Source organism: Castor canadensis, chromosome 7 (assembly GCF_047511655.1).
Source record: "Castor canadensis chromosome 7, mCasCan1.hap1v2, whole genome shotgun sequence".
Taxonomy (NCBI): Eukaryota; Metazoa; Chordata; class Mammalia; order Rodentia; family Castoridae; genus Castor; species Castor canadensis.
In genome coordinates this window covers 12,868,374-12,940,462 of record NC_133392.1, presented here as the reverse complement: position 1 = coordinate 12,940,462, position 72,089 = coordinate 12,868,374, and the positions used below count along the sequence as shown (strand labels likewise).

The 72,089-nt window shown below is 43.1% G+C and overlaps 1 protein-coding gene across 1 annotated transcript; it reads right to left on the bottom strand.

The window, feature by feature from the left end:
* Positions 1 to 48,357: 48,357 nt before the first annotated feature.
* Prlhr (prolactin releasing hormone receptor) lies at positions 48,358 to 50,291 on the bottom strand. The gene is made up of 2 exons (XM_020183365.2): positions 50,164 to 50,291; positions 48,358 to 49,877 (listed from the first exon to the last, which is right to left on the bottom strand). Exon 2 carries the CDS (start codon positions 49,869 to 49,871, stop codon positions 48,759 to 48,761), a length of 1,113 nt encoding a protein of 370 aa, XP_020038954.1. The 5' UTR covers positions 49,872 to 49,877; positions 50,164 to 50,291; the 3' UTR covers positions 48,358 to 48,758.
* Between the last annotated feature and the right edge of the window lie 21,798 nt (positions 50,292 to 72,089).

The following is a 72,089-nucleotide window of genomic DNA, read 5'->3' as shown; positions in this document are numbered from 1 at the left end:
TTTAAAACAAGATCATACTCTATTTGAGATCTTTTTTCTAACAGCAGGCCTTGTTCATGTCAAAAATAAAAGACACCCACTTGCCTCAATCAAAGATTTGTGCAGCATTTTACTATAGGCACCATACCTTATTTAGCCAATCCTCCCTCAGTTAACATCTTTTTTACCCAACTTTAGTAGTGAGAAATTTGAATCCCAGATTGGTTAACTGGCTTATGGCAGGCAGTGGAGATAATTACCACCCTCAGACTCAAACCTCCTTATGCCCAGCCAGTCCTTCTCCTACTCTGTGTGTCCCTTGAATTTCAAGGTCTTATTCCAGTTCTGTGGGCAGGGCTGGGTGCACACTGGGAAAAAAGCTTTTGTCTTAGGGATTCTAGAAAGGGAACGAGCATGGCCAGCAACCCCAGCTAACAGAATGACAGCTATGTCCTTCCACTAAAGAATGAGTTAGACACGTGCCATCCCACTGAATTAGTAAGAACTCGGAGACAAGGAACATGAAAGAATAGAGCGGGGAGAAACCTGGTGCCTGGTCCTTAAATCAATTTCTGATAATGAGTGTCATATATTTAAGCGTTCACACATAATCATCACGTTAGCATTAACTATACCATCAAAGACAATCTGATTGCATAATATGCTTCTTCATGTGCCCCCACCAAGAACTTGTTAACACATGTAATTATAAATGGAGAAGTAGAAGGGGGTAGATGCGGTAGAAGCCTCTGGAAGGCTCAGTCTGTTTTCCTGCTGTTTCCCATCCATTTGAAACAGAGCTGAATGATGGTCTGGACACCATGAGAAGGCCCAGGAAGGCCCAGCTTGGCCGCTCCTCCTCCCCCCGCTGCTCTGTGGCTCTCCAGGGTGTTCGTGGTTCTGTGCATCACTCAGGGTCCTTGGGCTGCCTCACTGCTGCTGGCTTCAGCAGAATAAGAGTGAGAAAAGGTATCAGAAAGCCCCCGGGTGACCCCCAGAGTCTAAGGGGGACCACATAAGCCAGTGTTCAATGAGAGGCAAGAAGCCAGTGTTGGGGCTATTTTATAGTCATGAGGATGCAGTGGGGTGGAGCTAGGGAAACAGATCATTCTGCTCAGTTGAACTTTGATTTGTATCTGAAAAAAGGATAATATTATATTTAAATGAACTCCCTTTGTCTTCAAAATTCTGTGTTTTACTACAGAATGTATGGCACCCTTCTTATGCTGAAATGACAGGGGCACAATCACTGGTCACTTTACAGCTGGGCATCCAAACCCCTCCCCACCAGTGTCCCACGGATCTTTCTGTGAGTCTCTAAGGGAGGCCTCACTGTCAGCTAGCACGGTCACCATGTAGCATTCGTCCTCCTGTCACAGCTTCATTGCTCACATCTGTGTTCTTACAGCTCCATGGAGAAACACTCTGTAGCCACCCATCATCCAAACCCCAGCACTGTCTGAATGGCCTGACGCTCTCCAAGTCTTCTGTCTGAAGGTGGCAGTACTTCTAGATACTATTGTTACCTTCCTTTGTCACCTGACCCCCCCACCCCAGATTTTATAAACCCAGATTAGCCCAGATTCTAATAAGACCTCTTAAACAATAGCTCTGTTCCAACTCTCATCCCTCCAACCATGGTAGCTTGGTGCCAGTCAAGGGACCAGCTGAGTAGCAAAATCTTACCAGTTGCTCTTGCTCCTCTGCTTATCCCATGGTCCTCTCCTCCTTCCAGAAGTCCCTTCTTACCAGTAACAAAACAGGTATCCCTGAGGTGTTTCAATAGATAGAACCAAGAGTGGAGGGAAGATGTAACCCTTATTAGAAGTGTTTGAAGTCCTGCCCAAAAAATCCTGTGTCGTGCATTTTTGTAGGGACAAGATAGTTCTTTGGATAGGAGAAACACTGAGAGCAATAAAAATGTAAAGAGAAGTAGGCAGAGTTTCCAAATTTCAAAGAATCTCTTGCAGCCTCTGTGTCCTAAGATCAGACTCAGAGATGGGCAGAACACATCACTGCACCCAGCTGCTTCCCTCTGCCTCTGCTCCTCTTAGGGGGGATAAAGGAAAAAGTCCCTCACTCTAATCTATTCCCATAGGACCTACCAGTTCTATGGACATGTGCCCAGAACAACCCCACTGTGGCCAAATGACCTCCAAGGTGACCCTGAGGCTGTGCGATGCAGGGTTGACTTTGATATTTTTCTTGGCATCTCAAATCCTGCTCCTTAATTTATGAACAAGTGTAATCCACTCCACAAAGCCTTGTCCACTGTTCTCTTTGTATTTCTTCCTCTTTTTCTTCCCTCATCTTTTCTTTACATTGTGTTTTAAGTTGAGGAGGGAGAGCAGCATGGTCAGGATTGGATGTTGCCGACAGCTTTGTGATCTCAATAATTTCAGATATGTCCTGTGTGTTTACCGGCTCACTTTGGTCCACCCTCACATAGCATTCATCCAGGACAATGTGCCTTGCATGGATTGCTGTGACGTTTCTAGGTGGAATAATTTTATAAGATAAAAATACATGGAATTATATGCCTAAATCTTAAATGTGTAGCATAATGGATTTTTATTTTTGTATATACATGAGTGGCCACCACCCAAATTAAGATATGGAACATTTTCAGCCTCCACAGGTAACCAGTACTCTAATTTCTAGCTACAATACATTTTGCCTGTTCTCAAGATTCACATGTGGAATATGTACTCTGGTATGTCAGCTTCTTTCACTCAACATTGTATCTGTAAGATTTGGCCATGTTTTTGGACATTACAGTTGTCCTTTTTTTGTGGCTATATAATATTGCACTATATAAATATGCCACATTTTACCCATTCTACTACGGATGGCTATTTGTGTTGATGCCATTGTTTTTTGCTATTATAGGCAAAGTTTCTATGACTATTCTTGGACATGGCTTTTGGGAGACATATGGAACTGGTGTGTGTGTGTGTGTGTGTGTGTGTGATCACTGGATCACAGGGTAGGCACAAGCATAGCTTTGGTAGATACTGTTCAAGTAACTTCTCTAAGTATTTGCACCCAATTAGACTTCCACCCACAGTGACTGAGAGTTCCGTTACTCCATGCCTTTGGCAACCCCTGGTAATGTCCATCACTCCAATGGCTGTGCTGTAACACCCTTATAATTTTCATTGGCTATCTTTGGTAGTGATGTTAAATATCTTATCATATACGAATTGGCCATTTAGATATTATCTTTTGTCAAATGCCTGTTCCCATTTTTTGCTCATTTTTAAAAATTTTGAATGTCTAGTTTTTTTCTTATTGATTTGCAAGAATTCTTTATATTCTCTAGATACAGTTCTTTGTCAGACACAGGTATGGCAAGTATGTGATTTGCTTCTTCACTCTCTTAATGATGTATTTTTGTGAACAGAAAATTTGTAATTTTATCTACTTTTTTACCTCCCAGTAATGTTTTTTATATTGTGCTTAAGAAATCATTGCTTACAAAATCAGGCACAGGGCTTTGTTTTTTTTTTTTTTTTTCATTTTTCTTTTATTATTCATATGTGCATACAAGGCTTGGTTCATTTCTCCCCCCTGCCCCCACCCCCTCCCTTACCACCCACTCCGCCCCCTCCCTCTCCCCCCCCCAATACCCAGCAGAAACTATTTTGCCCTTATTTCTAATTTTGTGGTAGAGAGAGTATAAGCAATAATAGGAAGGAACAAGGGTTTTTGCTGGTTGAGATAAGGATAGCTATACAGGGCATTGACTCACATTGATTTCCTGTGCATGGGTGTTACCTTCTAGGTTAATTCTTTTTGATCTAACCTTTTCTCTAGTACCTGTTCCCCTTTCCCTATTGGCCTCAGGTGGTTTAAGGTATCTGCTTTAGTTTCTCTGCGTTAAGGGAAACAAATGCTAGCTAGTTTTTTAGGTGTCTTACCTATCCTCACCCCTCCCTTGTGTGCTCTCGCTTTTATCATGTGCTCATCGTCCAATCCCCTTGTTGTGTTTGCCCTTGATCTAATGTCCACATATGAGGGAGAACATACGATTTTTGGTTTTTTGAGCCAGGCTAACCTCACTCAGAATGATGTTCTCCAATTCCATCCATTTACCAGCGAATGATAACATTTCATTCTTCTTCATGGCTGCATAAAATTCCATTGTGTATAGATACCACATTTTCTTAATCCATTCGTCAGTGCTGGGGCATCTTGGCTGTTTCCATAACTTGGCTATTGTGAATAGTGCTGCAATAAACATAGATGTGCAGGTGCCTCTGGAGTAACAGTCTTTTGGGTATATCCCCAAGAGTGGTATTGCTGGATCAAATGGTAGATCGATGTCCAGCTTTTTAAGTAGCCTCCAAATTTTTTTCCAGAGTGGTTGTACTAGTCTACATTCCCACCAACAGTGTAAGAGGGTTCCTTTTTCCCCACATCCTCGCCAACACCTGTTGTTGGTGGTGTTGCTAATGATGGCTATTCTAACAGGGGTGAGGTGGAATCTTAGCGTGGTTTTAATTTGCATTTCCTTTATTGCTAGAGATGGTGAACATTTTTTCATGTGTTTTCTGGCCATTTGAATTTCTTCTTTTGAGAAAGTTCTGTTTAGTTCACGTGCCCATTTCTTTATTGGTTCATTAGTTTTGGGAGAATTTAGTTTTTTAAGTTCCCTGTATATTCTGGTTATCAGTCCTTTGTCTGATGTATAGTTGGCAAATATTTTCTCCCACTCTGTGGGTGTTCTCTTCAGTTTACAGACCATTTCTTTTGATGAACAGAAGCTTTTTAGTTTTATGAGGTCCCATTTATCTATGCTATCTCTTAGTTGCTGTGCTGCTGGGGTTTCATTGAGAAAGTTCTTACCTACACCTACTAACTCCAGAGTATTTCCTACTCTTTCTTGTATCAACTTAAGAGTTTGGGGTCTGATATTAAGATCCTTGATCCATTTTGAGTTAATCTTGGTATAGGGTGATATCCATGGATCTAGTTTCAGTTTTCTGCAGACTGCTAACCAGTTTTCCCAGCAGTTTTTGTTGAAGAGGCTGCTATTTCTCCATCGTATATTTTTAGCGCCTTTGTCAAAGATAAGTTGCTTATAGTTGTGTGGCTTCATATCTGGGTCCTCTATTCTGTTCCACTGGTCTTCACGTCTGTTTTTGTGGCAGTACCATGCTGTTTTTATTGTTATTGCTTTGTAATATAGTTTGAAGTCAGGTATTGTGATACCTCCAGCATTGTACTTTTGACTGAGTATTGCCTTGGCTATTCGTGGCCTCTTGTGTTTCCATATAAATTTAACAGTAGATTTTTCAATCTCTTTAATGAATGTCATTGGAATTTTGATGGGAATTGCATTAAACATGTAGATTACTTTGGGGAGTATCGACATTTTTACTATGTTGATTCTACCAATCCATGAGCATGGGAGATCTCTCCACTTTCTATAGTCTTCCTCAATCTCTTTCTTCAGAAGTTTATAGTTTTCCTTGTAGAGGTCTTTCACATCTTTTGTTAGGTTTACACCTAGGTATTTGATTGTTTTTGAGGCTATTGTAAATGGAATTGTTTTCATACATTCTTTTTCAGTTTGCTCATTGTTAGTGTATAGAAATGCTAATGATTTTTCTATGTTGATTTTATATCCTGCTACCTTGCTATAGCTATTGATGATGTCTAGAAGCTTCTGAGTAGAGTTTTTTGGGTCTTTAAGGTATAGGATCATGTCGTCTGCAAATAGGGATATTTTGACAGTTTCTTTACCTATTTGTATTCCTTTTATTCCTTCTTCTTGCCTAATTGCTCTGGCTAGGAATTCCAGTACTATGTTGAATAGGAGTGGAGATAGTGGGCATCCTTGTCTGGTTCCTGATTTTAGAGGGAATGGTTTCAGTTTTTCTCCGTTAAGTATAATGCTGGCTGTAGGTTTGTCATATATAGCTTTTATAATGTTGAGGAACTTTCCTTCTATTCCTTGTTTTCTTAGAGCTTTTATCATGAAATGGTGTTGGATCTTATCAAAAGCTTTTTCTGCATCTGTTGAGATGATCAAGTGGTTTTTGTCTTTGCTTCTGTTAATGTGGTTTATTACGTTTATTGATTTTCGTATGTTGAACCACCCCTGCATCCCTGGGATGAAGCCTACTTGGTCGTGGTGAATAATCTTTTTGATGTGTTGCTAAATTCGGTTTGCCATTATTTTGCTGAGGATTTTTGCATCAATGTTCATTAAGGAGATTGGCCTATAGTTCTCCTTTTTGGAGGTGTCTTTGCCTGGTTTGGGGATAAGTGTAATACTGGCTTCATAACATGTGTTTGGCAGTTTTCCTTCCCTTTCTATTTCATGGAACAGTTTAAGGAGGGTTGGTATCAGTTCTTCTTTAAAGGTCTGATAGAATTCAGCAGAGAATCCATCAGGTCCTGGACTTTTCTTTTTGGGGAGACTCTTGATTGCTGCTTCAATTTCATTTTGTGTTATAGGTCTATTCAGGTGATTAATTTCCTCTTGGTTCAGTTTTGGATGATCATATGTACCTAGAAATCTGTCCATTTCTTTAAGATTTTCAAATTTATTTGAATATAGGTTCTCAAAGTAGTCTCTGATGATTTCCTGGACTTCCATGGTGTTTGTTGTTATCTCCCCTTTTGCATTCCTAATTCTACTAATTTGGGTTTTTTCTCTCCTCATTTTAGTCAGGTTTGCCAGGGGTCTATCGATCTTGTTTATTTTTTCAAAGAACCAACTTTTTGTTTCATTAATTCTTTGTATGGTTTTTTTGGTTTCTATTTCGTTGATTTCAGCTCTTATTTTTATTATTTCTCTCCTTCTATTTGTTTTGGGATTTGCTTGTTCTTGTTTTTCTAGGAGTTTGAGATGTATCATTAGGTCATTGATTTGGGATCTTTCAATCTTTTTAATATATGCACTCATGGCTATAAACTTTCCTCTCAAGACTGCCTTAGCTGTGTCCCATAGGTTCCAGTAGGTTGTGTTTTCATTTTCATTGACTTCCAGGAACTTTTTAATTTCCTCTTTTATTGCATCGATGATACATTCTTCATTAAGTAATGAGTTATTTATTTTCCAGCTGTTTGCGTGTTTTTTGTCTTTACTTTTGTTGTTGAGTTCTACTTTTACTGCATTGTGGTCAGATAGTATGCACGGTATTATTTCTATTTTCTTATATTTGCTGAGGCTTGCTTTGTGCCCTAGGATATGATCTATTTTGGAGAAGGTTCCATGGGCTGCTGAGAAGAATGTATATTGTGTAGAGGTTGGATGAAATGTTCTGTAGACGTCTACTAGGTCCACTTGATCTATTGCATATTTTAGATCTTGGATTTCTTTATTGAGTTTTTGTTTGGATGACCTATCTATTGATGATAATGGGGTGTTAACGTCTCCCACAACCACTGTGTTGGCATTTATATATGCTTTTAGGTCTTTCAGGGTATGTTTGATGAAATTGGGTGCGTTGACATTGGGTGCGTACAGATTGATGATTATTATTTCCTTTTGGTCTATTTCCCCTTTTATTAGTATGGAATGTCCTTCTTTATCTCATTTGATCAATGTAGGTTTGAAGTCTACTTTGTCAGAGATAAGTATTGCTACTCCTGCTTGTTTTCGGGGGCCATTGGCTTGGTAAATCTTCTTCCAGCCTTTCATCCTAAGCATATGCTTATTTTGTCGGTGAGATGAGTCTCCTGTAAGCAACAAATTGTTGGATCTTCTTTTTTAATCCATTTTGTCAAACGGTGTCTTTTGATGGGTGAATTAAGTCCATTAACATTAAGCATTAGTACTGATAGGTATGTGGTGATTCCTGCCATTTAGATGTCTTAGTTGTTTGAAGGTTTGATTGTGTGTACCTAACTTGATGTTACTCTCTACTGTCTTGCTTTTTCTTGTCCTGTGGTTTGGTGCTGCCTGCCTTTTCATGGTTAAGTTGGGTGTCACTTTCTGTGTGCAGGATCCCTTGCAGAATCTTTTGTAATGGTGGCTTTGTGGTCACATATTGTTTTAGTTTCTGCTTATCATGGAAGACTTTTATTGCTCCATCTATTTTGATTGATAGCTTTGCTGGGTAGAGTATCCTGGGGTTGAAGTTATTTTCATTCAGTGCCCGGAAGATCTCACCCCAAGCTCTTCTTGCTTTTAATGTTTCTGTTGAGAAGTCTGCTGTGATTTTGATGGGTTTACCTTTGTATGTTACTTGTTTTTTCTCTCTTACAGCCTTCAATATTCTTTCCTTAGTTTCTGAACTTGTTGTTTTAATGATGATATGTCATGGAGTAGTTCTATTTTGATCTGGTCTGTTTGGTGTCCTGGAGGCCTCTTGCATTTGTATGGGAATATCTTTCTCTAGATTTGGGAAATTTTCCGTTATTATTTTGTTGAACATATTACGCATTCCCTTCGCTTGCACCTCTTCTCCTTCTTTGATGCCCATGATTCTCAAGTTTGGTCTTTTGATGGAGTCAGTGAGTTCTTGCATTTTCTTTTCACAGGTCTTGAGTTGTTTAATTAATAGTTCTTCAGTTTTTCCTTTAATTACCATTTCATCTTCAAGTTCTGAGATTCTGTCTTCTGTTTGTTCTATTCTGCTGGATTGGCCTTCCATTTTGTTTTGCAGTTCTGTTTCATTCTTTTTTCTGAGGTTTTTCCATATCCTGGCAGTTTTCTTCTTTAATGTTGTCTATTTTTGTCCTGAGTTCATTTATCCATTTATTCATTGTGTTCTCTCTTTCACTTTGGTGTTTATACAGTGCTTCTATGGTTTCCTTTATTTCTTCTTTTGCTTTTTCAAATTCTCTATTTTTATTGTCTTGGAATTTCTTGAGTGTCTCCTGTACATTTTGGTTGACCCTATCCAGTATCATCTCTATAAAATTTTCATTGAGTACTTGTAGTATGTCTTCTTTTAAATTATTCTTGTGGGCTTCATTGGGTCCTTTGGCATAGTTTATCTTCATTTTGTTGGAGTCTGGATCTGAGTTTCTGTTCTCTTCATTCCCCTCTGGTTCCTGTACTAATTTTTTGCTGTGGGGAAACTGGTTTCCCTGTTTTTTCTGTCTTCCCGTCATTGTCCTTGGTGTTGTTTTTGTCCCTGTACTGTGTGTAATTAAGTATTTTCTAGCTTGTAATAATAACAATGGTAATATTTAGAATGGAAGAGTGAGCTGAGATGGAGAGCAAGAAGTTAAAGAAAAGGGGAAAACAAATATACAGACAAGAGGGAGAAAGCAGAACAAGGTATCAGACGAGAGAGTTTCAAAGGTATAAACAGGGAGTGTTAGTGTACTAATCGACAGTAAGCTGAACAGACATTAGAGAGACAGAGAGAGGATTGAAAATCAAAGATAAAAAAATAAAAAATAAGTAAATGAAAGTAATATCTCTATATAAAAATGAATTAAAATAAAATGGAAAATAGAAAATTAAAAAAAAAAAACCAAAAAACTTCCAAGTTTATATGCAATGTAGTTTCAGTCTTAATAATTTGGGTGTCCATCTCAATCTCTAGTCCTGGAGTTGGTGCCTCAGATGTTGTTCTGTAGTTGTCTCATCAAAGGGGATGCATAAAGTAGAACAAAACTACACACTCACACACACACACACACACACACACACACACACAAAAGCCCCACCAAGAGTCCCCAGTTCAAATGCAATACAGTTTCAGTAAGTTTTTTGGCTTGCAGGTGTAATTCGGTTGTTCTCTCATCAAAGGTAGGGAGAAAAAGAAAAAAAAGCATCTGGAGACAGTTCTGAGAGTGGTATCTGCAACTGTGGCTTGCCTGCCTGCTGCTCTCAGCCTGTAGCTGGCGGCGTTATTTATGCAGATCTCTGGGGTGAGCTAGCACTCACCTGGTCCCACAGGCTTTGTTTGCTCAGAGTTCTCCTGTGCGGGAGCCTCTGCTACAGGCTTTCCCCTTTCCAAGCACTGGGAAAGGTGACACTGCCCCCGCGTTGTCAGGCCTGCGTGTTTATTTACAGTTCATGTGGGAGGTGGGTCTTCCCCCCTCTCCTGTGCAGTTTTCCTCCCACTGCCACTTTCACAAGCTTTCCTGCTCCTGCTTACTGGGCGGTGCTGCTGCTCCTGCCGGCCGCCATGTTTGTTTACAGTTCACGAGGGAAGTGGGTCTCCCCTCCTCTCCTGTGGAGTTTTCCTCCCTCCTCCACTCTCACAAGCGTCCCCGCTCCTGGTTGCTGGGCATGCGCCCCGCTCCCGCCAGAGCCTCTCCTGCCCTCCCGGCTTGTTTATTTACAGTCCCGGGAAGGATTCCCTTCCCCCAATCTTCAGCGCTCAGGGCGCCCCACCCTCTTTCCAGCGTGTCTTAACTGTTCTTATTGCTTATTACTCAGTTTCTCTTTTTTTTTCCCGGGTGGAGGTCGGTCTGTCCAGGGGGCTATGCTGCTCTGGCCCAGGCTTGTCTGTGGGAGAAGCACGGTACCAGGAAGCTCACCTGGTCCGCGTCTTCCCAAGCCGTATGGGCGCCGGCCACTGGCGGCCCCGGGGGCCCTCCTCATTTCTCCGTTTAACATGAAGTGGAGATTCTCTGCACCAGCTGGAGATGTGGAAGGGTTAAAGTTATGACTTTTCTCAGTGATTATGCCTGCAAAGTGTGTCTCCAGCGTCTCTCCAAGTTTTCACTATAGGAGGGTCGCTTTCTGCTTCCTACCTCTAGCTGCCATCTTGGAATTCTCTACTTTGTCATTTTCTAAAACCTAAAATTTTGATTGTATTTGTACATTATTTGGGGGTTCCAACGTAATAGTTTTTTATTCCCAGTTTTTATATCTTTTAATTATTTTCCTTGCCTTATTGCAGTGGCTAAATCCTCAAATGCTGTGTTAAATAAATACAGTGATGGTGAATATTCATAAAATTCCACAATAATGCATTCAGTATTTCTCTATTAAATATAATATTAACTATAGTTTTTCTAAGCTAAACTATATGAAATTGCCATTTTATAAGTCAAACAGTGATCACATAAGCATAAATTTCACAAGGTTCATGTAAAATAAAAATTTTTTTAGTCAATAAGAGGTGGTTGTGAAACATTGGGGTAGTATCGTATATCCTGTATTTCATCATATGTAGTTATGACTTAATATTGTCTTTTTACATTTGTTTACATTTTGCTCAATTGCAAATGATGCCATATATGGTTTGTGTTTGTATGCATAAGTTTTAACTTTTACAATAGATCCATGTGTAATAAAATAGATTATTATCTACAGATATTTTATACATTAATGACACTTCTAATTTTTCCTAATTTCTTCAATATTTCCAGACTATGCAGTTTATTTACAAGTTTTTTCCAAAGTGTCACAAATCTCAAAAACCTATATAAAAATGGACCTGTGAAGTCCAAACCCACATTGTTCAAGGGTCAGCTATATTTATGATATATTTACCTGTATCCTTAGTCTATACACATTTCCCTTATTCATAGCAAATAGTAGGGTTGTTGTTTTAGTCTGGTTTGATAACTTTTGATTTTAACTAGAGTTTTCATTCCAACATTGTCCAGTAGAATTTTCTATGATGATTTATCTATGTTGTATAATTCAGTAATCACAAGACACGTGACTTTTGGACACTCGAAATGTGGCTACTACAATTAAGGAATTAAATTTTTATTAACTTAATATTACCTTATTTAAATTTAATTGGTCACCTTTGCCAGATGGCTGCCATGTTGGATAGTTTAGTCTAATTTACCCCACTTATATTTAACACGATCAATTATAGTGTTGGTCTTAAGTTTATTACATTGCTGTTTATCCTTTGTGCTCCTTTTGTTCTTTCTTCCTTCATACCCTTTTTTGGATTCATTGAGTATTTTATATTTTTCTCTAGCTAAACATTCAAATAAACATACACATCTTCAACTTATTAGAATATACCTTAACTTAGTACACTTGCCACCTCAAAAAGATGCAAGAATATGACAACATGCTGTCAGTGTTACACGTTTTACTTTTCCACATATGCTAAATTGTGCCCATACCATTTTTATTGTTTTAAACAACTAATATTCAATTACTCTTGCCCTCCTGCACACTAGGTTCATTGCTCTGTAGAGCTTCCTTTAATCTTACCTGTAGTGCAACCCACTAGCTGCATAATTCTCTCCGCTTCTTTTTGTCTAAAAATATCTTTGTCTCCATTTTTGCTCAGAAATTTAGCCTCCCAACTGCTGCTTTCTGCTGGGCTCCTCAGCCTCTCACTCCATGAGTGGGACTCTCTGATGGCAGCCAGTGTCTTTGGCAAGAATTTTAGAGATCCCCTCATTGTGGCCAACTCTTTTCCAAAATTTTCTCCTTCAATTCTAGGCTGCTCTGGCAGATTCAGACTCCATGTACTGGCTCATTGGCCCAGCAAGACAACAGCTTCCTGGTTGCCTGATGCTGAGGGCTCCCTTAAACAGGAAAGTGATCTTGGAGCAAAATCTGGGCTAAGTATGACAGGATGGGACTCACCTCACTGCCCATGCTTCTGCTGCTTCAGCTGCTCTCCAGTGTCTTCAAACACTATCCTTATCTCCACATTTATGTGTATGGTTTCACCTCTAGCTTTTATAATTACTATTGGTCGAAAAGCTAACCCAGTACAAGCCACTTTGACTGGAACTGGATTAGAACCATTTTTTGTAGGGGAAGATGAGACATCCACAGACTTTGTCTCCAAATAAAAGCCATGTGAATGCCTAGTATATAAACTAGGTGGAGAGTAAGTATTGGCCAGGTCAGTGGAAAGTCCCCAGCTCAATGCAAATGGGATATAAATCTCACCATAGTCTTTAAAATGAGAGAAAATCACCAAGGACAAGAAGGAGTGTAGGTTTTGGATCCAAAGAGAACTCAATTAAATACCAAACCTACTATTTACTAGGTCATGTCCATGGGCAGTGATTGAACTCCAGCAAGGATCCTCATCTACAAATGGAGACAGCCACAACAGCTATGCTTTTCGTGAGAAGTTGGAAAGATGCTCACAAGGTGCAAACACAGGCTGCACGTCACCTCCCGCATGGAGAACACAGTCAGGTGCTTCTTGGGTCCAGGGATGTTTTCTCCACTTCTTTAACTCACGTAACTCTTATCCCAGGGTTGAACACTTGGTGACTGAATAAATACTTGTTTTAATCTCTTCCACTAAAAAATATTTTCATGCAAAACTAGGGCTCTGCCACCCTAAATCCTGAGCTGTCATTATTCTGAAATAGCAACGTGGGAGGTATTAGTCTAAATGGAGCTTTTAATTGCAAATGGAAGATAAATGGAGTTGGCTTCTGTGTGTGTGTGCATATGAAAACTGGCAGTTCAGCCAGTGATATGAAATTGAAACTGCTACCTGCGATGCTGGATAGGAATTATGAACTGATCTTCTGTAATAGCCCAAATATCTCTAAAGATGGCTAATGTAGCCATTCAGCAGCACACTCTTTTTAAAAATAAATTTGCTCTGCTGAATGTGAACATGGATTAATTGATAGAGGATCATGGAAGCCTTTGCCACTCTGTGTTGATAATCTTGTTAATAAAACATCATGAAATTTTTCTAGGGGAAAAAAAAAAAGACGGGTTTTCTGATTTCAATCTCAACAGAAGGTGAAAACTATTCTTTGTAACACAGCAGACCTAAGAAAAGCAAAAGAATAGCATTGATAATATAAAGAGACATTGATTAGTCAGAAAACAAGAAAGAAGAGATGAAACCAAAAAATAATCAAACCTCTGATACTGTAGTTAAGAAAAAAGAAAAAACAGATACTTGAGAATGAAGAATCAGTAAAGGGATATAAATAAAAATATATGGAAGATATTTTAAGTCACAGGAAAATAATGTGATAATTCTGTGGCAATAAATTTGGAACCTGATAAAATGGATAGTATTCCAAAAGAATTTTATATATTGTTAAAATCATCAAGAAAAAAATGGGAAATCTGAGCAGACCAGTAATCATGCAGGATAGTCAAAGAATAGGCTAAGAATTAGAGCTGAGTGTGGTGACTCCCACCTGTAATCCCAGGTGTTTGAGTACATCAAGGTTAGAAGACAACCCAGGCAAAAATTTAGCTAGACGTTATCTCAGTAAATAAGCCAAGTGTGGCTGTATACATCTGTAATCCCAGCTACACAGGAGACATAGGTAGGAGGATCTTGGTCTAAGGATGGACCCAGGCAAAAAACAGGAGACCCTCTCTAAAAAATAAAGCAAAAGGGGTCAGGGACTTTAGTGGAAGAGTGCCTGCTTAGCAAGCATGAGGCCTTGAGTTCAAATCCCAGTACCACCCTAAAAAGAAAAGAAGAAAACTAGACTAAGAATTGATAAAGTAGTTTAGAAGTATAGAACCCTGGACCCAAATACTATTTTTTTTCTTTGAACCTGCAAGAAATTATCATTTCCATTTTATGTAAGTAGTTCTATAAGTCTGTAAAAGATGGTAAGTTTCCCAGTTGGATTCATCACACTTATTGTAACTTTGATTTGACACCATGGATAGAAAACTATATGAACAGAAATGCAAATTGAAGCTGCAAATCAAGTCAAGTAATATATTCAAGTAATTACAGCATCAAAATCAATTGTGACTTGAAATCTAAGAATGTTTCAATCTGAGGAAAGCTATTAACATAATTTATCACATCAATAGACCAAAGAGACACAACACAGGAGGGAGAGAATGGCTTGAGGTCACAGTCAGATTCTGAAGCCAAAGCACCTTGCCTACATACACAGGAAGCTCAGATTTGATTTGGACAAGCATTCTGACCTGCTTAAACTAGTGGGTGAAGGTTTTATTTTTAAACATGAATATTTACATAGTCACAAGCTATCTCTCCATAAGATACTTCTTCATATAAGTGGCAAATGAATAACTTTGCAAGCACCACCTTAACCAAGTGATCAAGGTTAACATCACCAGTGCCTGGGCAGGTCAAGAGCCTCTGACACTCACACCAAGGAGGACATCATTCTGAGGGCATCCTGCCAAACCTGCATAATCCAGCCTGACCGTAAGAAAACATCAGACAAACCCAAAGAAGTTCATTCTAAAAGTGGACTGTTCCAAAGTCTTCAAAAATATAAATTCATGAACTGCAAAGCAGGTCTCAGAAACTGTTCAGTTTAAAGGAAATTAAAGGCTTTTGACAACCAAATACAAGATGCAATCCTGGGTTTTCTTTTGCTATAAGAACACTCATAGGGGCTGGCAGAGTGGCTCAAATGGTAGAGTGCCTGCCTAGAAAGCATGAGGCCCTGAGTTAAGACCTGGTACTGTGGAAGGAAGGAAGGAAGGAAGGAAGGGACATATATAAGGAGTTATGGTTGACATTTAAAGATAATTAGATCTGAATATAATCTGGTATTAGAATTAGTCACATTTCTAACTTTCTAATTCAGGATATTGTACTATGACTCTGCATGAGACAATGTCCAAGTTTTTAGAAATACACGTAGGAGTGTATGGGGAAAAGGGGATATTATAATTGTGACTTATTCTCAACAATTCAGCAAAAATAAATAATGTGGAATCAGAGAGAGGAATAAAGCAAATGTGAGCTTGGTGAAGGATATACAGTCATTCTTTGAACTCTTCTTGCAGCTTTTCTGGAAGTCTGAAATTGTGACAAGTTTTTTCAAAAAATAGCTGGGCGTGGTGGTTCATGCCTACAATTCCAGCACTCAGGAGGCTGAGGCAGGAAGACCACGTTAGAGACCAGTCTGGGCTATAAAGTGAGACCCTATCTCAAAGAAATTAAAATTCAAAGAATACCACCTTTTTAAAGCATGGCAATGAATACCATAGAGCTTTTCTCATTGACAGTAGGTCTGTGCCCACTCCTTGAATGTGAGCTGGCACATTCTTCCAACCCATGTGACTTCAGGGTCAAATTTTCAAAAACCATGAGTCTCCCTCATTCCCTGCAAAGCTTGCTCTGGGAGCCTTGAGCCACCCTAAGTCACCATGCTGGAGACACCACATGGAGGATTCCAGCAGTCAACAGAGGCAGAGCCAACTGAGCTAGCACCAGCTCCAGAGAGTACAGTGAAGAAGATAACATAGAAGTGGGCCTCATGGAGGATCCATGATGGTGACTAGGGCACAGAAGCAGACAGAGTGAGCTCTGTAAATCAAAAATATTGCTGAGACACTGGAGCCACACTTGGTGGAAATAAAGCACCAAGAAGAATCAAAAGTTCGACATCCTGAACCCCTAACCTGTGGAAAGCTTCTCCACACCACGTTACACTGAGAAAACAGGAGGGCTCCCACACTGCCAGACACCGCTCCAAAACTGCTTGGGAGACATTTGGCAGACCAACAGGTGAGCACCAAGAGTCACGCGGTATTGCCACAGTCACCCCTGGAATAAACAGCATAGCCCCCTGGACAGACTGACCCCCCCACCCTGAAAAAAAAAAACACTGAACAATAAACAAGGAACTGAAAACAAACATGCAGCAGAGGAGGCAGGAGGCTGTACACCAGAGAAGAGGGAAGAGCAAGGAGCTGATCTCCACGTGAACTTTCAGTAAACAAATGGCTGGAAAGGCAGAAAGGCTGACACCGGACCAGTGATAAGCCACTGCCTGAAATAGGGCAGAAATTGGTTCACAAATCTCATCTCCTGAGCCAGTGAGCAACATCCAAAGTCAAACAACACTGTAAAATTGAAAAACAAACAGTGAATCATCACAATACACTGACAGCAGGGGGCCGGCTGATGGATCACTGATCTTGCCCCCAAGAAAGGGGGCAAGGCAAAGAAACAAGCCCCTAGGAAACCAACACAGTGAAAACCCAACTCCAAATCAGGATGGCTCGTGGGCTACAGAGCTGATCTCCAGAACCTGAGGACAACATACAATCTTAAACTGCACACCTCACTGAAGGAGAACCTGACTAAGCAGCTGCCACTGAAAGACAGAAGAAAAACTGGCAAGACTCCTCAACCACTTGGTGAGACTAAGACATAACCTCAGCTTAAATACCAACACCAGGGCTGGATGCTGAAGGAATAACAACAGAACTACTAAGACTAAAATTCTGTTGTTCCTGAAACTAAAGTTCTTTTTATGTGTTTGTTTGTTTTGTTTCTTGTTTTTGTTTGTGTTTGTTTGTTCATCTCTCCCTGCTCATTTCTTTGGGTTTTGTTGTTGTCATTGTTGTTTTGTTTTGTTTTGTTAGTTTTACTATTGTGAGTTAGTCAATACTAAATCACACCCAGACCAGGGACAGAAATAGCACACATACACTAAGCTAAAAATCCAATATACCCACAAAATAAAATTAAACAAAGGGAAAAAGAACAGGTGACTGAAACCACCAATAGCCTATCAAGAACATAGTTACACAGTAGCAAGTGGAGTGATGGGAAGACAAAAAAGGGATGGAAACCATTCTCTTCCCCAAAATAAGTTAATACAGGATTCAAAGGGAAATGAAGAAAATGGACTCCAACAAAACAAAAATAAATGACGCTAAGGACCCCAATGATGTCCACAAGAACACTCTGAAAAAAGAAATCCTGCAAATAATCACTGAAAATTTCAGTGATTTGGTTAACTAGACATGGTCAACCAAAACATACAAGAGGCACGCAAGAAATTCCAAGACACCAAAAATAAAGAATATGAGAACACACAGAAACAAATACATGAACTCATAGGAGCACTAAATAAATACCAAAGTAAAACAGAGAACATCATAAGTAGAGAGATAAATGAATTAAAGACGAAAATTGACAATATGAAAGAAGAAATGACCCATGATATGGAAAACCTCAAAAACAAGAATGAAACAGAAATACAAAACACAATGGAATGCCACTCCAGCAGACTAGAACAATCAGAAGACAGAATCTCAGAACTTAAAGATAAAATGGAAATTAAAGGAAAAACTGAAGAGCTATTAGTCAAATAACTCAGGACCTATGAAAGGAATATGCAAGAACTCACTGACTCCATCAAAAGAGCAAACCTGAGAATCATGGGCATTGAAGAAGGAGAAGAGGTGCAAGCAAAAGGGATTCATAATATATTCAACAAAATAATAACAGAAAATTTACCAAATCTAGAGAAAGCTATGCCCATTCAGGTAAAGGAAGCCTCCAGGACACCAAACAGACTTGACCAAAATAGAACTACTCCAGGACATATTATCATTAAAACAAGCACAGAGAATAGAGAAAGAATATTGAAGGCTATAAGAGGAAAAAAAAACAAATAACATACAAAGGTAAATGCATCAAAATCACAACAGATTTCTCAATGCAAACCTTAAAAGCAAGAAGGACATGGAGTGAGGTATTCTGGGCACTGAATGAAATAACTTCAACCCTAGGATACTCTACACAGCAAAACTATCATTCAAACTAGATGGAGCAATGAAAGTCTTCCATGATAAGCAGAAACTAAAACAATATGTGATCACAAAGCCACCACTACAAAAGATTCTTCAAGGAATTCTGCACACAGAAGATGAAAGCAAATAAAACCGTGAGAGGACAGGCAGTACCAAACCACAGGAGAAGAAAAGACAAGGAATCAGAGAGTAACATTGATTCAGCTGCACACAATCAAACCCTTAAACAACAAAAACAACTAAATGACAGAAATCACCACATACCTATCAATACTAACACTAAATGTTAACAGACTTAACTCCCCCATCAAAAGACATCGTTTGGCAAACTAGATTAAAAACGAAGATCCAACAATCTGTTGCTAACAGGAGACCCATCTCACTGACAGAAACAAGCACTGGCTTAGGGTGAAAGGCTGGAAGAAGATTTACCAAGCCAATGGCCCCCTAAAACAGGCAGGAGTAGCAATACTTATCTTGGACAAAGTAGACTTCAAACTCACATTGATCAAATGAGATAAAGAAGGACACTCCATCCATGTATATCACCCTATACCAAGATTAACTCAAAATGGATCAAGGATCTTAATATCAGACCCCAAACTCTTAAGTTGATACAAGAAAGAATAGGAAATACTCTGGAGTTAGTAGGTATAGGTAAGAACTTTCTCAATGAAACCCCAGCAGCACAGCAACTAAGAGATAGCATAGATAAATGGGACCTCATAAAACTAAAAAGCTTCTGTTCATCAAAAGAAATGGTCTCTAAACTGAAGAGAACACCCACAGAGTGGGAGAAAATATTTGCCAACTATACATCAGACAAAGGACTGATAACCAGAATATACAGGGAACTTAAAAAACTAAATTCTCCCAAAACTAATGAACCAATAAAGAAATGGGCACGTGAACTAAACAGAACTTTCTCAAAAGAAGAAATGCAAATGGCCAGAAAACACATGAAAAAATGTTCACCATCTCTAGCAATAAAGGAAATGCAAATTAAAACCACGCTAAGATTCCACCTCACCCCTGTTAGAATAGCCATCATCAGCAACATCACCAACAACAGGTGTTGGCGAGGATGCGGGGAAAAAGGAACCCTCTTACACTGTTGGTGGGAATGTAGACTAGTACAACCACTCTGGAAAAAAATTTGGAGGCTACTTAAAAAGCTGGACATCGATCTACCATTTGATCCAGCAATACCACTCTTGGGGATATACCCAAAAGACTGTTACTCCAGAGGCACCTGCACATCCATGTTTATTGCAGCACTATTCACAATAGCCAAGTTATGGAAACAGCCAAGATGTCCCACCACTGATGAATGGATTAAGAAAATGTGGTATCTATACACAATGGAATTTTATGCAGCCATGAAGAAGAACGAAATGTTATCATTCGCTGGTAAATGGATGGAATTGGAGAACATCATTCTGAGTGAGGTTAGCCTGGCTCAAAAAACCAAAAATCATATGTTCTCCCTCATATGTGGACATTAGATCAAGGGCAAACACAACAATGGGATTAGACTATGAGCACATGATAAAAGTGAGAGCACACAAGGAAGGGGTGAGGATAGGTAAGACACCTAAAAAACTAGCTAGCATTTGTTTCCCTTAACGCAGAGAAACTAAAGCAGATACCTCAAAGCAACTGAGGCCAATAGGAAAAGGAGACCAGGAACTAGAGAAAAGGTTAGATCAAAAAGAATTAACCTAGAAGGTAACACCCACGCACAGGAAATCAATGTGAGTCAATGCCCTGTATAGCTATCCTTATCTCAACCAGCAAAAACTCTTGTTCCTTCCTATTATTGCTTATACTCTCTCTACAACAAGATTAGAAATAAGGGCAAAATAATTTCTGCTGGGTATTGGAGGGGGGGAGAGGGAGGGGGCGGAGTGGGTGGTAAGGGAGGGGGTGGGGGCAGTGGGGAGAAATGAACCAAGCCTTGTATGCACATATGAATAATAAAAGAAAAATGAAAAAAAAAAAAAGGACACTCCATACTAATAAAAGGTGAAATACACCAAAAGGAAATAACAATTATCAACTTATATGCACCCAATGTCAGTGCACCCAATTTCATCAAACATACTCTGAAGTACCTAAAAGCATATATAGACTCCAACACAGTGGTAGTGGGAGACTTTAATACCCCCCTATCACCAATAGATAGGTCATCCAAACAAAAAATTGATAAAGAAATTCTAGAACTAAATCACACTATAGATCAAATGAATCTGAAGAGACCACCCATAGAGTGGGAGAAAATATTTGCCAGCTATACATCAGACAAAGGACTGATAACCAGAATGTACAGGGAACTCAAAAAACTAAACTCTCCCAAAATCAATGAACCAATAAAGAAATGGGCAACTTAACTAAACAGAACTTTCTCAAAAGAAGAAATGCAAATGGCCAAAAACAACGGAAAAATGCTCACCATCTCTAGTCATAAAGGAAATGGAAATCAAAACTATACCAAGATTCTACCTTATCCCTGTCAGAATAGCTATCATCAAAAACACCACCAACAACAGGTGTTGGCAAGGATGTTGGGAACAAAGAACCCTCATACACTGCTGGTGGGAATGCAAGCTAGTGCAACCACTCTGGAAAACAATATGGAGGCTTCTTAAAAATCTAAACATAGATCCAGCAATCCCACTCCTGGGGATATACCCAAAGGAACGCGACCCAGGTTACTCCAGAGGCACCTGCACACCCATGTTTATTGCAGCACTATTCACAAGAGCCAAGTTATGGAAACAGCCAAGATGCCCCACTACTGACAAATGGATTAAGAAAATGTGGTATTTATACACAATGGAGTTTTACTCAGCCATGAAAAAGAATGAAATCTTATCATTCTCAAGTAAATGGATGGAACTGGAGAACATCATCCTGAGTGAGGTTAGCCAGGTTCAGAAGACCAAAATTCATATGTTCTCCCTCATATGTGGACTTTAGATCTAGGGCAAATACAGCAATGTTGTTGGACTTGGGCCACACGCTAAGGGGAAAGCACATATGGGAAGAATGGGGATAGGTAGGAAACCCAAAACTTCAAAGTGTTTGATGTCCCCACTGCAAAGGAGCTAATACCTTGAAATGACAGAGGTCAATATGGAAAGGTGACGGGGAAGTAGTGAAGAGGTCTGGTAGAGATGAATCAATTCAGGTTGTAATACACTTGTGCATGGAAGCAATGCTAGGAATCTCTCTGTATAGCTAGCTTTATCTCAACTAGCAAGAACGCTTTGTCTTTCTTATTATTGCTTATGTCTACTCTTCAACAAAATTGGAGAAAAGGGCAGAACAGGTTCTGCCTGAAAGCAAGGGGGTTGTGGGGGAGAGGGAGGAGGTAGGGGCAGGGGGGAGAAATAGCCCAAACAATGTATGCATATATGAATCAATGAATAAAAAAAAAGTGGGCCTCAGCTGGGCTCTGATGGCTCATGCCTGTAATCCTAGCTACTCAGTAGGCAGAGATCAGGAGGATCAAGGTTTGAAGCCAGCCAGCAAATAGTTCACAATATCCTGTCTTGAAAACACACATCACAAAAAAAGGCTGGCAGAATGGCTCAAGTGGTAGAGTGCCTACCCAGCAAGCAGTGAGGCCCTGATTTCAAACCTCAGTACTGTACTGCCTCTACCTAGTCACATCACCACGCCATCCCAATCATGCCCATGGAGGTCCCTGCTGACACACAGAAAAGAGTGACCACCTGTCCCCTTCTAAATTTCTGATCCACAAAATCTATAAGTATAATAAAATTGTTGTGGTCACTTGATTTGGAGGAGCTCAGCATTCCAGGCTGGGGGTGCTGCCACTCGGCAGAGCCCAGGACTCACTTCCATTGCACAGCCTCAACCTGACATCTGGTGGAGGAACGTGTAAGTGCTGCATTGAGCGCAATGACTAAGGAGGTTCTGCGGGAGCCCTGTGCAGGAAGAGTCTTCCTTGGGTGGAAGGTTCAAGAGTCTGCCTGGAAGCTTCTGCAAAGCAGGGGCTATCCCTGGGACCAGTGAGAACCCGTGCATCTCTGCCAGGTAATTCACCTTCGTTACCCCACTGAAGCCTTATAATGTGACCCGGAAGTAGACCGGACCTTCTTCATTGGGGAAAGAAACCCTGTAAGGCCCCATCGGTGCTCTTGGACCACAACCATAAAATGCAACCCAGGGTCATCCGACTTCCATACTGTGTTCTTAATGACTTTACCATCTTGTCTTAGTGAGAGTTGCCTGAGTGTGGAGGGGATCACCCTTCATAGAGCCCTCAAGGTCTAGTAGTTCAATCCACTCTGTCAACAGACAGTATTGTGTGAGACCTTCTTACTGAGGTGCAGATGAAGCACCCAATGCTCATGAGTTCTCCCTAGCCTACCCAAGAACACACATGAAGGGCCCCAGTCAGACATCTGCATCTTGGGCCCAATCTCTGGCACCTCCATTCCCCTCAGAGGCCCTAGTACTCTGTATTTTAGCCAGCACCCAGGGGACTGCTCCCTTAGGGTTAATGTGGGAAATTGTGACTCTGTTTGTTTGTTCCTCATTAACAGGTATTTACAATAACCACTGGCCAGCAGAAACTGCTAGAGCAAGGTCTAAGTAGCCTTATGTACTCCAGAGCCTCAGGCCTGGCAGGTTGGAGGCTACTTCTAATCCTGGTCATTCTCTAGATGCCACCCTTGGAATCTGGATTGGGTGGTTTCTCCAAACTGACAGGCCAAATGGAAACTCTGTACTTTCACACTTGGGCCTGACATTCTCCCAACTTTCCCATCGCAGCCAATGACAGCAGCATCCACCAGCTGCTAAACTAAACACCTAGGCATCATCCTTGAATCCTTTCTTTCCTCTACAGCCCCACATCCCATCCATCCACAGGTCCTGGCAGCTCTCACAGAACACACCCCAAATTTGCCCCCTCCACCATCTATTCCCACTGCAGTCTCAGCCTTCACCACCACCCACTGGATGGGCCAGGAGCTTCCAAACTCTTTCCTGTTCCCCACTTTCTGTCTTGTCCCTCAGGTCAATGGCCCACACAATCCTTCTTAAAAGGATATCAATCAGTCCCTGCATAAAACATTCCTTGCTGGAATGTTCTGTCCGTTGGAGGGTGGGGAAGGGAATCTTTTCATCCAGTTCACTGCTCTACCTCCAGGATCTGGACCAGCATCTGACACGGGCTTACATCATTGATTACATAAATAATTATCTCTTTATGGTGCCCCACACTGTTCCCTGTTGCATTTCATACAAATGAAACAGCCTCAAAGTGTGACACTAAGAGACTGTAGCATCCCAAGATGAAGTGGCCCAAAGCAAATGGGGATGAGAACAGACATATTTCCACCCAAGCCAAGGAAAAGGCTAGGGCCCAGGAGCCCTTAATTTGATCACATTTCTACCAGCTGAGGGAGAACCTGGCAGAGCTTATTACTGACGAGCTTGGGCCTGAAGAGAGCCCCGAGTCCTGCCACTATGGTGGAATGGGAAGTCTTCTTAGACGCAAAGTCCCCTGCAGTACTTTGGGTGTTGTGGCCCTTCTAGAGCTCCAGGGAACCTGTCTCTGCTCAACCAATTTGCTCTTCCACATTGTGAGTACAGAAAAGCACAGATTCGGGGTAAAGGGTCCCTCCTATACCTGTGTGTCTTCAGATTCCATGCTCTGCAGAGTTGTGGGTATGCAATGAGCCTTCACTAATGGGCTCATAGATAGTGTCAAAGAAAAAACAGAACTGGACACCAATGTGGTAAAAACATATTTTACTCATGACTATTGTAATTGAGGGAAAGAGGCCTCGGTATAGAATTAGGCTCAGTTCCAAGTGCAGTCTGGGCAAGTGGAGACTGATGGCCAAGGAGCAGGGTGGATGGAAAATTAGTAAGGAAACCTCAGGGCTAGGGGATTCTGGCTAAGCTAACCTAACAGGATTCTGACTGAAGATGGGCCAAGGCCATCACCTGGGGGTGGGGGAAGAAGAACTCAATCACCTATGGAGGAGACCAGATACAGCAAGAGAGTTCCAGCTAAACTGAGTCATCAGAGTTCTTGCTTAAACTGGATTTTACAAGGAAGTGCACAGATGGGCCTTGGAGAAGGTTTAGGAGCCTGACTGATGCTTGGCCAAAAAAGGCTCTTTGTCATTGGCAAGAAGAAGTATTGATCCTAAAATCCTAGATAGCAGTGAGAGAAGAAATGTCTATATTGAGAAAATGCGGAACATGCCAGAGACTAATTTTAGCACTTGGAACAAGTTCATAGAAAGAAATAGAACAGACAACAGTAACTCTGGAAGGAGCCATTACCCGTTCATTCCTCAAGCGTATATATAGTGCCTGCCCTGGGCTGACATTTGGGAGTCAGAAGGGAACACATGTGTCCCTCTCAGAACCCCACAGGACACTTCTCATAGCCTAAGATTTCACCTGGTCACATTGTGCTACCTGGGCCAGGGGATTTTCTTGGTCAGGACTGTTATTTGGATCCCAGAACTGCTAGTGATATCTGTTATCTAACGTTGTTGCAATGTTTCCACCCAAGTTGAGGGGAATGAGTCATGCCTTTTAGGGCCTTTCCTGTACCCTTTTCCCTGGGGAAAAGTTCATCCTAGGAAAATACCACCCTTTATCACAAGGTGGCGATCAAGGCTCACAGAGTTTGGACACAGCTTTTGGAAGCCAAAGGTGTTCTTGAGCATCCAAGTCCCAGGAGGGTTTGGGTTTTGTTTTAATATCTGGATCAGAAACAGCTCCTCCCACCATCTCAATCCAGTTTTTCTCCAAAACACACTCGTCTGAGTGAACAAGCAATGAGACAGATTCTGAGAGGCATCGGGTACTCAACTGGGTTAACTTTTAGACCATCTGTGGCTGGTGGGGTTGAGTTGGTCTGGCAATTCCCAGATGCATGCTCCCCTGTTCTGAGCCAGCCCATACTACAGGCTACATACTTTGCTGGCCTTGGCCATATAGGTCTGATCTGAGCCCATTACACAACTTCTTTGGAATTATGGAGGTCAAGAAATTCCTTTACAGCAAGACTTGCTATTACAAATCTGCAAACCTAGGCTGCAGAGAGCAGCCTGTGCATGAAGATGGTGCAGGGCAAAGGAGAGCAAGAGCTGAAGAGAGAGGGAGCTTGAGGCCGTTGTTTGAGTCTCTGGATCCAGCCAACATCAGCCAATAAACTCCCTCTCCATTCAAAGCCAGTTTAAGTTGGCTTTCTCTCTCTTGACACTAAAACAGCTCCTACTAATACACGTGGAGAAAGGTCCTTACTTGCCTGGTGTGGTTTTACAAACCAAAGCCAGAGGTAAATATCTGGACTCTGATCCAACTGATTGCACTTTCTGGAAGTCCACAGACAGCCTCAGTCTAGCATCTAGAATCCAGACATTGTGCCAGGCACCAGACATCTCTGGGTCGTAAGAGACTTGGGCAGTAAGGCAGTCTCCATATTCTAGCCCTGTGGCGATAATGATGGTGATAATAGTTAACCTTTCGTGAGACTATGTACAGGCACTATTCTAAATGCTTTATGTGCATTATTTTATTTAATTCAACAGCAACTTTATGCAGCAGGTGCATTGGTCATCCCAATCAACTGAGGAAACTGAGATTTTTTTTCTGTGTGTGTGGGACTGGGTTTGAACTCAGGGCTTCATGCTTGCAAAGCAGGCACTCTACCACTTGAGCCACACCTCCAGTGAGGAAAGTGTTTGAAAAAGCTAAGGCACTTGGCCAGGGTGAGTCTGAGGTATGAAGGAGACTGGATTTGTATCCAGAAGGTTGAAGTGAGGAGCCCACATGAAGCTCTGTGGATAAGGGACCCAGCTCCATGCTGAAGTAATATGACTGACCTGCTGCTGTCTCAGACTCTCTCAACCTCCAGCCAAGACTACAGCTGGTCCAAAGGATAATGGCAGCTGAGTTGCATCTGTGCACAGCAGCTACATCAGAAGCCATGGTATGAGGAGTTGAACTTCAAAGTTAGACCCAAGTCCAAGTCCTGATATGTCACTTGCCAGCTGGGCACTTCACCTAAGCATTAATTCCCTTGTCTGTAAAATTCAGATAACAGAAATGCCCATTTCACAAGACGTCTAAGGATTCCAAGACACAGGACACTTTCTAGGTCCCAAGAAGTTCTCATTAAAAAGCTCAGTATCATGGTTGTCATTTGCTATGAGATAGGAAAAAAGTGATAGACTATAAGAAATTTCTAAAAGGCTTTGGGTCTTTGAGAATGGGACACAGTCATGGAAAGAGAAAGAGTCTACAAATCAGTGGTGTTCAGCCTGGGAAGTCCATTAGAACCGCTTAGAAGAGCTTTCTTTAAAAAAAAAAAATCATGCCTGGACTCCATCTCCAGACCAATTAAAGCAGAATCCTTGAGGGTGGGGCCCAGACATTGGTCTCTCTTAAAAGGGCCCCAGGTGACTAATGTTCAGCCAGAATACAGAAACACTCCTGGGCACGAGTTTGGTCTGGCAGACACTGATGGTGGGCTCCTCGCCAGCTTTCTTTTCAAAATAGGAGCGAATGACTCTCCAACAGTAAATTCGAAGCTCAGAGCCTCACTCTGACAGTTGAAATTTACACAAGGTTTGGACAGATCTGTTCTCAACCTTAGGTTGTAATTAGCAGCTCCTCCTGGCTTCAGTGGTGTGGTGACAGATGGATGAAATGAATACACCATGAGATTAAATAGCAAGATGTTATGCCAACAAAATTAACTTGTCCAGCCCCAATCCTTAGCAACTGCACTATTATTTCAGGTTCTCTTCAAAAGCCTCTGGTCATTCACACCACTCCCTTTCATTAAAAATGTGAGGCAGTTATTTATAACTTTAATGAAAAGGAGAGAAAACAAGGAATGAAGCAAATGAAACTTCTAACCATTGTTCAAATTGCACCAGGGCCGCCCCAGACAAACAGGATCAAATTGGCAACTTGTAAATCAGGGAGCTGATTTCATTTTCCTACACATGGAGCTTCTTGGGCCCTCCCAGGGCTCCACATTGCAGTCCTGCCATTGATGAAAATGCAGTGACTTTGCCAATTCAATCTGGGGCTGCCCAGGGCAAGCCATTGTGCAAGAATCAGACCTGAACCCCAGAGTTCAGAACACAGTGTTCTCAGAGCAACCACTTTTATGCAGCAGGCACAGGCACAGGCACAGAGCGGATAGTTGGCTGCTTACTGGAAGGGGTGGGGCACCTTGTTTCTAAACTCTGTCCAGGTGAATTGCCAAAGATCTATCTTCTCAGATGGAGTTGCTCCAGGTGACCAGCAGAAGCTGGGGCATCCTTGAGCCTTCCCACTTGGTGTTCATGGTCCTAGGTAGCAGGAGTCCCTGACACCCATTGTCTGGAGCAGAGTCTTGACTTCCTGTCATCCCCTAATCAGTACAGCTCTGCTCTTAACCTTGTCTGGTCATCTTATGATTGCTGTGGGCTTTTGGTTTCAAATACATATACATATATATTTTTTTCTTAGTCTCTGCAAGAAATAAGATTTGCTACTGATTCCTTGGGCCTGAGATTAAGAGTAACCTTTCCTTAAAAGCAAAGGTTCTTAACTAGGATTAAAGATTCAGTGGTCTGTGAACTAGGGTCAGAAAATACTTGACCTTTATTTTTGACTCACCTCTAATGATAAATTGATACTTCCTTCAATTATGAATGTGGAGGAAAATGCAGGCTCATTAGAGAAACCAGTGGTTCTGTCAGTGGTAATTTAAAAAAAATCACAGATCATTTGATAGAGCCCTGTAACTGCAGCAGACCCTCAAAATGTCACGTATGCAAACCGTCAATTCATTTTGTAGTGCAGTAGACATGCCACTAGGTATTGTATTTAATATATTGATGAAGGAACATATGAACATATCCCAGAGGGAGGTTTTTAAATATTGTAATAACTGGCTTCCTTTGTAGAACTGTGTGTTTTATTTTATGCACTTAAAAATATGATCTTGCCAGGTGAGGTAGCACACACCATAATCACAGCACTCAAGAGGCTGAAGCAGTAGAATTGCAAGTTCAATGTCAGCCTGGGTTACATATCAACTTCCAAGCCAGCTTGGACTATATATAGTGAGACCCTGTCTCAAAATAACAACAAAAACGTTATTTTGGAACTCCAGCTTCCAGGAACATAGAATAATGTACTTTTCCCTATTCCTCCTGCTAAGTACAACTAATACTGGATATCATACATATTGAAAACTCCAGAAAGTAGAAAGAAGGAAGACCAGATAGGTTTTGATGATGGTAAATCATCAGGTTTTCTTTTTGTCCCATATATCTTGACTTGGAGCTGAAAGCCTGGCAATATGAAAACATAATTAGGCAAAGTTAGGAAAGCCTGTTCTCTCCAAAAGATCATAGAAAAGATGCTTAGCAAGACAGATAACACATAATAACTGCTCTACTCCAACCAAAGATCACAGGAGATCTGTGGCCACACCCACAGTAGCCAAAGCCAATGGAGAGCCTTGGTTTCCACCCTCAAGAGGCTCCCAACACAGGGGTGGTATTAGAGAAAGCCAAGCAGGGAGCCAGGACTTTTCTTCTAGCCAGACCTTACATAGCACTCATTACATTAAATGTGAATGATCTAATATAAAAATAAGACAGATCTTGGCAAAGTAGATTAAAATCCATGGTGTACTGTCTTAGCTCATGCTGTTAAAACAAAATACCACAGAGTGGCTTGAACAGCAGAAATTTCGTTCTCACTGTTCTGCAGGCTGGAAGTTCAAGACCAGGGTACCAGCACAGTCACATTCTGGTTTCAGAGGCAACCTTCTCATTGTGTCCTTATACTATAGAAAGAGAAAGCTCTGAAGTCTCTCCCTTTTCTTAGGGCATTAACCCCATCACAGGGCTCCACCCTCATGACCGCATCTAAACCCAATTACCTCCCAAAGGCCTCACCTAAATTCCATCACATTGAAAGTTAAGGTTTTCACATTTGAGTTTGGGAAGGGACACAAACATTCTGTTCATAGCACCCAACTATGTGTTGCCTACACAAAACTCACTTCAAACTCTAACAATATAGTCAAGTTGAAAGTGAAAGATAGAAAGACACATTGTATAAACATTAATGAAAGGAGAGTAGGATCAGCTATATTAATATCAGATAAAGTGGATTTCAGGATGGAGAAAATTACAGGAGGCAGATGGGTATTACAGATTGATAAAAGTGCTCTGACCAACACTAAATGGGTATTCACCAAACAACAGAACTGCAAAATATGTAGAAGTAATGGACACCTCCACAGGTATAGCAGTAGACTTCATAACTGAGAGAACAGCTAGACAGAAGATCAGCACAGACATAGAACTCAACAATACCCTCAACCAACAGATGAAGTTGATCTTTACAAAACACTCCACCCAATGGCAGAATACATATTCATTTCAAGTGCTAACAGGCCATACACAAAGATAGGCTGCACATAAACAAACCATCAAATTTAAAGGGATAAATGTTCTCTGACAACAATCAAGCTACAATAAATACTAAAAGACAACAGAAAAATCTCTAACTTGGAAGTTAAACCACACACTTCTAAATAATGCATGGATCAAAGAGCTAGTCTCAAAAAATTTTTTAATGAAACATGTAAAAATTTGTGGGACACAGCTAAACAATGCTAGAGGAAAATTCATAACATAAAATACAAACATTAGCAAAGAGAAAATGTCTCAAATTAATAATTTAAGTTCACACTTTGAGGATCAGAAAAAAGGAGAACAAAATAATCTGACACAAGTAGAATAAAAATAATAAAGATAAGAACATAAATCAATTAACATGAAAACAGAAAAATAAGAAATCAATAAAACATAGATCTAGGTTGTTTGAAGAGATTAACATTAGCAAAACTGACAAAGAGAAAGTCAGAAAATATAAATGATAATATCAGGAATCAAGGCAAGTACATCACTACAGACCCTACAGACATCAAAAGAATAGTAAAGTAACATTAGGGAAACTGTACATACATAAATTTGACAAGTTGGGTGAAATGGACCACTTCTGAAAAAAACTACCACACTCACCTATTATAATTTGGATATCTCTATAACTATTAAGGAAATTGAATTTACAGTTGATTAAAATTCTCCTCCAAAATCTCTTTGCCCAAATAGTTTTACTGGAGAATTCTACCAAAAACTTAAAGAAAAATTCACACCAATTCTACACAATTCCTTCCAGAAGACACCTGGGGAATAATGCTTTCCAATTAATTTTATGAGGCTAGTATTACTCTGATACCAAAAAATATATATATATCAGTACAAATTTTTTAAGTACAGATCAGTATCCCTCATGATTATAGATGATAAAATTTGACCAAAGTAGAGAGTGAGGGAGGTTCAATATTTGATAATCAATCAATGCATTCCACCATGGTCAGAGAAGAAAAATCTCATGATATTATCACTTGATGCTTAAAAAGCAGTAGGTAAAATTTAACAGCCATTTATGATGCTAACTCACAAAAATAAGAGGAAGTTTCTCCACTTGATAAATAACATCCACAGAAAAACTACAGCTAACATTGGGGAGCAAGACAAGGATGCCCACTCTTAGCACTCTTATTCAACATCAGGGTAGAAGTTCTAGCAGAGGCAAAAGGAAGTAAGATGTAATAGTGGGTACATAGATAACAAAGAAAGGAAGAATTAAAACTGTCCACATTTGCAGATGACATGGTTATCTATGTAGAATATTTCAGGAAGATACCTACAAAAGACTCCTAAAACTATTAAGTGGGTTTGGTAACAGATAAAAGATAAGCAAAAGTCAACTGTACTTCTAGATACAAGCAATGAAAACATGGACATAGAAATTAAAATTAAATAATATTTATACTTGTAAAAAATGAAATATTGAGGCATAAATCTGGCAACACATTTATAGGATGTGTATGTTGAAAGCCAATGAAAGAAATCAAAAAGATCTAAATAAGTAAATATACCATATTTATGGTTCAAAAGGCTCAGTATTTTAAAGATGAAAATCTTCTGCTTTCTTTCATGCATATTGAATGTGTAGAAGGATGAAAAATATATATTTAGAACAAATTTGAATAATTTGATTTTGTCTTTGAGGAAGGTAAGGAGATAGAGGTAAGAAATAACACCTCCATTCTGCTTGGCCCCTTCACTTACAATGAAATGAGGAAGGTAGGGGTGGCAGGAAAACTTGAAATTTTAATACTTTTCCTGGTTTTCCTGTGACAATCAAAGAGGAACCTGAAGGCAACAAACAAGTTTATCCCTGTGATATGTCACCCAGATCTGCCTTCAGGGAGAAAGGGTGATTTCCCCAGCTTCTGGGAGTACTGCCAGAAGACACCTGTCAGCTGTCAAGGGTTGCTACAGCTGGAAAGATTGACTCCCTCAAGGTCCTGTCCCTTCTAGAAACAACCTGCCTCCAATAACTAATTGGTGGCAGTATAAAGCTCTACCCCTTGCTCTAGCTCAGCCAAATCTGAAGGGTTGTCTCAAGCTTCAGCTGGAGCCTTGATTGACCCTGATAGCAAATACCCTCCCCACTGTGCTCATTCCTGCTCCCTTCCTTCACCTCCATAGTGATAGATCCCAAGAGCACTTTCTGTTAAACATCCTGTAGGCTAATCTTCATTCTGCTTCCTAGGTAACTCAACATGTAACCACTGATGCCAAGAATAGTCCAAGAAAGCAGACACTAGCACAGAATCACTTAACTGGCATGAGGACCCCATTCACTAACAGTAGGTGATGCTCAGATAGCTTCTGGCACAGGCAGCAGTGCAACTCTTAATATTTTTCCTGGTGATAGTGGAATGGTAAACTGATGGATGAGCATGCACTGGATGGCACAATGTATATGGTGCTCAAGGAATATTGCAGAAACAGTAACTAAGAAGACACTGGAAGACTGTCAGCTGCTGCTAAACTTGTCACTTTCAAAAATACCAAAAGTCTGAGAATGATCAATTAGCAACATAAAACCATATGTAAAAGCCATAAGGTCTTCCTGGGAGCATGTAAGTCTCTGCTTCCAAAGAGCAGAGAAAGCTAATCCCAGGATTTAGTTGCAAAAGTAACCAAGCTCTTAACCTAAACGTGTTCATCATGCTTCGGTATAATAGTTGGGGATGCTTGGGAGCTAAACAATCAATGAAATCTTGGCCAGATTTGACCCACAATACATGGACTCACCTAAAGTTTCTTTTTTGTGGTCTCCAAATAATTAAATTCATTTGATAGTATGAACTCTATACTGGTTTGATGACCTGGAATAAGAGCTAGCAGAATGGAGGAAGGCCATTTGGAAAACTTTAAAACAGCCCAGTTAAAATAGCAAATCAGACACAATATTTTATCCTAGGGGTAACAACACAAAATAGTGCCACCTTTAAAGACCTAGAAAAGACAAGTATTGTGATTTTTCATTGTTTCCATTTTATTCTCCAGTCTGGGCCCTATAAAAATGAAATGGATGCTGGGAGATGGTGTTGGAATACTGCAAACAGCCAAGCAGGTGGAAGGCTTCAATTGCAGATGATGGACAGGATGGGACATCTTTGTTATAAAGTATAACGAACATTAGTGCATGGTGTACAGTCTTTGACCAGGCAAATGTATTCTTTTCCATCCCTATCTGAATGAAAGAATCAGAAGCATTCAATATACATTGGTAGCCTTATCCAGGACTATGCAAATTCTCCTGCTCCCTGGCATGACACAGTCCAGAGACCCACCTGGTTTTATTCCCTTAGGCACAGAAGGCCAGGAACCTGACTGTGGTCCAATGAGTCTGGAACGGTGGAGAAAGAGCAAATGCCTCCAAAGAAAGTAGGAGTGCCATCAGAAAGGAAGAACAGGATTTGGGCCCCAGAATCACCTCCTCACAACAGGGAAAGGGTACCTCTCCAATTCCAGATGCTCCCTCCATTACCCATCCATATCTTCTCACTTAGATACTCACTAGATTCTTAGTCTTAAATACTAACTAGATTCTACTGATGGTACCAGAGATGGAACATGGTCTCTTTCCCTTGGAACCTACAATTGTCCTGGGATCAGAGGACAGGCAAGGATGGATCACAGGTTCGAAGACTGGAATATCTGACATCCCAGTCCCAAGAGAAGTCAACATCTTTTGAGATTCAAATAAGAATGGCCAAGAGAACAAAACCAGGTCCTCCATCAATCCCCTCCCTGTCAATGCAAACCTGATCTGAGGAACACAGAAAGCTGAAGAAGGTGGCATCTGTTTCTCTCACAATGCCCCAACCAAACCAATCCTGCTTCAAGCTCATTGCTGGAATTCTTGGGAGAGTTAAACCCACCTCTTAATATGTATTTCTTCATTATTGAACAGGATCACTACCACCCATCTCTTAAAGGTTACTGAAAAGAAGAGAAGAAATGATAGTGAACCCTGGACAGCAACTCTTGCATAGAGGGAGCTCAACATATGTGAATATCCCCATCCCTCTTCTTTCTTCCAGAATACCACAGACTACAGGTTGTGAGTCAACACCTTTGCCTTAAATAACTTCACCTGGAACAGAATGCTCTGATCTGCTGACACTGTAAAAGCTCTGTGTGTGTGTGTGTGTGTTCAATACTGTCTTGAAAAAAAATCCAACAAACAGTCCATATTTGCTATTGAGTTTTCTGTCAGTTGCCCCATTCTCATTGACTACTGTATTCTTAGAGGGGTCTTAACTTAGCCTGTTCCAACATTCCATAAAGCTGGAGAAATCGATTGCATTTTTGCTTATCTTTATACTTTTATGTACTTTTTTAACATAAGATTAGTGATTTATAAAATCAGAGAAATAATGAAACTAAGAATTGAAACGCGAGTTGTGTATTCTGAAGTAAGCCCTGCACCTCTCTGGGCCTTACTTGCCTCATCTGTTACATGAGAGAGTGGACCAGATGCTTTCTTGGGGTCCTTCTGAGGATCTTGGGTTCAGCATGTGTTTGAGGACCTTTCACTTGTGGAGTAGCATGTTTTATTTTGCAGCTGGACCGGCTAGTGGGAATCTCTCATCTTCTCTGAGCCCCAGTTGGCTCAGCTGCAGCCAGAATGTGGGCAGTACCTGGCCTGGCCCAAAGTGACAGGCTGCAGTCTGATCCCAAGTCAGCTTCATTACTGTGCAGCGTGGGGCTGTGTCTGCCCCCTAAGGCAAGCATGGTTTGCAGCTGATCAAAAACAGAACAAGCCACTGTTCCTGGGTCCCTGAAAAGAGTAATGAGCACTCTCCGTGGAGTGCTAAATGAACTTAAAACCAAATCGCCCCTACCAAATGACACACATCCTAACCACCTTGACAATGGGCATGAAAAATGACATGTAAATACAGTCCTACCCCATCTTTCTTTTCTCAGTCCAAATAGCCTGATTTCCATTCAAGCTTCAGCTGCAGCCTCAGAGTATCATTACCTACTGATTATCATAATGAGCACCTGAGTAGTAATGGCCTGATAAATGGCTCCTGCACTTGTATGTTTCCTAGAACATTCATTCAAGAGCTTAGTATCCTCTCTTCCTCCACCCAAGTGGAAAATAACCAGGAGCAAAGGCAGGAAGATATGGGTAATAAATGTTTGCAGGAAGGAAGGGAGGGATGGAGGAGAAGGGAGAGAAGGGAGGGGAAGGGAGAAGGGGAGAGGGAAGGGAGGGGAGGGAGGGGAAGGAAAGGAAGGGGAAGGAGCTAAGGTGGAAGGGGAAGGAGCTAAGGTGGAAGGGGGGAAGGGAAGGGAAGAGGGAAACAGGAAGAGGTAATGGAAGGGGGAAAGGGCTAAGGGGGGAAGGGAAGGAGAAGAGGATAGAGGGGGAAGGGGGTAGAGGGGGAAGGGGCTAAGGGGGAAGGGAAGGGGAAAGGAGGAAGGGAAGGGAGAGAAAAGGAGAGAATGATAGAGGAGGGAGGGAGGAAGGGAGGCACTTCATCTAGTGACAGACTTTCAGACCTTGCTTGGGCAGCATCTAAAGAGGGCATGAGTTTGCTTGGGAGACCCACTGTGGGCTTGGTTCTGTCTCAAAGCCACCCTGATGCAATATGTGCAGTCCAGCTGTCTAGGCATCAGAGGACACTGGCAAACATAAACCTACAGAGATGGAGAGACCACTCTCAGGTCTGGACAACCATGACCATGATAGGGAACCACTTACTCCTTGAGAGGTAGGCTCAGTGCAGTCAGTGGGGAAGGTAAAGGGACTGTGGAGAAGCTGACTTGAGCTCAGTTCCCAACTTTGCCCCTGACTTGCAAGCTGTGTGGTCTTGGGCAAGCTACCTAATTGCTCTATGACACTGGCTCTCCTGCAAAATGCTGTGTAGGTAGATTGCAAATGGCATAAGTATTTTACAGCTCTTCCATTAAGAGGTAGAGGCTGTCCCCTCCCTCTGCGCATGCACACATACACTCACACTCTCAATCCCTTGAATGTGGGCTGCCTTATGGCTGACGTCCACCAGTAGAAAAGAGCTGGAATGGCATTGTTTAAGCCTGACAATGAAAGATTCAGTAGCTTCCGTCCCTTTTGGCATGCTGCTGCCAACACAGCAAGCCCTGTTTGCTTCTCACGAGAGACTTCACGAGAGGAACTAAATGATTCTAGTGGAGGATCCCCTGCGCAGCAGCCTGCCAGTCACCACATTTGTGAGGAGGTCACCCTAGCCATCCAGCCCCAGCCAGTCCACCAGCAGATAGAACTCAGCCAGGACCAGAAGGATTTCCTGGCTGACCTACAGGAATGTGAGAAGTGCTATTTGTGTTGCCTGAACCCCTGTGTTTTGGGAGTTTTTATCTGCCCACTTATCCATCTATCTACTGCCTGGCATCCAGTTAACTGTCAATAAAAGTAGCAACAGTTATAATCATTACCTCTTGACATTACTGCCATGTCTAGTGTGGTCAGGACAATGTGACAGGAAGGTTCTGGGACCAGAAAGATCTGGATTTGAAGCCAGTGCTACTCTCCAGATTGGGGAAATGACTTCTCTGAGCTTTGGTTTCTTCACCTGTGAAAATGGGATGCGCACAGTGACTCTGCAGAGCAAGAGTCTTGAGAAAGAACACTATACTATTGCCATCCTCATGCTGCCACTGCATACCAAGGGCAGGGGACCCTGTGTGCTCCACCCAGGCCCGCAAGGCTGCTCCAGGGGACCCAGAGAAAACACGGAGCCTGAGGCTTCTGCAGGGCTCGCTCTGCCCTGGGGGCACGCTCCGTTCTTGCCAGAGTTGGATGAGAAAATTATCCAGAGAAGCCTGGGCCTTACATACCCAGGCACCTCAGAGCTCCCCCCACCCACACCACCCCCACCCCCGGTTTAGACCAACTCACCACCAGTCCAACAATGTAGGTATATAGCCCCTAGTCAGATGGCATGTCCAATGTGTCCATTATACATTAACACACTTTTTAAATTGATTCCTGAGGTTTTTTTGTTGGTTTTTTTTTTTTCAGACAAGGGATTGAACACAGAGCCTCATGCATGCCAGGTAAGCACTCTACGTCTTGAGCCATGCCCCCTAGTCCTTTCATTTGTATTTTGTTTCTGAGCTAGCATCTCATTAACTTTCTCCAGGCTGGCTTAGAATTTTTAATCCTTCTGACTCTACCTCACCAGTAGTTGGGATTACAGGTGTGCACCACCACATCCAGCTCACCATATATATATAAATCCACACCAAGAGATCCTTACCTAGTAGGTCTCAGATGGGGTTGGAAACCTGTATTCTCTCAAAGCTGGCCAAGAGCTGTTGATGCTCAGTCAAGTTCGGAGCCTTGAATGCATCATCCTTGGTTACTGGCACCTGCCCTTTGAAGCAAGTGACTGAATTCCCTGGCCTTTGCTATTTAAAGAGGGGAGTAATCCCCAGCCCCATCTGTATGACAAAGGGAGGTCCTATTACAAAAATGAGAGAGGAAATTCAGACAGTACTGTGAGGACACTGAAAATGTGATGGACGTTCCCCTCGCAAAATCACAGACCAGGACAAGGAGGCACTAGGCTGGAACGCCACCACTCTCTTGGTCTAGCTTGGCTCGTTGCAGGAAGGCTATGGCTGCTAGCAGTGGAGGAGAAGGGCAGGGCAGGTCCCTCTCAGGTCTTCCAAATGTGAGGGAAGCCCAGTGCAGTGAATGGGGCCTGATCACCTGGATGGAAACCCTGTCCCCCCAACTGTCAGTGCTGCAACTGGACCAAGTCACTTTCCTTGCCCTGTCTACCTCTCAAGATGGAGATAATGCCTGCCTGAATTGTCCCTGACCCCATGGGGAGGCTCAGACACATTCACTCGTTTGCACAGTTTCAAGTCCCACACTGGGCTTGAGGAGTAAAGCAGAGGTGGCTCCCACCCCCACACAGATCACATCATGTAGAGGACAACCACAGGTGTAATGACATGGTGTAATGAATGCTAGGAAATGAGCAAATAGGACTGGCCTAGGGAAAAAGAAGCCAGGCCACTTTAAATGGAACAATCAGAGGGAGCTTCTCTGAGGAGGAGACATTTAGGGAGAGTGGTCCCAGCTGTTGGGCACAGGGTGTTATTTTAAAGAGCATCCCAGAGTAGCCAGGCCAAATTTAGGATGGACTGAGCTTCCCCCAGTCCCTCAGAGCCAGTGAGCCATGAATCCCTAAGGGTTATGTCTTAGGAATCAGCGTGGCCTCCTCCTGTGGCCTGTTCCTCTAGGGGACCTGACCACAGGGCCTGATTCCATTTAACTGTGCCTCCCAAGAGCTGGAGGCTGGCTTGGGGGGCTTTCCCCTCAGAAAGCTACAGGTTTGACCCATTGAGAAACAAAGCATCTGTCCTGGACCCAAGGAAGGCTGACCAGTGTGTAGTGGCAAATGCCAGCAGCTACACAGAGATCCAAGCCATGGGGCATAGTGGGGGAAACCCACACCTGCAAAACTGCCTTCAAACAACCAGGGTGGGGGGCTGGAGGCATGGCCCAGTGATAGAGCACTTGCTTAACAAGCATGAAGCCTTGAGTTCAAACCTCAGTACTGCCAAACACAAAAAAAAAAAAAAAAAGAAAGAAAGAAAAGAAAAAAGAAAAACATCAGGGTTCTACATTTGGGAGTTTGGGGACAGAGCACCATAATTTTGACTCACCCTATTGTCATTATCTGAAAGAAAGAATTAACATGACAAAAAAAGAAAAAGAGGAACTGAAAATGATTAGGACAGTTATACTTTAACATGGAGTATCTGTCTGTTATTTTTCATCCATATTCATGGCCCTCTATCTCCAGGTTTTATGAATCTTATCACATTTTCACTTTCTGGCAGCAGTCTGCTGGGATACAGCTGATGACTCACAAAAAGTGAGTCACGACAGCAGCAGGCATGGCACACCACTCAGTAGTGAGCAGTAGTTACTCAGACCAAGTTCCCCAAGCTGCAATTTGCCTCCCTCCAGAAGAAACCAATGCAAGGGCATGTCTCATTTCAATTCTTGTCTGAATGTGGAGTGAGTTCTGAAGAAGATATTGCCCCTGGACTTGGGGCAGTCACCAAGGGCTGGATAACCCAATAGCCATTATGAGCCTTCCATTTTAGAGATGTAAAAGGGTTTCTTTCCCAGCCTCCTTTGCAGCTAGAGTCAGAAAAGGCATCTGACATGGCCTCTGCTTTCCAGAGCTGAGGAAGAGCTGATGGTGCTTCCCTTCCCCACTTCTTGCCTTGATGTGGATGAGTACCTGGAGTCTCAGAAGCCATTTCGATGACGTGAGGCAGCAACATAAGGATAAAGGTAAACCAGTTCAAGATGGAGGCAAAAGACAAAATAATCCTGAATCCCCAGTCACATCATTGAGCTACTAAATCAACCTCTTTTTAAATCAGATAATAATAGTTCTTAGGCTTTTGGCCTTGTGGTTAGTTGGGGAAGCTGCTGCTTCCTAGAGAAAACATTCTTGATTGGTGCATAGGTGCCATTCGTTACCTTTTCTGCCTAATGTAAATAGGAAAAGTCTAACCAGACAAAACACCCAGATATCTGATGCTAATTTCTCTTGAGGGCTCTTTCCCACCTGCCTCTCTACTCTCATTTCAGCTACCCCAGTTCTCATCCTGAGTCTCCCTCTTCCAGACCATGGCAATGGTTTGTTCCCTAACTCATCTCCCTGTTCCCTGTCTCCTCATCCCACTCTTTAGTCCTTGAGTCCATGTCTGAACAGGTCATTCCTTTAACTGCCTCTCATCCTAAACCTTCAATGGCTCCTTACTGCCTCCCAGTTTCCTTAGGCTAAAGTTCAAGTTGAAGATTCAGTGGTTCAGAATGCAGGTTTGGAAGGTTAAATCCCAGTTCTACCACTTTCCAGTGGGAATACCTTGGCAAATGTCTTCACGAAATGTCTGCTTTCCTCTCTGTAAAATGAGAATAACAAGTATGCCTTCTCTTAATGTGATGGGAAATAAATGGCATCGGTGTTTGTGTGCCCAGCACACAGTAAGACTCCAATAAATGTAATGGGCATTTTTAATCTTCCTCAGCCAAGCTCTCTCAGGACTCCCACGGCACAGCCTATACTCCTCGGTGAGCCTCACAATTCCCTGAATTGGCTGCGTCCTCACCTTGCCTGCAACACGATCTCCGGCCAGCATCTCTCTTCATTACTTAATGTCCAGGCATTCTTTAAAGTGTGGCTCAAATGCCACCTCATCCATGAAGGATCTTTGGTCACCAAGGCCATGCATGAATGGCCCCTTCACTGAATTCACATGGTACTTATATGTCATTTTTCTGGAACTTATACCTGTTTGGGAATATACCAGCTTCTTATGAACTTACTTTTTCTACTGGATCCCTCTGCAGAGGGACACCTGAGGCTGGCTCAATGCCTCCACCAAGGCCACTGCTCCCTTTGATTCTACCCTTTAGAGTGTCAGCAAGCTCTCTCTGCCCTCCAATCCCCAGACTGAGGGGAAGGGTATCAGCACCTCCATTCCTATGGCTATGGCTTGCTTCACCATCTTTGTATGTCTGCACACTTCACACTCACCTTTAGTAAAGTCCTTTCGTTAGTGAACTCTGCTCAACTCTGTTAGGACAATGTATGAAACTAACCTGTGGTCAGTGAAGTACTTTACTCGCCATGATCCTGTGACTTTGTGGATTTATGATTAGGAAAGAGACCCCCCCATACACCTCCCACCTCTGAGAAAACCCTTGTCCCCGGTTGGCAGTGTCTCAACACACACACTAGCCGATGTTTGCTGGCAACAGCTGGGGTGGCTGCACCAGCCAGAATCAGCGTGTGGGACCTGGAAACAGGCAAGGAGATGGAGTCCCAGCCCACACTGTCCAGACTGTACTGGGCTCTGAGGGCTCCACAAAGGACCTCATCTTCTCTGCAGACAAAAGAACAGCTTTCTGGCCTCTATGATTGCAATAGATTCAAACTGCCCTGCATTCCTGCTGGGCTCTGGGAGATCTTGTAAGCCTAGGGTTTCTCTCTTCCAGCTGGCACCACTCACAGGCTGAAAAAATCATAAAACAGTGGTACACCCAGGCTGTGGACTGCTCTTCAGCCACAGTGACTAAAACCCAGCATGGAAAGCTGGCCTTGATGTAATTTTTAGGGGAGGAAGGTAGAAATAAGTCCCAGAACACTAATGTACATTACTGTTAGTCCCACTTTGGCAAACTACAAACGATGTGTGTGAGTGTATGTGTGATCCTAGGAGTGGCTGGAGAGGAAAAGTACAGACTGTTAGTTAACTCCCCTGTGGGGAGTTACTACTTTTTTGTTGTTGCTGTTGTTGCGGTACTGGGATTTGAACTCTGGGCCTACACCTTGATCCACTCTACCAGCCCTTTTTTTTTTTTTTTTGTGGTGTGTTTTTTTCGAGATCGGATGTCACAAACTATTTGCCTAGGCTGGCTTCGAACTGCGATCCTCCTGATCTCTACCTCCTGAGTAGCTAGAATTACAGGCATGAGCCACCAGTGCCCAGCTACTTTTTGTTTTTTGAGACAGGTTCTCACTTTGTAACCCAGGCTGGCCTTGAACTCAAGATCCTCCTGCCTCTGCCTTCTGAGTGCTGAGATTATAGGTGTGCAGCACTGCACTTGGATCCTCGCTTAGTACTTTTTCAAGAGAAGTCTAAATCTTGGTGGTCACCTTTGCTCTTCAGCAGGAGGCTGAGCTGTAGATTATCATTTGCCTGGGGCAATGATGGCAGGCGGGTTTTGTTTTTTCCTCTGGGCTGCTGTTGCTCTTGCTGCACCTCATCCACAGACTCACAAAGTGTGGGTTCACCAGATGGCAGGAGCCTGGGTCCAGGGACATACAAGCCTAACCCAGCACTGATAATTTGCACACCCTGGAAGAGTCAAGAAAATTGGCTGCTCCAGGTGCCCCCCTGGAAGACCTTGTGCACAGGGCCATTCACTCCTCCTGACCTGCAGATCAGTGTTCTTCCCTCTTTGCCTTCAGTCCTAGACTTCTGATGTCCCTACTGCATAAACAAAATAAGTGGGTTCCTGTAGGTTCCTGCCTGGAGATGATACAGGAGAAACAGGTGCAATGACTGAGGGTGGGAGGCCTACAGCAGGGCAGGGAGCCTAGCCCTCCCCAGGCAGCCCCCAGGGCCTCCTATCAACCCTGGAGGCTGCTGGGCTCACTGGCTCACAGCATTGGCAAGGGCTCTACCATCCTGGAGCTCCGGATTTCTCCTTGGAAGCTGTTTCCACAGTGATCAAGGGATCCCTGAAGAAACTAAGTGTGGATCACCTAGAAGGCGACTGGATCTGTGGTGGAGAAGAGCCCCAGAGGCAATCCCTGGAGTCTGTGCTCCTGGAGGAGCCCTCTGCGCCCTTCCTACGGCCCGAGTCCACCCTCCTCCGACTACTAACTCCACCACCCCAGAAAATGCCAAGACGGCGAGCACGCGTCACCCAGCCAGGGGGACCAGCTGCACAGCAGCGCCCGCCCGGGGCGCACAGACCCGCACCCCCCCCCCCCAGCACTCTGGCGCCCCTCTCCACCCATAGTTCCCTCTCCTCCACTCCTGGCAAAGTGCTCCATGGTGCCAGGGGCTGGAGCTGGGGAAGGAACAAGGAGGTGGGGGAGATACCACACACGCACTTTGGAGAGTAAAGGAGGGCCACAAGCCGAAATTGGAGACCCAGGCAAGAACAGGGAATGTCCTGGGTGGGGCTGGCCACCGCTCCAGGGACAGAGCAGTTGTAGGAGCTGAGAAAGCGTTAGGAATGAGGTCCACGTTCAGCCCCGGGAGCAAGTAAAAGACAGGCACCGGGTGGAAGAAGATGGCACGGCGACCCACGCGGCCGCACTCCGCTGGGGGGGGAAGGGGGTCATGGAGAGCCGTGGCTGGGCTGGGCACGCTCAGAGAGGGACAGAGACTCCACTAAGGACTTCAGGGAGGCGACCACTGTACCTTTGCCATAGGTCTGGCTCGTCGGTCCACAAGGAGGTCAGCAACAGAGGTGTGTGGTGCAGGGGGAGCCACCAGACAAGAACTCATAAGCATAAACAGCTAGGACACCGGAGCTACACGAGGTCCACACGGTAGCAGTGGAGGGCGCCATGCACCCAGCTCAAGGACCTGAGAGCAAAGACAGAGGCACGCATGTGGCATTGGATCACATCAGAAAACACAGCCAGCTGTGATGAACCGCGCTCAGCAGCGGTAGCAAGCTGCACACAAGCTGCACGATGACTCCAGGTCCCTGGGTAGCATTCCTCTAAGCCTGTGATCCTCCTTAGCTCAAAATCAGGACACCTCCTTTGCAACCAGGCCCGGCCACCCCCTTGGAGACCAGACCCTGGCAGCTAAGTCAGGTACAAGTGCACAGTGCTCTGACCAGGTCATGCTGCATTGGCTCAGTGTCACTCAGCTTTTAGAAGATATCCCCGCTCTCCAGAAAATAATGATGTATAAATGCCCCAAGCTTTGTAGGTATACTGTAGAGAAAGAAAAGAAGGGCTTGCTGGAAGAGTGTGGGTGGGAAGGAGGTGGGATGAATGGAGAAACCTGTCTGCAAGAAGCATTTGTGGCCGTCAAAGGTCCTGACAAGTGCTCCAGTCTTCCATCTGCCCATAATCTTGGGTCTTCTTTCTGAAAGGTCAGGGTGCCCTTATATTTACCCTGCAAAGGGCAGTGACTGCAGAAGGATGATCTTGTTGGAGCATGCTTGTAAGCACACGGGCCATGCCAGGCCACTGTATCTGGGCCATCCTCCCAGGGCAAAGCCACAAGAGTGACTGGGATAGTCTAGGTTATGGAGAAAAGCCCAGTGCCCGACTTGTAACTCAGAGATCACATCTGACATCTTTATTTAGTTTTTACAGCTCAAAAGGACTTTTTCTTTGCCTGGAAATAACTGAAGGACAGGGGCAATGGTGGCAGCATAGCTTTGCACTCATCACTGGATGTCATTGCAGAAGGAGAAGATGCATTCTAGGACCCAGGGACTTAGCCATCCACCAGTCAAGAGGGGATTTTGTGAGAGCTCAGAGGGAGGGAGGCAGGCAATGCTTAAAAGCAGAAACTGTTTGTCCTTTGCTTTTTCTGGCTCCAGTTTCTTTACTCCAGCACCAAACATCGAAATAAAACACATTTGACCTTTTATTCTCAGTTCTGTTTTGAGAGCCCTCAGTGAGATTTGTCAAGTTAAAGGTCCTGTGGAAATTCTGGGCAAACTTCTGTTATCCACCTTGATCTGGAGTTTGGCTGGGAAATGACTAATTGTGTGAGTTTCTTGTCCCCACAGTGGGAAAGAAATACAGGAGCTGCAGCCCTCAGCACACCTGGTCCAGCCAGCAATGGCTGCACTAGCTAGGGCTTTTTTCCATCATTCACCTTCTAAGTCCAAACTCACTGTCACTGGGACAGAAGGGACTCCAGAGAGGAGATATTGTATAGATAATATAGAAAGGTAGTAGAAAAAGACAAAATAGACCTTTTATTCCAAAAGGTGAGAAATGAGAGGAATTGGGTTGAAAAGCAGACATGAGCAATTCAAAAACCCATTGGAAGTTCACATTTAGTTGTCCTAATAAGACTTGCTCCTTCCAAAGACTAATTGGGAATAGCCAGTCTTTTAATAAATCAAGATTGTAACTCCCACCCAGTCTGAACATTTACCTTTCTAATATCTGTGTGCTACTTTATCTCACTTTGTAGGATAAATGAATCCTGTGAAAAAGTGTCCATAAATCCATTTTTTGTTTTGTCATACTGGGGTTTGAACTCAGGGCCTCACACCTGCTAGGCAGGCACTCTATCACTTCAGGCACTCCACCAGCCCTTTTTTGTATTGGGTATTTCTGAAATAGGATCTCATGAACTATTTTCCCAGGCTGGCTTCAAACCAAGATCTCCTGATCTCTGCTAAGATTACAGGCATGAGCCACAGGTACCAAGCTCACAAATTACTTTTTAAATTGTATTGTATATGTTTCTTATTGTAAATAAGAAATCTTATTTATGACTATCATTAATGTTTCAGAATGTTCTAGGGTTAATTTATAGACCCACATGTTGGATGTTTTTGGCATTTCCCATACTATATCTAGGAAATGGTTGACAAAATGTTAACCTTTAAACAGTTGTCAAGATTCTTGATGATATAGAAATTAAACATGAAATTCTGCACTTTCACTTTGAGGGATCTGTAGATGTATCTTGAGATCTTGGGAGAGTAAAGAGCTTAGTACTACATAATGAAATGCTGATGTTACTCAGATTGGGGACAGAGAGTGACAGAAGCCCCACAATGAATGGTTCATCTCTGGCATTGGTTGGGATTGACAGGTCTAGAATAAGTAGAATGTTTTCTTTGGTGTGGTTTATCATTGCTTTAACCATCATGGTCCTGAGGTTGCATAGTTACTCCATGGGTGTAACCAGCTTGGGTTATTAATCCCACGGCTAGAGACTGTGCAACATTCACTGTGTATTGAGTGCCCACAATTGTCAAACACATGGCAAGCCCCCACCTGAGAAGCTTCCCACAGTGACCAAGCAGCACAGCATCTCACACACATAGCAAATACATCAACACATGGCGATAAACCCATCAAGGACCTGCCTTGGGGGATCACAGGTGCTCCAGACCTCTCCTCCATGAGGGATTGGCCCCGTGTTCACTCCTGATCAAGGCACATGCTTGACCCTGGAGCTCAGTTCCTTACCTTGCAAACCATAGGACAGATGTGGTTGACTAGCCTACCTGCAAAAAATAAACCTTAGCTTCCCCGGATAAAAGAGCAGCCCAAAAATCCACAAGAACAAAACATCAGACAGGTTATGTCAACTGGAATATGATTTCCTTTGCAGCTCTCACAGTTGCTATTTCCAGGTAAACTTGCCAACATAGTTTGAAACACTCCTCTGCAGATTTAGTGAGATAAATCTATTGATTGGCTGCCAAAAATGAGACCTGGGGACAATGCTTGCAAAGAGGATTACAGAACCTCCTGTCAGCCTTGGGAAGCTGGTGCCAAGTCTGGGCTGGCTTCTTTCCCAGCTTTGCTCCTGTCTGACTCCCTGCAGGAGCAGGCCTGCATACATGTCTTGATATTAACCAGAATAAATTATAAAGTACAATTTTCTACCTACAAGCCTGTGTGGATTTCTCTGGAACTCATCTCTGAGAGATTTTTTTTTTAACAAGTCAGTTTGTTTGACAAACTTGTCCCAACTAGATGTCACATGGGGTAACAATTAACCAGTTGCTGTTCAGTTGCCAATTTTCATAACCTGTAAAGATGTTTAGAAGCCCAACATAATTCACCCACCTCTTTAGGCTGTCCATAAAGTCTATGCAAATGTTTAAAATCTTAACGTAAGTTGTAGGCGTGACAGAAACCAGTGGTAGCTGTTCTAGTAATTAATAGGGATGCTGTCTTCTCACAACTGATATCGATGTAAATCAAGCTAATTAGGAAACATTTTTATTTTTTTAACACCACAGTGAGGACTTGGAATAATTCATGGTGCATAACTTTATAATTCAATTAATCTAAAGTGAAATGATATTTCTTCTGACCTGACTGGACTCACACAAAAAGTAATTGAGAAAACTGTTGGATGAACACCCCTGTGTATTTTGATCACAGGGATTTCTTTCTATATGATAAACCAGCTATTATCTGAAAACTAAAAGGATATTCTCCAAGTATGGCATGCAACTCATTGTCAAATTCAACTCCAAATTTTTACAACTTTGGCAGATACAACTGAAATTTCATTCTAATATTTCAGAGATTCATTAGACAAGAAGATAATTCTTAAGGTGACTTATTTGGATGTGCATTAAAAATCACCTGAGGTGCTTTGAAAAATGATGATGTCCAGGTCCCATTTTTTTAAAGCTCTCCAGGTGATTTGAGGAGCAGCCAGGGCTGAGAATCAGTGATTTAAACATTCCAACAAAGAGATCATAATAAATCAGATTTCTCCCTAATTAACTCTACTCCTTCCCCATATCCCTGTCCTCTCCATATGTACCCTTGTGTTCTGGTATTGAGCCTTCCCAAGTACTCAGACCTGCTGGAAATACAGGAGCCAGACCCTGGGACACCTGGGAGATAAGCTCGTTTGGGGCAAGGGACAGAAGGCTGCGACATTATGCTGTGGGTGTGGGCTGCATTATTTAAACACGATTTCTTTGTTTTCCAACCCAAGGATGAAGTGCAAAGTCGGTTTAGTGCCATTGCCAAAGGTAATTTCCATCTTCTATCTCCATCTGCCTTGTTCTTTCTCCCAAGCTAGCCCCTTCCTTCCTTTCCCCACATTGCAAAAATTCTAGCCATGTAACTACTAGACTCCTAGGGCATGAAAATGCACTCTCCCCCAGTACAGCAATAATATAATAAAAATAAGCTACAAAAAAGAAAAAAGAAAGAAAATGTACTCTCTCAACATGGTTTATATGGGTCTATTAAAATTTAATCCCTATCATCCCAGCACTGTCCTCTCTTTCCTTGCCCTGTATGAATGAATGAGCTCCCCTCTGAGAGTAAGAGAAGCAAAAGGCAGGGGTGGGGGGGGTGGGGGGGGCATTGATTCTTCTGAGCTGGGGCAGTACTGGAACCTTACAGATGGTGACCAAATTGCTGCAGGCACTAGTTCATGCCACACATACCAGAGGGGCTGATCTGATAGCTGGATACTGTGTCTCATTTCTCAAGGTTCCTGCCCTTCTGCCCCAGTCCTTGTTCCAACATTCATCTTAAAGAGCCTTGTCCCAGGGCACTTGTCCTCATTAGCAGAGCTCTCGAGAGGCTAACGGGATGATTATCAACCTGGTGTCCTGCCCAACAGTCCTTACCTGTTCCTTACCCCTGACCGTAATTAGTGCTTGATCTCCACATCTTGTGGGTGGCAGTTTATTCTTCTGTGCTGTCCTTAAGTAAACTTCTCCCCGCCCTTATATTCTGGGCTGATATGTTCCAAGTGTCCCCGAGGAGCAGATGCTGAGCAGTCAGATGGCAGCTATTGCAACCGAGCAATTAGAGGATGTAAGAGAATTCTGGTGCACACGGTTGACACGGAGCGGTCAGAAAATCGAATATTTGAGTGCCTGACCTGTGGCAAACACTGCGTACACGCCTGCGCGCGCGCGCACGCACACACACGCACACGCGTTGTCTGTCTTTATGTACAGTTATTGATTCCCTTAAGTAAACTGGACATTTTTCTCTTCAGCTATCCCTTATTAACCAATTCATCTCATCATTTTAATATAGTAATTGGGGAGTTAGAAGGGAAAACAAAAATCAAGACCTTTTACAAGGTGGGTTGTAAGTGGTTCTGTGCTATAAATTCAAGTCGGTTTTAAAACTGAAATATTTATAGTGCATGAAAGTCTTATTCAGAAAATCCTAGATGTGAGTTTGTAATGCATATTTACCTAAAATCCTAGACACTCCAGGACTCAAATTGACAAAACAGTATCAGGTATTATATCTCAGCTGTGTCCTTTTAAAAAGACTTACTGAAAAATTTTTTAAACTCCCATCATCTTAAATCCCACCCACAGCATTCCTTCAACACTACTGAGCAGAAGAGAAAGCAAGGAACAAAGAGTGGTTCTGAATTATTTTTCTGAACTAGGAGAAAGCTTTGTTTGGCTTTTAGGGCCATAAGAAAGAAATAATGCTCTTCCCTCTCTCTGGTCTCCATACCAAAGTTCACTTAACAATTGACAAAAACACAAAAACAAGACAGGCAGCTGGACAAGAGGGCTAGCTATGCTAGCTTAGTCCTGGTGCCGGGAATTAAGGTCTCCAGTGTGACCTCGGGTAGTGACCTCAGAGGCCAAGGGACGTGGAGCTCCCCAGCCCAAGCCTCGCACAGGGACATCAGATGACCACGCTAACTGTCACGCTCTGGCGGTGGGGCACGATCTTGCGGGGCCAGGCGAGCAACAGCTTGCGCAGCTCCTCGCGGAAGCTGTCATGCAGCCAGGCGTAGATGAAGGGATTGTAGCAGGCGGAGCTCATGGCCAGCCAGTGGCAGAGGAGCTGCACCAGGCCAAAGGCATAGGGGTCGATGGCGTGCGGGTCGAGGTCCCGCAGCAGGTTGAAGACGTGCAGTGGCAGCCAGCAGACGGCGAACACCACCACGACCACCACCAGCAAGCAGAAGGTGCGGCGGCGGCGTGCGCGGTCCCAGTCAGCCTGGCTCTGGGTCACGCAGCCTGGCACCACGCGGTTCCGGAGCTTCACCGACACCCGGACATAGGACAGGAGGATGACCAGCAGGGGGAGCAGGTAGGTGCCAAGCAGCAGCCCCCAGGCGTAGAGCTGGCGCTGGCGCTCCTGGGAGCCCCAGAACTCCTCGCAGAGGCGCACGTCGTGCGGCTTCAGCTCGACGTGGTAGGTGTGCACGGCGGCGGGCAGCGCCAGCACCGCGGACAGCGCCCAGATGGCCAGCACGGCGTAGGCGCTCAGGCGCAGCGAGATGCGCCGGCGCAGCGGGTGCACCAGCACGACGTAGCGGTCCACGGCGATCGTGGTGAGCGTGAACACCGACACATACACGGTGACCGGCTGCAGGAAGAAGACCAGGTGGCACAAGCCGCCACCGAACACCCAACCGCGTGGCTCGAAGGCATAGGCCAGCGTGAGCGGCACGCAGGCGGCGCACATGAGCACGTCGGACAAGGCCAGGTTGCCGATGAGGAAGTTGGTCACGTTGTGCAGCCGGCGCACCCGCGCGATCACCAGCACCAGTAGGCAGTTGCCCACCAGCCCCACGACCACCACGACGCTGTAGAGCAGCACGATCAGCCCCTTCAGCTGGTGCACCAGCTGCAGGCTCTGGAACGGCGTGACGGCCTGAGCACCGGGACCTGCCACAGACCCATTGCCCACCGAGGCCTCCGCACTCTGGTTGGTCGGAGTTGAGGCCACTGGAGGCAACCCAGAAAACAAGTCAGGTACCCTGGAGTTTCGCGTGGGCAGTGAGGTCATGGCCACCTGTCCAAAAATAATCAAAGTCTGTCATTTTCCGTTCTCCATCAGCCTCTCTTACACCAACCACCCCCCACCCCCCACCCCACCCCACCCCCACCCCACCCCCCACCATTCCCTTTGGAATGACTAGCCACGGAACAACAACAAAAGCAATAAAAAGGTGCTGTGCGTCCACCTCTGTAAAATAAACCTAAGCACGGTTAGACAGGCACAGGTAACCTAAACACCTCCTCTTCAATGCATAGCCCTCTCGATCCACGCAGCCCAGACCCGGGAACGAGTTTCCTACCTGTGAATGGGGTTTGACCGCGGGAAAGCGCTCCCGGGAGGGCAGGGCAGAATTTCTGCTGTCCCCAAGCGGTCCTCCTCCCACGACGGCGACCCAGGCTTCTCTCTTACCTGCGGTTGCTGCACGGATCCAGGGGTTCCCAGTGGGCTAGCAGCTTTTGAGGGGACTGGGAGCGCCTCCCCTCCTGCCCGCCCCCCCCACTCCGCGCTTCTTTGTATGGAAAATGGGGGCGGAGCGCAAGCTGCCCAGCTCGGTGCTTAGGAAACTAGTGAGGAAGGCAGGGTGGGGAGGATGGAGCCAGAAAGGGGGAGGGGCCGGCAAAGCCAGGTCAGAGAAGCGAGGGTGGTCTCCACTACCGGAGCTTGCAGCGCCGCTGCAGAATCCCGGTCCCAGCAGAAGAGAAGCATGAAGCGCCCAGCTGTCGGGACCCCCTGGTGTGGTCTCAAGGGGGAGGGGCAGGAGGGGAGATGAGGGTAAGGGAGCTGTTAAGATGCACCAGGGGGTGTGAGGGAGACGGGACAGACTGGTCCTTCAGCTCGGATCCTACATAGAGTTCCAGCTGCGGTTGATGGAGTCGCTGGGCTCTGTCTGACCGGGCTTTGCCATGTAGAGCCCGGAGCTGGCCGCGGACCCACTGAGCCTTTTGCCTGAGCTGCGGGCACCCGGTCCCGCCAAGCCGAAGGAAGGATTCCGCACCGCGGACAGTCCTGCGGCACCTGCTGCACCTGCCGCGCTGTGCGTGCCACGCGCAACAATTAGCAAATTCCTTCCCCTCTGTGGGTCCCAGATGTTGGCAGAAAAAAACCCAGCCTGGTTCAAAGAGATGCCTCTTCTCTTTGCTTCCTGGGTTGTGGCTGCTGACTCAGAGAAGAGGGTGAATAGAGGTGTATGAGCCGGGTCTCCTAGGTCCAGGGGTTGGTGACTTTTGCTCCTGTGCGGATCACCACACAGGGTCAACCCCATTGTTTACCCCCCAGGTCAGAATATGCAGCCCTCGTGCCAGTTACCCAACAAAAACACACCTCAATGCCTTGCCCCACTGCTCCCTTCTCTAGCTCTTTCTCTCTCAGTTACACCCACACCCTATCACCCAGCTCTCCCAGTACCAAACGTTGACTTTCTAAACTGGTACTCTCTCTTCTTCCTTGAATGATGCCCTCAGGCCACCTCATCTCAGTTTTTAGGATTTTTTTTTAAATGCCAGTAATTACAGGATTTAGCTGGATAGATAGCAAAAGTAATAAACATTTGAAAAGTTTAAACGTTTCATGAAAATTTTAGTAGTATTAAGTCGTCATTGAAATGCAAATTAGCCTGAACCATGAAGATGGGTGTGAGGAAAAGGGGGCTTTGCAATCTCCCCTTCAGATGCCGTCTCATCTCCTGGGCCTCTTCTTTCCTTTTACCAGAGGATAAAGAAGCTCTTCGTGGTCCCCTCTCTGGTAAGCCCTTGTGTTTTATCCTAACTGTGGCTGCAGTTAGACTGGAAAGAAGTAGCAAATTATTCCACCCTCCAAAGTCAAGTGAGTCACTCATTCAGGAAGAAAAGTCAACATTGGTACAAAAGCTATCAATTGTATGCAGCTGTATCCACCCCAAACCTACAATCCCTGAGTTACAATCAATTTATCTAAAACCATTATGAATTTTTTTTAACCCAGAAAACTACAAAGCTTCAGTTGTGTTGCCTGATCCCTTAACTGGTAGTTTCTCCATCATGCTGACCAGCAGGGCTGTTAAACACCTGAAGCATAGGAAATTGTTGTAAAGCAGGTGGAAAAGGATTTGGGATGTTGTTAGGCCTTCTAAGTGGAGCCAGAACTCAGGTCAACATCATTTGATATATCACAGTAAAAGCAGTAAGAAACCAACCTTGTCAGCAATCAAAGGCCATGCAAATATTGGAATCTGAAGGTTTAATATTGGAGCACCTTCCAGAGAAGTGAGACAGTATTTGCCAGGTTCCAAATTAAGTCTGGTAAGGATTTAGTGGTATCTATATTCGTAAGGTAGAAAAGGCATGAACGTCTTAGAAGAGAATACGCAATATTGGATCTTTATTTCCTCTACTCCTCACTACAGGCAAGGTTGATATATCATGATCAAACCATACTAATGCTCAGACTGTCCTGTGCTAATACAATAAATGCTCCAGAAACCAGGGAGGTCCTAAGTAAACAAAGAACTCTGTGGATGAATGAAGGAAGATTGGTCCTTTATACACTACACAGCAAACTAAGGGACTTGGTTCCCCAAAGCCTTTAATGTCCATCAAACCAAGGCCAGATTCTTTAGCATGGCATTTCCACCAGCAGGCACTGCCATTCTGACCCTCCCACATTTTTTGGTCTGCCTTCCCCACTTCCACCTCCACCCCCATCTGTTTTACTCCCTAACACAAGTCAAATTTTGTTCAATATTGACATATCCTCACCATTCCTAGCCAATGCTTCTCTTAGGGTCTATTTTTTTTCTCTAAAATGTTGGTTGTTTTGTCCCCACTCAATTCTACATGCCCACATTGTTCACACCTCACAAGGCCCAACTCAAAGATTACCCTATCCTAAAGACTTCTCCTTTCTCATCTTTCTGTCATTATTACTTCCTACCTTTGAAATTGCAAAAAGTGTTTAGTTTCCCTGTCTTCATCAAGGTTGACTATAAACTCCTTAGAGGCAGAACCAATGACTTGAAGCATTTTTGTACCTGTAAGATGCTATGATCACAGCAGATGTCCAAGGCATGTTTCTTTTATCAAATGAATAAAAATAGCTATCATTTATTGAGAGCTTTATACAGGTCAGGCACTGTGCTAAGTACTTCTTCACTTGTATATTGTGCATTCTTCAAAGAAGTCTGGTAAGTAACTAATCACAATGACACAGCTAGAATTCCAACTTAGATCTGCCTGATTCTGGAGCCAATCCACTCAACTACTGAACTCACTATGAATGAATGACAAATTCACTCGCAAATACTGAAAAAAACAAGCAGGTTGGGATTGTCACTAGAAAATTAAGTGGTTTATTGAGCTCTAAAAAATCCAGTTACAACCCCAATCTTGTCATGTTTAAGTTTAGCAAGTATTTATGCCTTACCCAAAATGTCCCTTGCTTCTGTCTATCCTATATAGGAGTCAAAAATACCTCGGGCCATATGAACTTCAGGGAATGACATTGCTAATGATGACTACTATGGTTTTGATAAGTACCCCCTAGAGGCCTATGAATTAAAGGCTTGGGCCCCAGTCCAGGTTCTGTTGAGAGGTGGTAGAACTTAAAAGAGGTAGGGCTTAGTGACAGGGCTCATTTGGGACATGCCCTCAAAGGGGGAACCTAGTCTCTTCCTCCCTTTCTGCTTCCTAGAAGCCACTGGGCAAGCAGCTTGAACTCCCCACCCCCCATGTACTTCTGTCATGATGAGCTGTCTTACCACAGGCCCACAAGCAATGAGGCCAAACAAACATGGACTGAAACCGTGTGCCAAAATTGACCTTTCCTCTTTGTAACTTGATTATTTCAGGTGTTTTGTTACAATAAAATACAGCTGCCTAACACAAAGTCAATAGGTAACATGATGTGGAAAAGCAGAAGATGAAGAAAACAGAAACAAAGACTGGAGTTAGAGGCCTGGGCTTGATTAAAGGGATCTGAAGATTTGACACTAACTGAGTTCATGTTGGCACACTGGAGTTTGCTCAGATGTCTGAGAAAATGTTAGAGATGATCTTTAATTATTAGTGGTAAGAAATAATGGAAACTTGTCTGAGTCAAGGCAGTAACAGGAAAGAAGCTCCTGTAGAAGTGAGTTGAATCGCCCAAGCCTGCCCTGTGTGTGTTCCGAGAGCCAGGTGCCTCTCAGCTCCTCACACTGAACCATGCATCAGCTCTGGAAGCCTCTCCAACAGGGCAGGTCTGGCCACCTAGGGCAGAAAACAGCCTGTGGCAGGCTGTGTAAGAACTAGCATGACATCTCATGCAAAGGTAAAGAAAGCTCTGTGTGTTTCCTTTAGTGACTTCAAGAAAGTTCTTTGAGTCACAGACCTCAGACATACTAATTATGGCTCCTTGCTCAGTCCTGACCACACTGAGAGTTACTGTTGTAACTCTCCAGCCCAACTTTGCCAAAACACAGAGTAAAGATTTAAAAGCTATTATTCTGACCAGAAATGGTCTTTCTTTGGCTGTACCTCTTCTTTTTCCTATCCTGTCAAAAAGCAAAAGCAAAACCCAAATGGCCTAGTTCCCCTCCCCAATGGGCATTACTGTAGTGGCATGGAAGGCTGTGTGGCTGGCTTCTGTCTCATTTTAATCTGGGGTCTGTGTTGAGTCTCAACCTTTTGGGTTGGAAATATGGGCAAGCTTTGGCCTTTCTCCAGCTGAGCACATGTGAAAGCTCTTGACTATGCCCTGCACTCCAAAAGGGTGAGAGGGTGCCAAGTTTTTCCAGAAAGGAAACCTACTCTTAGATGCCTTGCCCACATGTGTTGTTCAGGGGATGGAACAAAGTGGCCCTTTGTTTTTTTCACTGGTCACCTGCCAGACTGTACTTATTGTAGGCAGACTTTGAGTAGACTCCAGGCAGTCTCTAGGGAGCAGAGGTAGCCATCCTGCTGCAGCCCTAGAGTAGAAAGTCTACAAGACACATACACCTTTCTTTTAAAGAATAGACTCCTATAATAGCATGAGTTTGTAACAGACTAACAATGTCTTATCTCTTCTTTGCCTTCAGTTATCCTGGGTATAGGCTACCTCCCCAGCAGAGGGGTGGGTGAGACCCCCAAAGGAACACAGGGGCTAGGGTGGAGTAGAAAAATCTTCTGACCCACAAGAAAAAGGAACAATGAAGCCTTCTCGTTCAACAGCTATTCATTATTCACCTACTATGTGACAAAGCTGGGACAAGGAACTTTGAGAGAGAAAAAGATGAGTGAGACATGCTCCCAGCCCTCAAAGAGCTCCCTGCCTAGTTCACAATTTGGCAGAAATAGAGTCAGCTGGCTGGAGGGACAATGGAGACACTCTTAGGGCACCGCTACTCTATGAAATACAATCATAAAACTGAAAGTCCTGTGGCTTCAGTAAATTTACAAACCTGGAGGCTCCTGGTTCCTAATTCTTCTCAGACTTAATATCACATTATAGCTGTTTCTCCAAATAATGTCTTATTTTTTTAATTTAATGGTTTGTACTCGAATTGCCCACTCAACTAAAATCAGACCTCAAGTTAGCACTCCATACTGATTGGCACATTTGCAGCAATGCTGGGTGATGACCCATATGCCCACCTCTGTGCACATTTCTTTATTATCCAAATTCTTAAATAAATCAATTCAAAAGACACTTCACACACAAAATTCCCTCAAAATGCATTGGAAAATAATATGCATAAATAAAATAAAATATTCAAAGCTTCTTTAGGCAAAGTGTGTCTTAGCAGACTCAGTTCACCCTACTTGCCATTGGCTGGGGTTGGGAGGGGTGCCCACATAATTAAGAGACCCACACCAAGGTCAAGTTCCCAAACCATCTACTATTGAAGAAGCCACAACTCATACACTCCCACAAGCACTGCCACTGCTACTGTCACCTCTGCCTATACCACTTCTGTATTAGGAACTTGATCTTGAAATCCTCACTGTTCTCAAAAGTTATACATCCATCCTATACAATGGGGCCTTTGTTTCTTCAAGGCACTCATTTATCAATACAAGTTTCACTCACGTAAATCTAGTGGTCAAAACTTGGATCCCACACTCAAGTTCTAACTGCAAAGTATGCAGAGAATTGGGGTTCTTGAGTAATTTCTCCTAAATATGAGATGATGGGTAGGCAGGAGGTCTGACAGATATACACTGGACCCTCCTTTTAGTCTTTCAAAGCACAGATGCCTATTTTAACCATCAGAAGCAATTAAACAGACCATCTGCTCTCTTACTTTGCTACTGCACTTCATCTTTTCTAGTGAAATCAAAGAAAAACCTAAGAGAACTGTGGATATAAAGTATTGTATGTATAATCTGAAATTCTCCAGAAAAGCCACATTTATATCTCAGAGCTTCCAGATTGCTTGACTTTACTGATTGGAGCATTTTGACCTTGAAGAGAGACAGACTGCTGTAGATCAAAATGCCAAAGTTATATTGGGCTATCTTTAGTCTCTTTTAATAGCTATTAAATAACAACCTCTTTGTCTGACCTAGCATTTTGGTAACTACTAGATAAAACTTTTAGACTATAAACCAAGTTTGATGGACCTCTGGCTTCTACCAACCCTAAGGCTGGAAATGAGACAGCACTTGAATCCTGTAGGAGAGTCCCCCTCCCTGACAAAGATCACATCTGATCTTGTGGTCTGCCTACATGAGGACCCCACTTACTTTCTTTCATCACTGTAAAGGCTTATGTCATTTCTTTCACAGTGAAACCACGCTTTTCTGGATAGCTTGGGTTTGAGTTCCCAAGGCATGGTTACTCATGTTTGGCTCAGAGTAAATCATTTACTTATTTCAGAACTGTAATTTTTTACATATATATTTTCATATTGTATTAGTTTTGTTGGCAGTGATATATATTACATGATTATAATTACGTGTGCTCTATTTTATGAGAAATAGAACCCCAAAATAAAATGAGCTGTCAAAGCTATAAACCACATGTCATATCCTGGGCACTATTGACATTTGCTGGATAATTCTGTGATGTGGGGGGCTGTCCTGTGCACTATCGGATGTTTAGCAGCAGCCCCAGCTTCTCCCCCACATGCCCTCCACACTGAGGTGTGACAACCAAAAATGCCTCCAGACACTGCCAACTATCCCTGAGAGTAGAGGCAAATGTGGCTCCTGGTGGGAACAGCAGCCTTACACTAACACACTGCAGTTTTGCATTCGCTAAGTGCTCTCCTTGGAGACAAGAACACAGCCAGCCTTGGAGGCAACTCTCTTCAGACACCTTGACCCCAGAAGAGTGTTGTGAAAATATTTCATTTCCAGGCTGTCTTTCAGCTCCTTCCTGAAATAGCAACAGGGCAAATGGAGAAAGATGATGCTTTAAAAAAGAAACCTCTCCTATGATAAGAAAAAATCAACTACCAAAGGGAAGGCAGAATTAGTCACAAAGTCCTAAGACAAAATAAGAACTAATATACAGCCCTGCAGGTCAGTAACAGCTTTGCCACTGTGTGAGTCACTGGGCAAAGTTCTCATCCTAGAAGAATCCTGGTTTTGGAAAAGATAAAAAAGTACATAATAATGTCTGCCTCCAGGGGGTGTTGAGAAGACCAGGTGATGTAACAGGTACCAAGGAACATAGTGGCTACACTTGGACAATTCTTTTGTCCTGCCTGATGGCACTGTCTCCAGGATGCATCACCCAACTCTTTTTGATAAAACGCCACGCCTCATGACAGACTTGGTGGTGAGAAGAATTTGCTGTTTTTCAACCTGCTTCATCTAGTCATTGTTTATCAGGCCATGCAGATCCCAGGGCTGGATATTGCAAGAGAAACCGAAATAAAAAAAAAATGACTATTTTCTAAAATTCTGTAGTCTAGTGAGTGGGTGAAAAATCTACAAGAATCATTGTGATGGATGAGCCACGATAAATGCTGAGAGCAAAGTCTACAAAAGTCACCAGGATGTCTGAACCATGATAAATGTTCCCACCACAAGCAATGCAGGGGAGGAACTAATGATCACTGGGGAATCTATTAATTGCTTTAGGAAATTAGAACTGTGTTCACTTTCATAATATTTATTATTATTATTTCATGATATTTATTAAAATGCACAATAATCTTCAAAGTGTTCATAACATTTTTTACCCAACCATATCAGCACTGCATGTATTACTTAGCTGTGTCTCCCCTTTCTGCTCGTGTACAACACATACAACAATTTGAACCCACTATGAACCTCCATGAGTTAAGTTCATGTTCAGACAGCATGAAATGAAAGAGAACGGATGTTCTTTACATTTTTTGAGTCATTGGAATGTTCTGCAGGCTGATGTTCTGTGTCAAGGGACCATTTCTCCTGCTTTTCCCAGATACCTGCACAGCACATTTCTACCTGGAGAGGGGCTCCAAGCAACCTCCTGCATCCCTGTCGGCCCTGGGTAGGGCAGCAAGGTAAATTGTTACCTGGAACTGCTCCTTTCTCCTCTTTCCTGATCATTTTATTCAATTTGGAAATTTATGTCTTTAATAGTATCTCAAGGTGCCCATGAATGAGGCTGAGAGTGGGGCCTCTTTTTGATGCAATTTTCCAGGGCTACAGGAAGGCCCAGGTGGGGCCTTCTAAGGGATTTTACCACAACTCTGGGCCCTGCTCTTGGTTTAGCTGGGTTCTCTGATGATAGGCAATGCTCTATGACCATCCCTAGACCTCACTGTATCCCCAAAGATCCGGGCTCCAGCCAAAGCACCTTCTCTGGTGACACTGTGTGTAAAGACTGCCTCCTGTATAAGACACAAGACTGGACCAATTTGTCTGATTCAGGATCTCAGCACTTCATTTTTGTGGTTGGGCTCTTATGAATACTCAGACATTAGCAGCATGGCTAGTATATCTTGACCTTGTTTATTAGGAGTAGAAAATACACATAAATACACAATTGTGTAAATTATCATAGAGATCAAAACAAAACACTTGAAAGCCATTTCTATTACATTCTTTCCCAATGGCAGAGACAAGACAATTTGCTTTCCCATTTAGATTCCAGCCCTCCTTCATCATCAGCTAGAAATGGCTTTTATGGATGGTAAAACTCATCTGACATCTGCATTGTGGCATTTGGCAGTGAAAAGCAATTTGTAGTCACATTTACATGGAGACCTTGACCTTGTAGAAGCTCCTCATTTAGGTTTTCATTAATATGTCTCCCCGCAAAACACAGTGGTAAACCAAACCACATCTCATTACGCCTACCTCAGAATTATTATCTAGAGACAGCTAGTTCATTCCAGGGTCATTATCTAGACCAATGAGACCCTTTCCTACTTGTTTCTTTCCTTTTTATTTTGACAAATACTGCACTAGAATGATCTTCAAGGAGTTTTTTTATTGCACTACTCACATACACATGCACACATACATGCCATGCAGGGATGGCAAGCTGGTGGTTTCAATGTCTTGGGTAGAGCTTCCTCCCAGTGTTTGATATTGGAAAGAGGACCTTGGTCACCAGGGAAACAACCCTGACTTTCATCCAGACTGGAGACCACGAGGTAACATCTCAGCAAAGAGTAAATAACAGGAAAGCATTTTCCTCTCAGTGCAATCCACCAACCACCTTCATCACAAGCATCAGCTCTGATGCGTGTTAGAAATGCAGACTGCTGGTACAGAAGACCGACTCAGGAAGTCAGAGCCTCTGAAGGTGAGCTTGGGAAAAGTAGCGTATAGTGAGCAGTGCCAGTTATTCAGACGCACACTCGGTTGTGAACTGCTGGCTTGCAGCTTGCCATTAGGTGAATCCGTGCAGCCAGGCTGCCAGCCAGAGGACACAAAGCAGTTGTCAAACCCAGCCTGCCTCCCTGCCTGGGAGTCCAGCAGGGATTTCACTGTTTCCTCCTCACTTGATTGCTATTAGAAGACCACTGTGCTGTACTAGTTATGTGCTTTCTCTAAGTTCTCTCCTATTCTTTTTAAATGATTTTAATAACATGATAGCACAGGAACGCATTCTCTTGTTAAATAAAAGGCAGATAAGCCTAAAATCCCCTTTACTTCCCCCACTCAATCCCAGCTGGACCCTCAGAGGTTACACTTGGTCTTCTCGATGGATGCTTTTATACCCATGCTTCTGAACCTATAGAAAAGATGTGATGCTGATGGACTTTGGTGTAGGTGCATTTGGTTATGTCAGCTCTTGTTATCATAGACATGTGACAGATGCCTCCCTGAGGATGATTTCTCCAGAGGACACTGAGCAAAGGAAAATGTATGAGTCACAACACAGGGCCCAATTCACTCTCAGTAGCACTCAATGAGTTGGAAGAGCTCGTTCTACGTGACTCAAGTTCCTGAAATGGTCAGGTGAGTGTGGGAAGGGAGCTACTGTTGAACCAAGCAGCATCTTCAGGGATGCTAGAAAGACCCTATGTCTCCCCAAGCTTGTTCTTCCCTGTGTGTTCTCCTTTCTTCTGGTGAGCACTCACACTGTCCAGAGTCCCTCCAGGCCCTGGAAGCTACCATCATCCTTATACTGCACGCTGCTTTCCAGGGCTTCTGAGGAAGATGGGAAAGGTGAACCCTCCAAGGAAGAATGCTGTGTCTCATGAGAAAAGTACACGAATCACCTTACAGCTTTCCACCTGGTTCTGGGCTCAGCAGAGGGACCTCCTTTTAAATCTGTTTTTAAATTTAGATGTCCATGGGCGATTTCACAAAAGCTCATAATTCCGTGGTTAACTGCATGTGCAAGACCAACATCTAGCTCACTGGACCCCTGAGCCATCTGGACTCAATAGGACAGGACAGGACAGGGACCTGCAGCCAGGCTTCTGTAGGAGCAAGCTGGTGGTGAGGGAGGAAGAGAGCTTCAGGTAGTCTAAGGGGAGACAGAATGTTCCCAAGCCAACAAAAAAGAAAAGTGCCAGTCCCCATGCTGACCATAACTACCTGAACCACTCAGGGCAAGCCCTCCCCACATCAAAATCTCTGATTCCTCATGTAAGCACCATCTTGTTATGCCTACCTCTGGATCGTTATCCACCCCTGGAATGGTCCTTAATGTACTTTTCCAGTACATCACATATCTGTGAATGCAGATTGGGAGGAAAACTAGACAATCCCTGAGGGCTCCAAGGGTCCATGACTCAGAGACTGAGGTCCTACGGTGTTCCTGCCCATTATCCACACACCTGGGTGGCATCAATTGTCTACACACACACAAATATTACCTCTTGCTCCCAAGTAGTCCAATTTCCATCCAATGAACCTGGGCATCCTTTTCAGCCACACTTAGCTTTTCCCTCCAAAGTCTCCATTCCTACGGACCTAGGAAATAACCCTAGCCCTTCATCTCTCTGTTCCCCAAGAGAAGGATCCCAGAGGGAAATAATTTAGTTCATGTGTGCTCCTAGCAACGTTTCAACTCTCACGCTTTAGGCACTGTGAGGAAAACCAGCCTGCGTGATTGCTAGCAGTCTTCAAAGTTTAGTAAGAGGTGGTTTTTTTTTTTTTTTTCGATTCCTATGACTCACCAGATTCAATCAAAACCATTCTAACTCACTCTTTAGGCAGGCCCTGTTGCTTACAGCAATGCTGCTGTCTATAAGATTAAAAAATATTTTATAATCGTTGTCTAGTCCTTTCCTGACTAACTTCCCCAAACTTCATGAACATCACTAATGGATGTGGTGGGGGGTCTTTCTTAACATCAAACCAAAAAAATGAACACAGCTAGAAAGTTCCCTGAGATGTTTCTTATGCAAATATCTTCATTAACAAAAAGGAAAACACACAAGGCAATAAGGGGTTTCCCTGAAAACGGTCCTGCCATAAATGAGTATTTAAGCAGCTGGTAATCCTGGAAAATGTCAGGACCCAAGATCCTCTTGCTCCCATCTCTTTCTTTTATTTTTTTTCATACTATTGACTGGCCCACCCAAAATGGGTTTGCTTGTTTTCAGGGCCCCCTACTGAAAGGATGATCTGTGAACCACCAGCAGCACCACCCTCTTGAAGTTCTTTAGATAGGAGACTGTCAGTCTTGACCAAACCTCCTGAATCAGGATGGGCTTTTTAACAAGATCCCAGAGGGATTTGGCTTCTAACTGTGCTAGAAACTTCTTTATCTTGCCCTCAGTTGGATGCTCAGAACCGAATCCCCCATCGTGCATCTGATCAGGCACACCAGTATTCTTCAAGAAAACCCCTCTGGGGAGATTCCAAGATGGCGGCTAGAGCCGGTGCAGAGAATCTCCACGTCATGTTAAACGGAGAAACGAGGAGGGCCCCCGGGGCCGCCAGTGGACGGCACCCATACGGCTTGGGAAGACGCGGACCAGGTGAGCTTCGCGGTACCGCGGTTCCCCACAGACAAGCCTGGGCCAGAGCAGCATAGCCCCCTGGACAGACTGACCTCCACCCGGGAAAAAAAGAGAAACTGAGTAATAAGCAATAAGAACAGTTAAGACACGCTGGAAAGAGGGTGGGGCGCCCTGAGCGCTGAAGACTGGGGGAAGGGAATCCTTCCCGGGACTGTAAATAAATAAGCCGGGCAGGCCGGAGAGGCTCTGGGGGGAGCGGGGCGCGCACCCAGCAACCAGGAGCGGGGAAGCTTGTGAGAGTGGAGGAGGGAGGAAAATTCCACAGGAGAGGAGGGAAGACCCACTTCCCACGTGAACTGTAAACAAACATGGCGGCCGGCAGGAGCAGCAGCACCGCCCAGTAAGCAGGAGCAGGAAAGCTTCTGAGAGTGGCAGTGGGAGGAAAACTTCAGAGGAGAGGGGGGAAGACCCACCTCCCACATGAACTGTAAATAAACACGCAGGCCTGACAACGCGGGGCAGTGTCACCTTTCCCAGTGCTTGGAAAGGGGAAAGCCTGTAGCAGAGGCCCCCTGCACAGGAGAACTCTGAGCAAACAAAGCCTGTGGGACCAGGTGAGTGCTAAGCTCACCCCAGAGATCTGCATAAATAACGCCGCCAGCTACAGGCTGAGAGCAGCAGGCAGGCAAGCCACAGTTGCAGATACCACTCTCAGAACTGTCTCCAGATGCTTTTTTTTCTTTTTCTCCCTACCTTTAATGAGAGAACAACAAAATTACACTGGAAGCCGAAAAACTTACTGAAACTGTATTGCATTTGAACTGGGGACACTTGGTGGGGCTTTTGTGTGTGTGTGTGTGTGTGTGTGTGTGTGTGTGTGTAAGTGTGTAGTTTTGTTCTACTTTATGCATCCCTTTGATGAGACAACTACAGAACAACATCTGAGGCACCAACTCCAGGACTGGAGATTGAGATGGACACCCAAATTATTTTATTTTATTTTTTTGCTTTGGTATGCATAGTGTGTTCTTTTTTCTTTTTTTTTTTTCTTTTATTATTCATATGTGCATACAAGGCTTGGTTCATTTCTCCCCCCTGCCCCCACCCCCTCCCTTACCACCCACTCCACCCCCTCCCGCTCCCCCCCCCAATACCCAGCAGAAACTATTTTGCCCTTATCTCTAATTTTGTTGTAGAGAGAGTACAAGCAATAATAGGAAGGAACAAGGGGTTTTGCTGGTTGAGATAAGGATAGCTATACAGGGCATTGACTCACATTGATTTCCTGTGCGTGTGGACACCAAATTATTAAGACTGAAACTGCATTGCATATAAACTTGGAAGTTTTTTGTTGTTTTTTTTTTTAATTTTCTATTTTCCATTTTATTTTAATTCATTTTTATATATAGATATTTCTTTCATTTACTTATTTTTTATTTTTTTATCTTTGATTTTCAATCCTCTCTCTGTCTCTCTAATGTCTGTTCAGCTTACTGTCGATTAGTACACTAACACTCCCTGTTTATACCGTTGAAACTCTCTTGTCTGATACCTTGTTCTGCTTTCTCCCTCTTGTCTGTGTATTTGTTTTTCCCTTTTCTTTAACTTCTTGCTTTCCATCTCAGCTCACCCTTCCATTCTAAATATTACCATTGTTATTATTACAAGCTAGAAAATACTTAATTGCACACAGTACAGGGACAGTAACAACACCAAGGACAATGACGGGAAGACAGAAAAAACAGGGAAACCAGTTTCCCCACAGCAAAAAATTAGTACAGGAACCAGAGGGAAATGAAGAAAACAGATATTCAGATCCAGACTCCAACAAAATGAAGATAAACTATGCCAAAGGACCCAATGAAGCCCACAAGAATAATTTAAAAGAAGACATACTACAAGTACTCAATGAGAATTTTATAGAGATGATACTGGATAGGGTCAACCAAAATGTACAGGAGATACTCAAGAAATTCCAAGACAATAAAAATAGAGAATTTGAAAAAGCAAAAGAAGAAATAAAGGAAACCATAGAAGCACTGTATAAACACCAAAGTGAAAGAGAGAACACAATGAATAAACGGATAAATGAACTCAGGACAAAAATAGACAACATTAAAGAAGAAAACTGCCAGGATATGGAAAACCTCAGAAAAAAGAACGAAACAGAACTGCAAAACAAAACGGAAGGCCAATCCAGCAGAATAGAACAAACAGAAGACAGAATCTCAGAACTTGAAGATGAAATGGTAATTAAAGGAAAAACCAAAGAACTATTAATTAAACAACTCAAGACCTGTGAAAAGAAAATGCAAGAACTCACTGACTCCATCAAAAGACCAAACTTGAGAATCATGGGCATCGAAGAAGGAGAAGAGGTGCAAGCGAAGGGAATGCGTAATATATTCAACAAAATAACAATGGAAAATTTCCCAAATCTAGAGAAAGATATTCCCATACAGATGCAAGAGACCTCCAGGACACCAAACAGACCAGATCAAAATAGAACTACTCCACGACATATCATCATTAAAACAACAAGTTAAGAAACTAAGGAAAGAATATTGAAGGCTGTAAGAGAGAGAAAACAAGTAACATACAAAGGTAAACCCATCAAAATCACAGCAGACTTCTCAACAGAAACATTAAAAGCAAGAAGAGCTTGGGGTGAGATCTTCCGGGCATTGAATGAAAATAACTTCAACCCCAGGATACTCTACCCAGCAAAGCTATCATTCAAAATAGATGGAGCAATAAAAGTCTTCCATGATAAGCAGAAACTAAAACAATATGTGACCACAAAGCCACCATTACAAAAGATTCTGCAAGGGATCCTGCACACAGAAAGTGACACCCAACTTAACCATGAAAAGGCAGGCAGCACCAAACCACAGGATAAGAAAAAGCAAGACAGTAGAGAGTAACATCAAGTTAGGTACACACAGTCAAACCTTCAAACAACTAAGACAACTAAATGGCAGGAATCACCACATACCTATCAGTATTAACGCTTAATGTTAATGGACTTAATTCACCCATCAAAAGACACCGTTTGACAAAACGGATTAAAAAAGATCCAACAATTTGTTGCTTACAGGAGACTCATCTCACCAACAGAAATAAGCATATGCTTAGGATGAAAGGCTGGAAGAAGATTTACCAAACCAATGGCCCCCGAAAACAGGCAGGAGTAGCAATACTTATCTCTGACAAAGTAGACTTCAAACCTACATTGATCAAACGAGATAAAGAAGGACATTCCATACTACTAAAAGGGGAAATAGACCAAAAGGAAATAATAATCATCAATCTGTACGCACACAATGTCAACGCACCCAATTTCATCAAACATACCCTGAAAGACCTAAAAGCATATATAAATGCCAACACAGTGGTTGTGGGAGACTTTAACACCCCATTATCATCAATAGATAGGTCATCCAAACAAAAACTCAATAAAGAAATCCAAGATCTAAAATATGCAATAGATCAAATGGACCTAGTAGATGTCTACAGAACATTTCATCCAACCTCTACACAATATACATTCTTCTCAGTAGCCCATGGAACCTTCTCCAAAATAGATCATATCCTAGGGCACAAAGCAAGCCTCAGCAAATATAAGAAAATAGAAATAATACCATGCAAACTATCTGACCACAATGCAGTAAAAGTAGAACTCAACAACAAAAGTAAAGACAAAAAACATGCAAACAGCTGGAAACTAAATAACTCATTACTTAATGAAGAATGGATCATCGATGCAATAAAAGAGGAAATTAAAAAGTTCCTGGAAGTCAATGAAAATGAAAACACAACCTACCTGAACCTATGGGACACAGCTAAGGCAGTCTTGAGAGGAAAGTTTATAGCCATGAGCGCATATATTAAAAAGATTGAAAGATCCCAAATCAATGACCTAATGATACATCTCAAACTCCTAGAAAAACAAGAACAAGCAAATCCCAAAACAAATAGAAGGAGAGAAATAATAAAAATAAGAGCTGAAATCAACGAAATAGAAACCAAAAAAAAATACAAAGAATTAATGAAACAAAAAGTTGGTTCTTTGAAAAAATAAACAAGACCGATAGACCTCTGGCAAACCTGACTAAAATGAGGAGAGAAAAAACCCAAATTAGTAGAATTAGGAATGCAAAAGGGGAGATAACAACAAACACCATGGAAGTCCAGGAAATCATCAGACTACTTTGAGAACCTATATTCAAATAAATTTGAAAATCTAAAAGAAATGGACAGATTTCTAGGTACATATGATCATCCAAAACTGAGCCAAGAGGAAATTAATCACCTGAATAGACCTATAACACAAAATGAAATTGAAGCAGCAATCAAGAGTCTCCCCAAAAAGAAAAGTCCAGGACCTGATGGATTCTCTGCTGAATTCTATCAGACCTTTAAAAAAGAACTGATACCAACCCTCCTTTAACTGTTCCATGAAATAGAAAGGGAAGGAAAACTGCCAAACACATGTTATGAAGCCAGTATTACACTTATCCCAAAACCAGGCAAAGACACCTCCAAAAAGGAGAACTATAGGCCAATCTCCTTAATGAACATTGATGCAAAAATCCTCAACAAAATAATGGCAAACCAAATTCAGCAACACATCAAAAAGATTATTCACCACGACCAAGTAGGCTTCATCCCAGTGATGCAGGGGTGGTTCAACATACAAAAATCAATAAACGTAATAAACCACATTAACAGAAGCAAAGGCAAAAACCACCTGATCATCTCAATAGATGCAGAAAAAGCCTTTGATAAGATCCAACACCATTTCATGATAAAAGCTCTAAGAAAACTAGGAATAGAAGGAAAGTTCCTCAACATTATAAAAGCTATATATGACAAACCTACAGCCAGCATTATACTTAATGGAGAAAAACTAAAACCATTCCATCTAAAATCAGGAACCAGACAAGGATGCCCACTATCTCCACTCCTATTCAACATGGTACTGGAATTCCTAGCCAGAGCAATTAGGCAAGAAGAAGGAATAAAAGGAATACAAATAGGTAAAGAAACTGTCAAAATATCCCTATTTGCAGATGACATGATCCTATACCTTAAAGACCCAAAAAACTCTACTCAGAAGCTTCTAGACATCATCAATAGCTATAGCAAGGTAGCAGGATATAAAATCAACATAGAAAAATCATTAGCATTTCTATACACTAACAATGAGCAAAAGGAAAAAGAATGTATGAAAACAATTCCATTTACAATAGCCTCAAAAAAAGTCAAATACCTAGGTGTAAACCTAACAAAAGATGTGAAAGACCTCTACAAGGAAAACTATACACTTCTGAAGAAAGAGATTGAGGAAGACTATAGAAAGTGGAGAGATCTCCCATGCTCATGGATTGGTAGAATCAACATAGTAAAAATGTCGATACTCCCCAAAGTAATCTACATGTTTAATGCAATTCCCATCAAAATTCCAATGACATTCATTAAAGAGATTGAAAAATCTACTGTGAAATTTATATGGAAACACAAGAGGCCACGAATAGCCAAGGCAATACTCAGTCAAAAGAACAATGCAGGAGGTATCACAATACCTGACTTCAAACTATATTACAAAGCAATAACAATAAAAACAGCATGGTACTGGCACAAAAACAGACATGAAGACCAGTGGAACAGAACAGAGGATCCAGATATGAAGCCACACAACTATGAGCAACTTATCTTTGACAAAGGAGCTAAAAATATACGATGGAGAAATAGCAGCCACTTCAACAAAAACTGCTGGGAAAACTGGTTAGCAGTCTGCAAAAAACGAAACTAGATCCATGGATATCACCCTATACCAAGACTAACTCAAAATGGATCAAGGATCTTAATATCAGAACCCAAACTCTTAAGTTGATACAGGAAAGAGTAGGAAATACTCTGGAGTTAGTAGGTATAGGTAAGAACTTTCTCAATGAAACCCCAGCAGCACAGCAACTAAGAGATAGCATAGATAAATGGGACCTCATAAAACTAAAAAGCTTCTGTTCATCAAAAGAAATGGTCTCTAAACTGAAGAGAACACCCACAGAGTGGGAGAAAATATTTGCCAATTATACATCAGACAAAGGACTGATAACCAGAATATACAGGGAACTTAAAAAACTAAATTCTCCCAAAACTAATGAACCAATAAAGAAATGGGCATGTAAACTAAACAGAACTTTCTCAAAAGAAGAAATTCAAATGGCCAGAAAACACATGAAAAAATGCTCACCATCTCTAGCAATAAAGGAAATGCAAATTAAAACCATACTAAGATTCCACCTCACCCCTGTTAGAATAGCCATCATCAGCAACACCACCAACAACAGGTGTTGGCGAGGATGTGGGGAAAAAGGAACCCTCTTACACTGTTGGTGGGGATGTAGACTAGTACAACCACTCTGGAAAAAAATTTGGAGGCTACTTAAAAAGCTAGACATCGATCTACCATTTGATCCAGCAATACCACTCTTGGGGATATACCCAAAAGACTGTGACACAGGTTACTCCAGAGGCACCTGCACACCCATGTTTATTGCGGCACTATTCACAATAGCCAAGTTATGGAAACAGCCAAGATGCCCCACCACTGACGAATGGATTAAGAAAATGTGGTATCTATACACAATGGAATTTTATGCAGCCATGAAGAAGAACGAAATGTTATCATTCGCTGGTAAATGGATGGAATTGGAGAACATCATTCTGAGTGAGGTTAGCCTGGCCCAAAAGACCAAAAATCGTATGTTCTCCCTCATATGTGGACATTAGATCAAGGGCAAACACAACAAGGGGATTGGACGATGAGCACATGATAAAAGCGAGAGCACACAAGGGAGGGGTGAGGATAGGTAAGACACCTAAAAAATTAGCTAGCATTTGTTGCCCTCAACGCAGAGAAACTAAAGCAGATACCTTAAAGCAACTGAGGCCAATAGGAAAAGGGGACCAGGAACTAGAGAAAAGGTTAGATCAAAAAGAATTAACCTAGAAGGTAACACCCACGCACAGGAAATCAATGTGAGTCAATGCCCTGTATAGCTAGCCTTATCTCAACCAGCAAAACCCCTTGTTCCTTCCTATTATTGCTTATACTCTCTCTACAACAAAATTAGAAATAAGGGCAAAATAGTTTCTGCTGGGTATTGGTGGGGGGGGAGTGGGAGGGGGCGGAGTGGGTGGTAAGGGAGGGGGTGGGGGCAGGGGGGAGAAATGAACCAAGCCTTGTATGCACATATGAACAATAAAAGAAAAAGGAAAAAAAAAAAAAGAAAACCCCTCTATGGGCTTTGCGGTTGCTATTGTCACCCAGAGCCACCCAATACCAGCTTCAGTCAGCCAAATCGTGCACCTAGACATCACCACAGTGAGTCATTGAAATGTGTCTTCTTTGACATATTTGCAGACAAAGTTCCAAAGGCAGTAGAATACTTTTTGTGCTCTGAGCACTGGAGAGAGGATTCAGGTCAATGCGTCCTTACTTTCACAAAATTTAGAATTTATGTGCCAGAGTGGTGACTTCACTTACAATAATGGTACTGATGGCAGGCCCATTTACAGGGAGAAATTTGATGATGAAAACTTCATCCAGAAGCATACAGGTCCTGGCATCTTGTCCATGGCAAGCACCCAACACAAATGGTTCCCTGCCGAGACCGAGTGGCTGAGTGGCAGGCAGGCATGTGGTCTTTGAAGAGGGTTTGAACATCATGGAAGCCACGGATGCACTTCTACTCCAGAAATGGCAAGATCAGTAAGACGATCACCACTGCCAATGGTGGACATGGCAAAATGTCTGATTTCCATTTCATCTTAACCTCCAGACCAGCTCCTTTTATAGCTCAGGAGAGCACGGCTTGTCTGTTTACACTCTCCTACAACCTTTATGTCTCCCTGCAGTTCTTTGGGTCCATGTTGTCCTTATTCCCCTCCAAATCTGGTTGGATTGCAGAGTTACATTTATGATGATGAAATGAAAACTAAATAACCAAAAAGAACAGGAAGGAAGGATGGGAGGGAGGGAGGGAGGGAGGGAAGGAAGGAAGGAAAGAAAGCCCTCTCTGAAGTTTGGACCAAAAACCAGTCCTGAGAAGCCCTGACTGTAGGGTTTGCCCTGACCTCATCCTGTTTTTCTGATGGAAATGTCCCACCCACATTACAGCATGGGTCTGTGCATATGTGTGTATGTGAGCCCATAGTGTGTAAGCGTGCAGGTGTTCACTTTAGGTGGCAGTGGGCACTCCTTGGTTCATATGTTATCCATATGGATAACATATTGGCCCAGTGTTATCATATGTCACAACAAGGCCCTTCACTTGTAAATGTCCATTTTTTTCCTTCAAAATCCCCTTCCTTGGACACCCATTCTGATGGCTTCATGTATGTCTTTGAATGTATGTGAAAATCCTTGAAAGGAAGCAGCATGGGCTCTGAGGATTAACATTTACATAAATGTTACTGTGCCATAAATCTTGCTTTGGGTAATCATTTTTTCACTCAACATTACGCTTTTAAGGTGTATTTATTTTGCAACATGTATTTGTAGCTCATTGCATCTGACTGATGCTTCATAACCCAGACAGTGTAGCTGGTGTAAAGATGACACTTCAGATCTGTGTGGAAGGGGTGAACTGGATAAAAAACATCTCTCTTAGTGCAGGAGAAGCTATCACATTTGAATCCAGACTTTTTAAAGAGGCCCCCAAACGCACAATGGCTTCAGTAAAACAGCCAGAGATCAGTGTCCAGAGCTGGCAGGGCTTTGCCATCCTCCATTTCTCATCTCCACCCCTCCCACAACAGAAGGGACCAGAGGACCGGGGAAGCACACTCCCAATTCTTTGCACGGAAAGACCCAGAAGACATCACTTCTGCCAGCGGCCCCCATAGATATCCTTTACTGTAAGAGACACTCAGCCATTTGCCGTGCTCTGATTCCATTCTTCATAGAGGAAGCAAAGTGATGACAAGACAGCTAGAGGTCATGAGACCGATTGTGCTTCCACGGCCTGCTGAGGGACCAGACTATCTCTGGCCAGCCTGCACGGATGCCAGGGCTTCAAGACCCCTCTTGGGACACAAGATACATGTTTTCTTTCCTGCTGTTTCCTAGTCTTGCTTCACTTCACCCTGTTTTTACTAATAATCCATCAGCATTTTAAAGAGAAGCCCCTCCAGAAAAAGAATTCTTTGTTTACTCAAACGTGGAAAGAGAGAGAAAGGAAGGAGGGAGGAGTGGAGTTTCCCTCTATGGGGAACAGGATGAAGATGGGAAGACACAGGCAGATGGATGAAGGGAGAAAGAACAGACATCTCTGGAGGAAGGCCAGCAAGAGGCAAACCTCTCTTCCCTCCCCTGCCAAGGTCTGAGCAAAGCCTGTATCTTTCCAGTGTTTGCCATTTGATATTAGGGAAGGAAGGACCAAGTGGAAAAGGTCTGCCATCCAGATGGGCATGGGGCAGGTACTGCCCCCAGGGCACCCAGTCATTCCAGGTTGAAACTCCACATGTCATAAAAGAGCCTAAATCTTTTGGACTGGAGGAGTTTGGGGAGCAAGGACTGTGCTCACACAGCACTAGTGCCAGCCGATCACAGGATCTATGTGACCAGCCTAGACACCTGGTGAGCTGACCACCTTGGATAGTTTCTGGATGCTTCCCAGATGCCCATGGAGAGAGACATACATGGAACTTCAAGGCAAAAGGAATTTCTACAGAGAAAACTAGGTTACTGAATGACAGGCCAATGTGACCAGGCTATACAATAGCAAAGAAGGTCATAGCCCTGTTCCCAGGGCTCACACTCTGTGGAGAGGATATTTTCATCTGTGCAGGGGATGTTCTTTGGACACTAATGACCACCTGAGAGAGTAATCAGACTCCATCTGCTTTCTCAGGACTTTTGA

Excerpts from the sequence above, each read along its gene's own strand:
- Prlhr (XM_020183365.2), bottom strand. The coding sequence starts at position 49,871 with ATGACCTCACTGCCCACGCGAAACTCCAGGGTACCTGACTTGTTTTCT.